At 36.5% G+C, this 60,948-nt stretch overlaps 1 protein-coding gene across 1 annotated transcript; it reads right to left on the reverse strand.

The window, feature by feature from the left end:
- Window positions 1-10,232: 10,232 nt before the first annotated feature.
- On the reverse strand, window positions 10,233-50,784 carry LOC149846990 (shikimate kinase 3, chloroplastic-like). The gene is made up of 10 exons (XM_089998244.1): window positions 50,200-50,784; window positions 49,430-49,491; window positions 49,215-49,269; window positions 49,001-49,073; window positions 48,790-48,877; window positions 12,810-12,892; window positions 12,598-12,727; window positions 12,382-12,460; window positions 10,967-11,031; window positions 10,233-10,836 (listed from the first exon to the last, which is right to left on the reverse strand). The coding sequence occupies exons 1-10, from the start codon at window positions 50,420-50,422 to the stop codon at window positions 10,777-10,779; spliced, it is 918 nt and encodes a 305-aa protein (XP_089854370.1). The 5' UTR covers window positions 50,423-50,784; the 3' UTR covers window positions 10,233-10,776.
- Window positions 50,785-60,948: the final 10,164 nt, after the last annotated feature.

Here is a 60,948-nt window from a genome sequence, read left to right on the forward strand (position 1 = left end):
GTACACTTTTATGTATATTTTTGTTGGGTGTTTGGAATGTAAACTAATTAGTTATTTGTTAATAACATTTTTTGTCATAAAATACGTAAGGATATCGATGGTTAAATACTATGAGAATTTAAAGAAGAGTAAGACGAAATAAGAAGAGGCAAAAAAGATGCAGAGGCAACTATGATAGTGACAAAAACATCTAGTGAGGTAGAGCTAGAAGTGTATGATAAAGAAATTGCTCTTGAAAAAAAATGAAAAGATTTAAAATAAATTGTTTTGTACTTTAATTTATAAAGAGTGATAAAATGTTTTATAAATAACATACCTTTTATATTGTGATTGAAATGTATGAATGTATTAAAAGTTACTTATAACATACATTTGACAATGTTGTAATTCTTTACTATTTTTATAGAAACATGACATATTATATAAATAATAGGATTTTTATAGATATATTGGCAAGATTTGAATAATTGAATGATTTTGTAGGATTTGAATAAATGAATGTATTGACAAGGTTTTAATGTATGAATGTATTGACATGATTTAAATGAATGAATGTATTGACAGTATTTTAAATGAAGGAGTGAATTTATTGACATTGTTTGAATGTATAAATGTATTGATATGGTTTGAATATATAAATATAATGGTAGGGTTTGAATGTAATAAGAACATTAGGACATTCACACAATAACTTAACCTCTCAATTTGATGATATTCATGTATTAGAGTTTAAAAAAACATCAAGACATTTGTGCAGTAACTTTACCTTTTAATTCAATGATATTCGCATATCAAAATGTGTGAACATTGGGGCATTCACATAGTAACTTAACCTTCCAATTTGATGATGTTTATATATTAGAGTGTGTGAATATCAGAACATTCACACAGTTACTTAACCTCCTAATTCGATAATGTTTGCATATTAGAGTGCGCAAATATAAAAAAAAATGCATAGTTAGTTAACCTCCCAATTTGATGATGTTTGTACACTACAAGAAAAATGTGTATTAGCGACGGATGCTATCCATCGCTAATATGTCGCAACATCCATTGCTAGTGTGTTTAGCGATGGATTCGAGATGGCTTAGCGATGGATCGCGTCCGTCGCATAATTCTAGTTGCTAAACTACGACAGATTTTATCTGTCGCTAACTAGTGATGGATTAGCGACAGACATGATTCGTCGTTAATCCGAGACTGATTTGGTTATGCGACAGATTATATTCAGTCGCTTGTCGATCGCTACAATAGCGACAAAATATAATCTGTAACAAAACATCAAAAAAACATATTAGTGACGGATATTATCCATCGCTAAATCATCGCCAAATTTTTAAAAAAATATAAAAAAAAAGAGCCCTGAGGTGAACGCCTCGAGGTGAGGCGCGCCTCAAACCGAGGCGAGGCGAGTCACGCCTCAAAAAAAAATCTTGCGGAATGGACTGAAGTCTGGGCCTTTTATTTTTCCCATAAGATGCTCAATCCCTGCATTCACACACCAAAAGTTAGATGCAAGGTTAAGAATGTGGAATCTGCAAAGACTGAGAAGATATTTAGCAGAACTGGAAAAGAAAACAAAAGATAGAACTCTTAATATTTCTTTTCTTTCAAGAGGGAAGAAGAAAAAACCTGAAGAGAAAATCACCAACGACACATTGGTTTGACCGGGCCCTCCTATTCTGGAACCAATTATACACATTGGTTTCTGAAATTGGTCCATGTTGTAACAGTTCAAAGGCTATCTCTTTTATCTTTTGCTTGCTAGGTGTTCTATTTCCTTGTTCAAAAATATTCTCAAGTACTTGAAGCTGCATCTACCTTGGTGTCCAATGTTGTCTCGTGATGATTTTATGGCCAGCAGCCATCAATGGATCACAATATATATTCCCTAGCCTCATTCCTGAAACACCACAAAATGGAATCAATATCAAAAAGGCACTAGTGAAATTAATATTAGCTCAAGAATCTCAATGGATATATAAATAATCACAATTCGCCTGAATATTAGAAAAATAGAGGAAAATAGCAGAGATGTCATACAGGCAGGAACAGAAAACATTTTACAAGACTGTGTGATCATGATACAGAAAAAATGCAGAACATAAAAACCTAATATCAATTTTCAAACTAAAGATACCCCTGGAGTAAGGGAAAATCTTGGTAAAGATCACTAGAGACTTACCAAAAGCATACCCTCGGCTAGACTATCCAAACAAATTAAAAATAAATATTCAGTAAAAAAATAGCATTAAAGTTAACAGAAGTAGCTTCTGTAATAAAATGCCTAAGCAAACACAAGAAACTGAAACTAGGATCTATGAATGGACTGGATCACTGAACGTAGTGAGGTCTTTGATAGACTTTTGGAGGCGAAGTTTGCTGCAAACTATCCAAGTCCTAAACACAACTTAAGCAGATTATTTAGTAAAGAGATCATCTCTTATGCAGTACTCACATCAGTCTTGTAACGAACCATCCATCTCAAGGAGCAAGGAACAATATTCGCTAAAAAAAAGCATTTCAAATCAAAATTGAAAATCTATAACAAAGATATGTGTAATAGAACTCCAGCAAATATGCTATTAAAAACAGAGGCTCGACTCTTTGTCATCGTTACAGTAATTTTACTTCATCATTGCAATGCAAGCAAAATTATTTGCAATCTCAACTACTAGATCTATCATCACTAATTTCACTACGAAACATTCAGGAAAGTAGAAAATATTGCACGAATCAACAATGTATGAACTATCCAAGACCTTGCACCACAAAAAATGCTCCCAAGGCGCAATTACAAGCATCAGTTCTTCACATCCTTCACTCATTTACTCAGAGAACCCAGCTCAAAGATCTTTTTTAAGCAGAAACAACTACAAATAATGGAAAACACTATCATTTGAGCGGGGAAACACAAAACAACTCGGATCAAACAAATGCGGTCAAGAAACCAAAATGATGAGAAAAAAAGACCAGAAAACTGGGGGGAAACAGGGGGCCGGTAGAATCATGAGGGCAGGGATGGATACCCCCTCCACCAACCTCTGATGGATGGGGAGGGCCCTGACAGGGGCATTCGGGCATCTGCCAGCCCTCAGACAACTATCGAAAGAAAGGGGGAGGGTTCGACAGAGGCCACCGGCTCCCCTGTCGGACCCCGACAACCCTAGGGAAAGGGGAGGCTCTGATAGAAGACACTGGTTCTTTGTCGATCCTCCGGCGATCTCGAAAGAAAGGGAGAAAAGGCGAGAGGGGGTCGCAAGGTTTACCTGGGAGACGCTGGGAAAGACAGCGACGACAGGGCTGGCACGGAGGACCGGCTTGTAGGAGCTCGTAGATGGGAAACAACGATCATGAGGCGCGTTGGGGACTACAACGATGACACCGAAAAGGGGGGAGCACAAAGACCGTGACTGAGAGGTCGCTGGTGTGTCGACGACAGAGGTGGTGGCTCTGCTCATAGGGTTTGCCAAATGGGAGCAAAGGGGAGTACTCGGGGTCACTGACAGATTCGGTCGGTGGCGCCTGTTGAGAAGGGGGACGGTGGTCGTTGGTAGCACGCCGTTAGTGGCTAACGAAGAGGGAGACGGTGGCGCTGGGATTTGCTGGCCGGAGCTAAACGCAGCGGACTAGGGTTTGGTTTTGGGGAAAATTAGAGAGGAAGGAGAGAGAATGTTGCGGCTTAGAGGGGCTTATATCAAAAAATAGCGACGGATTTGCGATGAACTTATTTCATCACCAATTCTGTCGCTAAGTAACGACTTTCGTAGCGATGGATGGCTTTTATCGCTAATCCATCCCTAAGTTGCGACAGAGTCTGAGATGTTTTTTTTGCCGTCGCTAATCCATCGCTATTTATCGACGGATTAGCGACAGACAAATGTCATCTCTAATTAGCAATGGATAGTTTTCTCTAGCTAATCCATTGCAAATTTGTGATAGAAAAAATATGTCACAAATTTTCATCACTAATTACAGTTTTTCTTATAGTGGCATATCAGAGTGTGTGAACATCAAGCAATTCACACATTTACTTAATCTTTCAATTTGATAATATTCGCATATCAAATGGTGTGAACATCATGATATTCACCCAGTTACTTAATCTCCTAATTAGATGATGTTCACACATCAAGATATTCACGTAGTTACTTAACCACCCAAATGATAATGTTTGTGAATGTCCTAATGTTCACACACAGTGATATGCAAACATCATCATTTGGGAGGTTAAATAAATGAGTGAATGTCTTGATGTTTGCATACTTTGATATGCAAGCATCATCATTTGGGAGGTTAAGTAGTTATGCAAATGTCCTAATGTTCATACTTTTTATTGAATATCAGTGAATTGAGAGGTTAAGTAATTGCATGAATGTCTTGGTATTCGCAAACTTTGATATGCAAATATCATTGAGTTGAGAGGTTAAGTTACTATATGAATGTCTTGATGTTTGCATACTCTGGTTTGCGCATATCATCAAATTGGGAGGTTAAGTTACTATGTGAATGTCTTGATGTTTCTGTAAATTCTAAAAGTAAAGACATCCACAAAATAACCTTAAAACACTCGCATGTTAAATAGATTTATTTTGCATTGACAAAAGTTTCACATAGAATGCTTGTGAATATGAGACTTTTGTGAACGTCAAACTTTTGCATATAATATTAACAGGAGGTTCACTTTATACATTTACGAACGTACGTCCAGATGTTATGCGAGTTTTTAGTTAAAGAAGGTTTGCATGGTATCTACACAAAAGTCATAACTTGTACAAATGTGTGGTGTGAACCTGTTGAGCTCAAAACAGAACACATGCAAAGTTATGAACAGTTGCAACAAAACCTAATGAGCTTGAACTTTTAAATTCTAGAAGGTTCTTATTGGGTTTGCAAATCTCAAATCTGCACATTTTAGATGTGAACCTCCTATGTTGTGATTCAAGTTAACCATGTTTGCAAATACTTTATGTGAATTTCATTAAGTCTATAAAATGCTCATGCAAATCTCTTTTTTATTGAGATGTTGTGACCTTTAGACGATGTACATATCTATTGCATGAACATCAATAGATTCTATTATGCAAAGGGTAAAAATATCCTAAAAAGTTTGAAATTGAACATTGAGAGGATTTTGGCAAATTATGAGATATAGGGTTGATCAACGATCCAATCCAGATTCGCATTCGAACTAGAATCAGATTGTAAGAATCGGGTTGGGATCAAAATTGGCCTTCAATGGATCGGATCATATCCGTAAAACTATGGTCATTGATCTGACTCGATCGAAAAAAAATGGGACTGGGTTCATACCAGTTTGGGATCAAGTCAGACCAGTTATAAATATTATATATATATATATAGAGAGAGAGAGAGAGTAAAAATACAATTCTACCTTTTGAGTGACATTGCATAATTCTCATTTAAAAAGCTATTTGTAAAACTATAAATTCTAACCATTTAATTGGCTTTTATATAATTTCTAAATGAACCACCCATTTTCACCCAAATGTGAATAACTTATTTTCTTTTAGGGTTTCTAGTTGCAGTTGCCTCCTGTCTGGTGTTCTCTTCTCCTTCATCGCCTTTCACCATTATCGTCCACCGATTTTTCACTAACCCACCACCATAATCGGTTCAACATTGCCATTGATGCCTCCCCATTTGGCCTTCTTTCCTCTTTCTCGTCTCTACACAAGAGTCTATGGTTTCTAAGTTTAAATCTAAAGGAAGAAAGGAAGGGCAGAAGAAATGGATAAACATCTTCAACATCTCTATCCTCTATTGTAATTTATAAATTTTAATTATTTTTTTTGAAAAATATTATATTGTGAATTTATAATTTTGGAAGGAATAAGAAAAAGGGAATGAAGGAAATTATGTATTTTATGTTTGAAATTTAGATGTGAGGAAAGAAATGGAAGGAAGAAAACTATGTGTTTTATTTTGAATTAGTGGTGATGGAAAGGATGAACTCATGAAAGAATTTTGGTATTTTGTTTTGCTTGTATAATTTAAGTCTTAAATTGGTTTATAAACATATTTGGAGTCTTAAATAATTTTTTTGCTTATTTTCTTGCCTTTTTAGTATTTAATTAGTGATTTCTTGCTATTTTGCTTTTATGCTTGTATGCCCGGTGTTAATTTGAGTCTTAAATAGTGGGTTTTTATTTTTTTCTATTTTAGATTTTGATATTTTATGTAAATTTTTTATTTTATTGATATTTTTTAATTTATTTTCTTAAAAATATTTCACGCACACATTGTCTATTTGCTTGATTGTATCACATGTTTATATTTATACTTGCTTGTGTCCCATATTTGCATAATTATAGATTGTCAATCAAGAAGTGATTATCAATCGACTCCTTGTTGGTCTTAACAACCCATAATTGAAGGTGATGACCACGATAACATTGATTATGTACCGAATGATGAGAATGAAGTGTCAATAGAAATAGAAGATGTAAGTGACAATATGCATAAAAAAAAGAACATCTACAAATTAGAAAATAGAGTTATGGAAGCAAGATGCACTAAGTGCAAAAAGGGATATCCTGTGAATAACGAGGGGTCAACTTTAAAGTATCACAAGCATTTACGAAAATGTCTAAAGCAAGAGAATACAGGTGAGACTCAGTAGCTATTGTCATTTAGTAGGTTAAATGATAAATTAAGTACAGGTGGAGAAACTTTAACAAACTACAAATTTGACAATGTTTTATTAAGGGAGGCCCATGCATGATCTTATATTTTCTCTAGTGAAATATCAAAGGTTCAATCATGTTATAAACATAGCTAATCCTAAATATAAGAGAATGAGGCATCATATGGTAAGGAAAGATATTATGAAAATATATAAGAATGAAAAGAAAATGATGAATGCATTAGCAAAAGTGGATAAAGTATTACTTACCACTGATCTATGGTAGTCTAATCAAAATATGGGTTATTTGTGTCTTACATTGCATTACTTTAAAGATGATTGGGTATTGTAAAAAAAAGTTCTCTGCTTTTGTAAGGCACCCCCATCACACATTGGTGATCGTCTCTTCACAGTTATTGAAGGGTTGTTTCTATAGTGGGATATTAAAAGCAAAGTTGTATCAATCACAGTAGACAATGCAACGAACAATGATATACTTATCACAATGCTAAGAGACATGTCAAGAACTAAGAAGTTTTATTTTTCTGAAAAATTCTTACATGTGTGTTGTGTAGATATTTTGAATTTGATGGTCAAAGATGGTCTTAGGCATATCAAATAAGAGATAACTAGGTTGTTTTCATGTGTGAAATATGTGAAGGCTTTGACAAACCATGCTAATAAATTCTACGAATTGGCAAAAGAGTTTAAAATATCTAGCATGAAAAAATTGTGTTTTGATGTTGCCTCTCGATGGAATTCAACATATTTGACGTTGAGCGTTGCCCTTATATTCAGATATGTATTTGAAAGATTCACGACATAAGATACCCAATTTGTGGAGTAATGTCCTTCTTTTGAACAATGGAAAAAACTTTTGGATGTTTGTGAAATTTCGAAGATTTTTTATGTGATGACCAATTTATTTTTAAGTACACACTATTCAATTACAAATTTATTTTGTTTGGAAAAGTAGAACTTAAAAAGCAAATTGAATATAAAGGTAAGAGAAGGACATTTTCAAGAAATGGCAAAGAGAATGTTGGAGAAATTTCACAAGTATTAGGGTAATTTTACTTTGTTATTAGCTATTGTAACAGTGTTAGACCCTAAAATTAAAATAGTTGGGTTAAGTGGGCTATACGCAAGGATATTTTTTAGAGAAAAATGTATGAAGAAACTCAAATTAGTTGAAGATTCATTACTTTTTTTGCATAGAATATATGTACAGAAAGATGGCAATGTTATTGGTCCTTCAAGTGTTGATGTTTCTAATATTATTGATTCAAACTCTTATATGACTTTGATTCTTGATTTGCAATAGAAAAAATCAGTAAATGCTAAAAAAGATGATGATCTTGATAAATATTTGAGTGTTAATCAAGAGACGTGTATTGACTCTAATTTTTTATGTTGTAATTTGGTCAAAAAAATGCAGTCACTTATCACATCCTTGGGAAGGTTTGTCATATTCTTGTCGTTTATATTTTCATAGTTGCTTCAGAATCCACTTTTAGTCAAGAAAAATGTGTAATTAATCAATTTTGGAGTTCTTTGGCAGCAATAACAGAAACATTAATGTGTACCTCAAGTTAGATAAAAACATGTGAGAGAGATTCCTAAAGTAAGCACATATTTTAATTGTTTTATTTTATTGTTCTACGAAATGAATTACTTAAATTTAATTATTTATTTTATTTTTAAGATCGTGATGTCGAGTCACTTGGGGTTGATTACATATGATAAAGATTGAAAATGATGGAAATATGCAGTTGTCTCATTTAGGGTTTTATTTTACTCTTTTGAAGCATTTTGGATGAATTACTTGAACTTGTTATTGAATTTATACAAGAGCATAGCTTTTTGCTATTTTTTTGTCTTTAGATGGTTGAAGATATGATGTAAGACTTAAAGTTTCATGTTGTGAATCTTATGATGTATTCTTGCAATCAGCACTTTATCCTTTGCTTCAATCTCATTCATAAAATAACATAATATGACATCGTTAACAAACCTTACTTTATCTAAGTTACATCATTATGTTTTCTGTAACAAAAATGAAAAAGATTTAAACCCACTGACATTCATTAAAAAAAAAATCAAATTCTAAGTAACTAGACATGTTGTTGATGACAGTGTAAACTTATCATCATTATCACCATTGATGTTTCATATGGTTATTGTTTGTTAATTGTATTTGCGCGCTCTATCTTGTTTTAGTCATTATAGGAACTCTAAGTCATGTTTCTTTTAATATGCTATATCTATTGAGTTCCTTGTTATAAGTCTGGTAGTAACTGAAACTAATATCGATTTATTTTTCCAATCAAGTAGATTTTGTTCAAATTCTAATGTTTGTAGGTTGAATTTAGAAGAGAAAAAGGTAGTATGTTTACAGAGATAATGCCACCAGTGGCATATTTAAGAAAAAACCCAAAAAAAAAAGTTCTTTTCGGTCCCACCCAAACCGACTCCAAATTTGGGATCAATTTGTACAAGATTCCATCCGTGAAAACTGATTCCTAGGGGTCAGCCGACCCGATCCCAAAACTGATTCCTAGGGGTGAGGTATGATCCCGATTCTGGACCCATATTCTAGGATTGACTTTGGATAGGGATCAGACCAAAATAGTGATGGCCCGATCCCTGTCGGATCAAAGTCGGGTCAGGATCAGGTCCTGATCACCCCTAGTGAGGTATTTTCAAAATTATGACATTTTACAAAGATTGTACGGTCATTTTTCTTTTCTTTTATGACAAAAAACCCTCAACGGGGTCACTTAATGAGCCCAACCCCCTGCGAAGTAAAACCCCAGGTGGGGTCATGGACACCCAAGCCCTCATGGAGCCCACTAATTAAAGGCACCCTTGAGACTAGCCAGATGATGGTATCTTTGCAGACAATGTTTGGCAATTTCTTAGAGAAAATTTTAGGTTAGACGATTGCATATTTTTCATTATATGGGAGTTGGAAAAAATGGTTCGCTAGAAATTTTAGTCAGCTGGTTTCAGAGACACTGGAGAATTGTGTCACTTATTTAGTAGGAAAATCTGGTATTTAAGAAACAAGAGATTTCATAAAGATTTAGTTTCAAATCCTGCTGGAGTGAAGAAAGAAATATTGAGTGGTTGCAAGGAAAATTTTGTCTTGATTAGAAAGTTGAGAAAGAAATGTTTTCTTGACAAGAGGGTTTTCCTATTGTGGTATCCTGGATTCAGCCTTCATTGGAGTGCCTTAAAACTCAAACTGTGAACTGCTATTGTTTGGAACAGATTAAAGTTGCAGCAGTACGAGACTGGAACCGAAACATTATAGCAGCTCTTTTGCTTCCAGGTCTGAAGATTATTAAATTAGTATTCCAGTTTTGGACTTTTCAAATGTAGACAGATGGCAGGTAATTTTGAACACCAAGAAGGATGCGGGAATTTTGAAGGCTTAGACATATATTGTGTTGTAATTAACAAAAAAAAATTATGAATGAAAATTAACCAGGGGAATTCCCTTGCATTATTCATAAAAAAAAAAACAGCAGAACAAATCAAAACTAACACCTCACAATCATGCACTCCAAGGAACTCCAAAACCTTTAAAATATAAAATAAATGCTTTACTAGCACCCAATTGAATCCAAGAATTCAGTATACATTCAGTTATCCCTGCCCCCAACATCTTGGTCTATCTCAAGCTGTTACAAACAGAGGCTACATGACATTAACAGAGGATTATGCGTTCACAAGTGCCCCATTGATTACCAACGGGGGTTCTGCTTGCCGGGTAGGAGTAGCTAGTGCACGTCACCTTGTGTTGGGAGATTGCAGGTTCAAAACCCAATGGTATAGTTGTTTAACTGGTAGGGGTCTGCCTAACCCCAGCTTGCCTTTCAAAAAAAAAAGTACCCCATTGATGGGAAGCCATCATAATAAACAACCAAGGAATCATGCTCAACCATTGGTGAATTATCTCATAAGTTTTCAAACCTCTATAACTCATTCTCTGTACAGGCGATGCGGCAGAACAGAAGCCGGATACAACAGGTTTTCTGAGATCTATTTATGATATCTAATAAGAATGAACAAATAGGAGGAAGAAGCCTCATAAGAAACAATGGTTTTCTAGCGCCTTTAAGGACTCAGAAAATTTGCCCATTGCCATCCTTCCAACAAATGAAGTCACCAATTTTTATTAGTGCCTGGAAAAAGAAATATCCTCTAAGAACACTTCTAAAAGAGTAAGGGAAGATGAATATGAGATTGTTTCATATAGCTGAAGCTGTGAAACAAGGTAGAGAAATAAATCAATGATGTGAATAGCACTATAACCTCAATGGCAATAGTTGTCGGCATGAGAGCTGATACGTCTCCATGACCTTGCTTGCAAGCAATACCTGCAAACAGAAAATGGCACTATTCTCAGTATATCAAAGTAAAATAATGAAAATTATCAGTTAAAAGGTACAAAAGATTTTTTTTTTTTGGATAATCCAAGGGAACACATTGGCTGGCCTCCAGTTGGTAAACCCTTGAGGTCCCCCCTGCCAACCGGGGAGTAAACCCCAACTTCGACCTTGAGGCAAGGGATGCCACCCATGGGTTTCGAACTTGTGACGTCCCATCAACTTGGTGACATTCACATGTCACCCCTACCAGGTAAGTGGAGCCCTTGTGGGCTGTTAGAAGGTACAGACAAAACACCAACAAACAATATTTGACTAAAATTAATGACTCAACACTTACAGGGTCAAACTTAGACTTGGTTAAGCTTGTGCAAAAGGGTTAGGGTAAACAGAGATTGTCTTAAAATCAAGAAACTTGTCATAGACTAAGCCCAGTCTTGCAAGATTAATGAGTCTTACCTAGACTAGTCATGTCGGCTCTGATTTTTTACCTGGGAAAATGTGCCATTGGAAAAGTATTGTGTGAAGCATTGAATGATAATTAAAACCTACATAGTCAATGGGCAGACCCAGACCCAGTTTCAGACTTGATGTTTACCACTTCGAGTCCTAAGTCAAGTTTATCTTTAAGTTGTACCTCTGACATTAAAGAGTTTCAGCACTAATATACACAAACATCCTCCAATATATTGGTGGATAAACTAGGTTTATCCAAATTTAGCACATGAGAAAATGGCATTCCATGAGTATGGAATCCCTTGAGTAACTAGTTGGAAACAATGAATACACGGTGTAGTTGGGGCCGGTACAATGAGGACATGAAGACTATCTGACAGAAAGCTTTTTACCAGGTATATCAAAACAGACAAAAAGTGAGAGTAATAGAATCAAATTTTTTTACTTCTCGCAGAAGTACGAACAATAGCCACAATTCACAGATATGCTGAATCTGGTACAATTTCCGAACTTGTATAGAGTGCTGGATTCTAAAACAGAGGCCAAACATTAATATGTTTGGTTGCATCACATCATGTGATTTGGAATCACAGGAGATGGAATCAAATTTGATTTGAAGTCGCATGATTTCCACCATGTGATTTGGATCACGAGAGTCACTTCAAATGTGATTTCAAATTACATTCTGTTTCTCATTTGCATGAGATTCCAAATCACAAGTTTGATTAGCCATGCAAATGAAATTCATTCTCTCATTTGCATGAGATTCCAAATCATATGTTTGCTTAACTGTGCAAATGAGTTTCATTCTCTCATTTGCATGAGATTCCAAATCACATTTGAATGCAACCAAACATAAAATGCAAATGCTTCCGAAGGACATACTCTTAAGAGAAACTGTTGCATCAGAATTTGCATAAGCTTCAGCTCGCTCCTCAGAAAGTGCTGAGAGCCGTAGAAAAGCCTGCCAAGATAGTGAAAATGTCGGTCATAAAGAGAAAACATTATAAGCCAACATTGTTATCAGTCTAAAAAGTTCTGCAAGTGAGTATGAACTCACATAAACAATCATGTTGAAAATAAGAAAGAATGCAAGACAACCTTTGTATATGCATCTGCAGACTCATGATGCAGGAGAGGACGTGAATGCGTCCCAACTGTTGCAATTCGCTTGGCTAGAGCTTCCAAAGGCACATCTAACCAGACAGTGGTACCTTGCTTCATATATTTCCTGGCAATTCAATGCAAGAAAATGTGTTATCCTTGAAAATCTAATCAAACTCACAGAAAATGGAGGGTGTTGGAATTGTTACCAATTTATTGGTCGTATGACAGCACCACCTCCAGTTGCAACCACTAGTCGCCTCATCATAGACAAGTCTTTTAACACCTTACTCTGGAGGATAAAAGTGAACTATAAATCCATGTACCAACAACAATAAATAACAAATATTCTGCAAATAGGATAGTTTAAAAATAACATTCAATTAGCACATAATCGCAGAGTATTTCTGGGGAAAAAGGGCATCATTGCCACATTAAATGTGATCACCATAATATCAAACTTCTTTGAGAGCATCAAGTTCAAAGTGAAAGGAGATGCCTATCAAATCCATGGTGAGGCTAAATCACCAGTAAGTTCAGCTGCTTGTATACCAAAAAAAGAACTTCAACACAAAATATAATTGATAAACATAAGGGAATCTTTTCTAGCTGCTTGCTCGTGGAACACCATGACAACTTCGTCGAAATGATCATTTTACTCATGCTCGTTCCACAAATGGTTTCATCTCTTCACCTTGCCTCCAGTATCCTCCCCCACCACGCTTTTGCATCGAAGTCACTGACCCAGTTTATTTGGTTTTCTATCATGAAAACCACTCACCCAGTTGTCTCTATTCTAGCAATGAGCATAAGTTTATCCAATGTAGGTAGTCATGCCCAATACAAGAAGACAAGGCTTTAATAAGGCAGCCAATGGTCAAGAGGTCATTTAAGAGCAGTTGAAGTCTTAAGAAAGCTTTCCTACAGCCTAGATAAAGTAATATGGACTTGCATTTTATCTTCAAAATATTGCAGTAGTTTTTCCTTGTTTGTCCTTTTCATAAGGGATCCCCTGCTATATTCACATTTTACAACAGCAAACCTATATTAATCCATTGCTGAATCAATATGAATTAGACTTCAACAAAAGAACAACACAGGTTTCTATTATTTACTTTTAGTTTCACTGACCAACTAATGATATTATTAGTGACAGGACAGTATTTTTTTTCCCTTGTTATTTTAATAATGAAGAACCCAGCCTAGATGATGCTGTGATGGTGTCCCCCTATCATAGAGTACACTCATAAGATTGTAGGAATGGATTGGCTCTCATGAGGTAATATACTCCCCAAAAGGCTTAGCTACTTCATCCCACTCTTACAGGTACCCAGGATTAGTTCAGTTATTTTATCATTTTTTTATAATATGTATATTTTTCTTGAATTAGACAATACCGCAAAAGGGATAGACATATGATAGATCCTAGAATTAAGTGGTGGGCACTGAAAGAAGCTAAACAAGGAATGTTTGTAGAGCGGGTAGTTAAGGAAGTTGATTGGTGTCTCGAGGAGGATTCAGAATCTATGTGGAATAAGATAGCGGGTGGCATGAGAAAGGTGGCTAAGGAGGTATTGGGTGAGTCTAAAGGCGGTGCACCGCTAGGTAAGGATACATCGTGGTGGAACGAGGATGTCAAATTAGCTATTAAGGTTAAAAGAGAGTGTTATAGAAATTTAAGTAAAAATCGTGATAATGAGAATTTGGAGAAGTATATGATAGCAAAGAATGAAGCTAAAAAAGTAGTTTGGAACGCGAGGGATAAGGTATATAAGAAGGTTTATGACAAGTTTGATACCAAAGAGGGTGAGAAGGATATTTATAAGCTTGCAAAGATGAGAGATAGGAAATCGAGGGATCTGGGTATGGTTAGATGTATCAAAGATGAAACGCAAAGGGTTTTAGTCAAAGATGAGGAGATTAAGGAGAGATGGAAAGATTATTTTGATAAGCTATTTAATGAAAGTCATGCTCAGGATCTTGGAGACTTTTCAATTCCTTTTCATGAGATGAATCGTGACTTCATGCGCAAGATTCAAAAGAAAGAAATTGCAGAGGCTTTGAAGAAAATGAAATCAAGAAGGGCAGTTGGCTCAGATGGTATACCTATCGAGGCTTGGAAATGCTTGGAAGAGAAAGGTTTAGAATGGTTGACAAATCTTTTTAACAAGATTTGGCGGACAAATAAGATGCCTAATGAGTGGAGGAAGAGTACTTTGGTGCCTCTATATAAGAATAAGGGTGATATACAAGATTGCACAAACTATCGTGGTATAAAACTCATGAGTCATACTATGAAACTTTGGGAGAGGGTGATTGAGTCTAGGTTGAGGAAGATTGTCATGATATCGGAGAATCAATTTGGTTTTATGCCTGGAAGATCAACTATGGAAGCTATACATCTTCTTAGACAACTTATTGAGAGAAATAGAGAGAGGAACAAAGATTTGCATATGGTTTTTATTGATTTGGAGAAGGCTTACGATAGAGTACCTAGGGACGTTCTCTGGTGGACAATGATGAAGAAAGGTGTTTCTCTCAAGTACATTAGTATAATTAAAGATATGTATGAAGGAGTAGTAACCAATGTCCGCACTTGTGGAGGGGTGACAACCAATTTTCCTATAACGGTTGGGTTACATCAAGGATCTGCTTTAAGCCCTTTCCTATTTGCTATAGTGATGGATGAGCTTACGAGATCAATTCAAGAAAATGGGACGTGGTGTATGTTGTTTGCTGATGATATTGTTTTGATTGATGAGTCTAGAGCTGGGGTTAATGCTAAGTTAGAATTATGGAGACAGACATTGGAAGCAAGAGGTTTTAAGTTGAGTAAGAGTAAGACAGAATACATGGAATGTCGATTTAGTAAGCAACGAAGTAGTGATGGGAGTGTAGTGAAGCTTGGTGAGCACGAAATACCGGTGGATGATTCTTTCAAATATTTGGGATCTATCATTCAAAAGTATGGAGAAATTGATGGAGATGTAAATCATAGGATAAAGGTTGGGTGGATGAAATGGAAGAGTGCAACTGGAGTGTTGTGCGATCGTAGAATGCCATTGCGGTTGAAGGGAAAGTTTTATAGGACGACTATTAGGCCCGCTTTACTATATAGTACGGAATGTTGGGCTTCCAAGAGACATCATATTCAAAAAATGAGTGTAGCTGAGATGCGTATGCTGAGATGGATGTGTGGAAATACAATAAAAGATAAGATTCGGAACGAGGAGATACGTAAGAAGGTAGGCGTTGCACCCATTGAAAATAAGATGAAAGAGAATCGTTTACGGTGGTTTGGACATATTCGACGAAGGCCTAATGATGCTCCAGTTAGAAGGACGGAGAAATGGGAAAATATATTAGTTAAAAGAGGTCGGGGTAGGCCTAGAAAGACATGGATGGAGGTGATAAGAAAGGATATGAATGCTTTGAACCTCACCGAGGACATGGCATTGGATAGAAATGAATGGAGGAGAAGGATTCATGTGGAAGACCCATAATGATTTTCTTTGTTGGTTCATATCGCCGACCCCAATTGTTTTGGGATGAAGGCGTAGTTGTTGTTTGTTTGTTGTTGTATATTTTTCTTGAACAATTTTACATGCAAAAGAGATATGTGTCCCTTCCAGTGTCATAATCTTTAGGTCTTACTGCATACCAAATTGGTTAGTTTCATTAATGAGTTCCTTCTCTTTAACTATACTTTTTGTTTCTAGAACCAAATATTATATTATCTCTTCCTCCAACTAGGCCTTCTCATCTACTGTTATCCATCACTAGGAATTGTCCGCATAGAGGCCCTGAACATTGTCCACTTAAAGTCTTTAATAGGATATTGTGCCACTAGACAAATGATGTGTGTACTATATAACAAGTGGACTTCTACTAGGCTGCCATACCCTCGCAATGCTATGACACTGCTATTGGTAGTTGAGTACAGGCCAAATGAATTTTAAACAAAAAACTGTCAATTTTATCCATTTTATGGTCCAGTTAACTTGTGATCAACATGTAGGATCAAAATTATCTAGTGTTAAGTATTTGACTGTTAATTACCAGTCCTTAAATATGTATCTTTGACATGTTATCAACTTTTATTTCATGACTGACAGACACGCCATACCCATAATTTTAGAAATTTCCTCATCATGCCCTTTACACCAGTGTTGTGAGAGGCGAACGCCTCAGTACCTGAAGCGTACGCTTCAGAGGCGAAGCGCACGCTGAAGGTACTGAGGCGTTGTAGTGAAGCGTTTGAATCTTGAAGCGCACGCTTCACATGGGTGAAGCGTGCGCCTCGCATCGAGACGCGCTTCGCTTCTAAGGCGTAAGCATCAGCGTCAACCAGGCCCGACCTCCACGCAGAGCTCAGCAACGAAAAAAAATAATGCAAATTCTTTGCTAAACTCAAAAAGAATGCCAAAAAGGAAATTTGCCTCACGAGACAGTATAAAATCCCCAAAAATCATACCGATTTTTGCTGAGCTTTGCAACTTCCAACTCTGAGGACGACGAAGAGCGAGTTCTGATACAGAAGGCACTCTGCCTACGTAACAAAAAAGAAAAATAACGCAAATTCTCTGTTAAACTAAAAAATAAAGCCAGAAAAGGAAATCTGCCTCACGAAACACTAAAAATCCTCAAAAATCTTACGATTTTTGCTGAGCTCTGCAATCTCCAACTCTGAGGAAGACGACGAGTGAGTTCTGAATCTTCTTATACAGAAGGCGCTCTGCTTACGTAACAAAAAAAAATTAATGCAAATTTAAACTCAAAAAGAATGCCAAAAAAAGAAATCTGCCTCACGAAATCCCCAAAAATCTTACGATTTTTGCTGAACTCTACAATCTCCAGCTTCGAGGAAGACGGCGAGCGAGTTCTGAAACAGAAGACGCTCTGCAGAAGCACCCCTTTTTCTTCTTCTTCTGCTTCTCCTTCTGGTGTTGCAGGAGAGGCTGAAAGAAGGCGGTGAAGTCCCGACGGAGGTTTTTGATTTTGAGATTTTCCAAGTAGGAGAGCAAGGAGGTGGTGTCCATCATTGATTGGAGATGCAAATTAGGGCAAGAACGATAGATTGAATCGACGATCAGAATGAGAACCAGAGAGAGAGAAAGAAGCTTGCGGGGGAAGAAAGGGAGGTTGTGGGGGGGGGGGGGGGGGGGTAATTTGTTTCGGGCCAAATTTGATGATGTGTGTTTTAAAAACACACATACAAAGCGATATTTAAAAATACTGATATAATGCCAAAAGCAAGATATTTAAAAATGCCAATATAATGCCAAAGCAACATATTGCATTTTTATCATGATGCTAAAGTGAAAAATGAATGTTCTTTATCATCTATGTTTTACGGTAAAATTATTAATAAAATTTCATTATTTTATTAATATTATATATTTTATTATTTTGATCATGAAGCTTACGCTTTAACGCCTCGCTTCGCCACATCGCATTTAACAACCTTGCTTTACACTGATATTGTAGAATGCACCCATGTGACATAGTTGGTGTATCATTGGCTTCTTTTTGTCATCTATTATCTACCATACCTATAGTGAGAAGACTCTCGTAGAAGTGTGGAAAACATTGTGAGAAGATATTCTGGTGATGTGCTCTCAGTTTTGTTACTTTATTTTTTGCTCATCATGAGTTGAACATCAGATTATGTTCCGTAATGAAAATTCAGATGGAGTATTAGAAAATGGCTTGTTATTGTTAAGAATAAATGTATCATTTTGTATATATATATATATATATATATATATATATATATATATATATATATATATATATATGTATATATGTATATGTATATTTATTAAAATATATATATATATTGGGGACTAAGTCAAACAAGTTGACTTAGTCCCAACGACTAGGATTCTAGCCGTTGGGAGGCTGTGAAGACTCCTTGCAAACAATCAAGTTTTCAAATAACTTGATACTTCAAATACTCAATACACAAAATAAATGCACAGTGTTTATAAGCTTTACACCACAAAAGAAGTGCAATAAATGCACAGTGTTTATAAGCTTTACACCAAAGAAAGTGCAATAAATGCACAATATTTATAAGCTTAAGGAGACAACTCCTTACTCTAATACATTCATACAATGGGGTCACATAGCCCTTATTTATAAGCAAACTTAAGAGACGTTGGGTTATTCCCACAGCTCTTATTAGAGACGTTGGGAATCAGCCCAACGTCTATATTTTTAAAACTGTGTACACAGTCAATGGTTGACTGTTGTACACTGTACACAGTCAGCCACTGACTGTGTACAAAAACATTATATAAAAAAAACAAAAATAAAAAATGAAAAAAATTACAAAAATAAAAAAATAAAAAGGAGGAATTACAATCATATTCAAAAACATGGATATGCGTAAAATGTAGAAATGACTAAAATACCCCTACAGCCAATACAATAAAGAAATATATATTTTATATATACAAGTAGATGAATACATATACATATATGAAATATATATATATATATATGTATATGTATCTTCTTTTATATATATAAAATATATATAGAAAATACATTGTCTTATAAATTACAATTTAACACCTCCCCTCAAATTTAGGGCAAGATGATCGAAAGTTTGCCAAGGAAGAAATTGAACCGCGGAGCACACAAAGCTTTGGTGAAGAAATCTGCCAACTAATATTCTAAAGTTACATATGGAAGATCTATAACTCCTTTCAGATACGCTTCCCGAACATAATGACAGTCCATCTCAATGTGTTTAGTCCGCTCATGAAAAGTATGATTTTTGGCAATGTATATTGCACTCTTGTTATCACAGCATAGCTTGGTGGGCCCTTCTATTGAGATCCCCATGTCTTCTAATAGATGATGAATCCATACAATTTTCATGGTAGTAGTCGTCATGGCACGATATTCAGCTTTTGTTGAGGATAGAGACACTTTTTGTTGCTTCTTACATCTCCATGAAATCAGCGAGTCTCCTAAAAACACACAAAAACCAGTGGTGGAGTGACGGTTATTTGGGTCACCTCCCCAGTCAGAGTCAGTATAAGCAATCAATTTTAATTCAGAAGAAGAGGATAAGAATACTCCCTTGTTTTAGTGTGCCTTTTATGTATCTCATAATCCGCAAGATGGCACTCATGTGAACTGATGTTGGTGCATGTTGGAACTGACTTGCAGTATGAACTGCATGAGAGATATTTGGTCTAGTAATACTCAGATACATCAAAGATCCCACAAGTTGTCTGTAGGGGGTGGGATCGGAAAGAGGAATACCATCATCAATCTTCATTTTGGCTCCTACTATAGCAGAAGTTTCACAAGCCTTATCATCTATAATACCTGACAGGTCAATAATCTCAGAAGCAAGCTTAGTTTGAGATAAAAAATACCCTCTATCTGTGTCACAGGGATTCGGCTAGCAGGGTGCCGCACCCGCGTCGACGCGACTCGACGCGGGTGCGGGTGCGGGTTCGGGTGCGGCACCGGGTGCGGTCAACCCGATCCTGGGTGCGTTGACCGCACCCAGGATCATTTAGGTCCATTTGTTTTTTGGATTTTTTTTAAAAAAAAAAATTGCCCTGTGAAATGGGCTGCGAATTTGAATTTTTTTTTAAAAAAAATCTGCTGTCAGGGCTGACAGACAGTTGTTGTCTGTCAACAGCTGACAGGCAGCTGCTGTCTGTCTTTAAAAAAAATCTGCTGTCACGGCTGACAACAGAAAAACCTGTGGGGAAACCCCGACCCCCTTATATATATATATATATATATATATATATATATATATATATATATATATATATATATATATATATATATATATATATTTTACATTTTACATTTTTGCCCCTGCCGCACCCCCGCACCCGAGTTTTTTGGAAGTGCCGAATCCCCGCACCCACACCCGCACCCGCGCCCGCACCCGCACCCATGTGACATAGCCCTCTATAAGAGTAAGCTACTTCAATACCCAAAAAATAAGTTAGAAATCCCAAATCATACATTTCAAACCTATCCTTCAAAATTGATTTGATGCTTTTAACCCCTTTAGAATCACTTTCAGTTATAAGCATATCATCCACATATAAGAGCAGAATGACAATCCCTGCATTGGTTTTTCTAACAAATAAGGCAGTGTCAGTGAAACAGGAAGAAAAACCATTTTCTAACATTACGGAGTTAAATCTATCATACCAAGCCTTAGGGACTTGTTTTAAACCATAAAGTGTTTTTCAAAGACGAAGCACTTTCCCTTTGGGAGTCTCCATTCCTGGTGGAGCATCCATATATACCTCTTCATTCAGATCACCATTTAAGAAGGCATTTTTAACATCCATTTGATAGATATTCCATTTGTTGATTGAGGCAACAGTAACGAGACATCGGACAGTGACCATTCGGGCCACAGGGGCAAAAGTTTCTTCATAGTCAATCCCGTATTCTTGACTATATCCCTTTGCAAGTAATCGAGCCTTATATCTCTCAAGAGATCCATCGCTCTTAGTTTTTACCTTAAATACCCATCTACACCCTATTGCTTTCTTATCCTTAGGAAGATCTTGGAACTCCCAAGTCTTTGCCCTGTTGAGAGCTGAAAGCTCACATTCCATTGCTTTCAGTCATTCATCATTCTTTTTGGCTTCTTCGAAGTTTTTGGGTTCTATATAGGAATGAATGGCGCTAAGGCAGGCTCTATGTTTAGGAGTAAATGAATCATATGAAATAAACCTAGAAGGCATCTTTCTACTTCTCTCAGTTCTTCATAGGTTTTCATCATTTGTTGAATTGGACCCACTAGGTTCACTGAATTTTTCAATTGTACTCCTAAAATTGTTTTTATCTCTATGGTATATGTTATAGGATCTCTCAATGCTCCTTCACTTCTATGTTGGGAGATAGGTGGATGGGAAGAGCCATCTTCTTTATCATTGATGTCATTATGAATGAAATCGTCATCACTATCATCATCATCATGTGCTAACATTTCTAATAAAAAGGAGTAATCCATGTTTTCTTCAAAGGGTTCACTCCTTTCAAAACCATTAACATTTTCCAGAAAACTCACATTTCTGAAAACATATAGCTTGTCATTCTCAATATCATAACAATGAAACCCTTTTGGGGTTTCAGAATATCCAAGAAAAGCACAAGCAATGGCTTTTGGCGAAAGATTGTAATTCTTGTCAGTAAGAACGAAACATTTGCAACCAAAAATTTTCAACCGACTATAGTCGGGTTCTTTGGTATATAATTTTTCAAAAGGTGAGATATTGTTCAAGTTTTTAGAAGGTAGTCGATTTATCAAATAGACAGATGCTAAAGCCGCTTCAGCCCAAAAACCTTTTGAAATGTTTTGAGAAATAAGTAATGTTCGAGTTGTCTCTATTATATGTTTATGCTTCCTTTCGGCTAATCCATTTTGTTGAGGGGTTTTGAGACAAGATCTTTGGTGAAGAATATCATGACTTTCAAGATAATTTTTGAATTCACTTGAAAGGTATTCTCCACCAGAGTCAGTTCTTAACATTTTTAGATTCTCATTAAATTGATTTTTAATCATCATATGATAGGTTTTAAAAATTGAGAAAACTTCATATTTGTGTTTAAGAAAATAAATCCAACAATATCTCGTGTAGTCGTCAACAAAAATGGCATAATATGCAAAGCCTCTTTTTTATAGGACGGGTGCCGGTCCCCATACATCCGAATGGATAATTTCAAAAGGTCTTGTTGTAAACATAGATCTTTCACAAAAAGGCAATTTTTTCATTTTCCCAAGAATACAGTCATCACAAGTTAAATCACTTTTACATAGACTTTTAACAAAAGGTAAATGAGAAATTTTTGCAATATTTGGATGTCCAAGTCTCTTTGCCACACATTAATATCCTTTTGTTGGACAACATTACAAAACGGGTTCTTTGGAATTTGAAGGGAATCGACATAGTATAGATCATCCTTCCTAGAGCCTTCCCCAATCAATCTCCCAGACCGGCGATCCTGTATCCAACATTTGTTAGATGAGAACTTTATATCACACCCATGATCCGAGAGTTGAGAAACAGAAAGCAAATTTAAGTTTAATTTTGGTATAAATCTAATTTTTAGAATAAAGAACCCTTGTTTTTCAAAATTTCCTATTCCTTTTACTTCAAGAGATGTTTCATCCACAGTTGAAACAAAAGATGGAGAGGGATTTTTTGAGTATTCGGAAAAAGAACTAAAACTTGGGGTCATGTGAAAAGAAGCACCCGAATCTAAAAGCCAAGAGGTCTTACTGGGAGGAGAAGAGGTTGACATGGCGGCTCCAGAAATAGCCCCTTTTAAAAGAGGTTGAAGTGCATCCACGATTTGTTGCAATGAAAGAGCTCCATTTGAAGATGACGAGCACTCTTCCTTTTGAGGTTGGGATGTAATAGCCATGGCAAGTAACTTTTTCCACTTTGGGCAAATAGGCTTGATATGCCCCGGTTCCTTACAAAAATGACATAAAAGCTTGCTATAATCCTTCTTCCCTCTTTGACCATTTGAGTTTTGATTCTTGAAGTGAGGAGGCCTGTAGGTCCTTAAGTTGCTCCCCGGTCTTGAGACGACATTAACTCCTTCATTTTCTTCATTATAGGAAGGTGTAGCTAGAACACTTGGGTTGTTCTTGCTTATATCCATACGAGTCTTTTCCCCACTTAGTTTAGTAATTACATCTTCAAGAGAGGGGGAAGTGAAGGCGGATAAAAGAGAAATTCGGATTTGTTAGAATTCAGGCCTAAGCCCATTCAAAAAATTAAAAAATCTATCTTCTTCCAATTGTTTATAACGAAGCTCTATCGCTTCTCCACTCCACTTGGGTTCGAGCATAGCAAGCTCATCCCAAATAGAAGAGAGTTCGGCAAAATACTCTCTTATAGTCATCTCTCTTTGACGAAGAGTTAGAGCGCTCTTTTAGAGGTAATATTTATGAGACAGATCCCTAGAGGTGTACATCTTCTCAAGGTACTCTCACGCTTGAGAAGCCTTCTTAAACTTGATAATATTGGCGTTAATTTTTGTTTCTACGGATGAGAAAATCCATGAGAGGATTTTAAAATTCCTCATCTCCCATTCTTCATGCTTTTTGGTGTAGTCTTCAAGAGCCTTGGCTCTCTTTCTTCGCCTTCAAGGATTTTTATTTCTCTTTTCTCCATCAAGGTTATCTTTGGCTCCGGTTCGGGAATCGAGCCTTGAACATAACCCCAAAGTCCTTTTCCTTTAATATGAGCCTCCATGTTTCCGGCCCAGACGTGATAGTTGGACCCATTGAGTTTGAAGTCGAGAGAAAAATGAGAGTCTTTTTCAACCATTAGAGAGGAGAGATGATGAAAAAGAATACGTACCACAAAGGATTTTTAGACCTTTCTTGATAGAAGAGTCTTCTAAAATATTGGATGAACAAGTGAATCCACTTCAATTACCAAAATAAATCGAGGGCACGCTTTTCGATGCACTCGAAAAAGTGAGAATCCACACAATCCTTTTTTTTTCTCCAACCTTGCTCTGATACCATGTGAAGAATTCTTGCAAAAAATCAAGTTTTCAAATAACTTGATACTTCAAATACTTAATACACAAAATAAATGCACAGTGTTTATAAGCTTTACACCACAAAAGAAGTGCAATAAATGCAGTGTTTATAAGCTTTACACCAAAGAAAGTGCAATAAATGCACAATATTTATAAGCTTAAGGAGACAACTCCTTACTTTAATACATTCATACAATGGGCTCACATAGCCCTTATTTATAAGCAAACTTAAGAGACGTTGGGCTATTCCCAACAGCTCTTATTAGAGACGTTGGGAATCAGCCCAACGTCTATATTTTTAAAACTGTGTACATAGTCAATGGTTGATTGTTGACTGTGTACAAAAACATTATATAAAAAAAAACAAAAATAAGAAATGAAAAAAAATACAAAAAAAAAATAAAAAAGAGGAATTACAATCATATTAAAAAACATGAATATGCGTAAAATATAGAAATGACTAAAATACCCCTACAGCCAATACAATAAAGAAATATATATTTTATATATACAAGTAGATGAATACATATACATATATGAAATATATATATGTATATTATCTTCTTTTATATATAGAAAATACATTGTCTTATAAATTACAATTTAAAAGAGGCTTCCCTTCCTTTACTTCTTTCTCTCCTTCTCCTCTATAAATAAAGGGTGTGTGTGAATGTGTAAGTTGAGAGAGTGATGGGTAGTATTAGGATTGTGTTTTATTTTTCTTTGAGTGCATTGTAGTGAGGTTTGAATGTAATTTTATTTTGTATTTCTTTTAATGTCCATCATGAATAAAATTATTTATTTACATTTTGATGTGTCTTTTGATTCTTAAATTTGTTGTTTAAATGTATGATGTTTTGAGACTTGGAGAACATCATAGAGTGCATTGGAATCCGCACCATTTTGTGACATGGTATCAGAGCAAGGTAACTTGGTCTCGGTAAATTGTTCATGTTTGTGCTTTGAAAGAAAGATTTGAATAGATGAACGGCTTGGACTCAAGACTCTTGTATTTCGGTATGTATTTTATTTAAATTCTCTATTTTAAATATTTATGGTATGCATTTGAAAATGTACTTGAAATGTAGTATCTTCTTGCTAAATATGTTAAAAATGAATAGGTTTTTAAATTAATTATTAGAACTTGTGTGTAAGCATGTTTCCATAAAATATTTGTTTTGATTATGCATATTGTCATAAAAATTATATTTTACAAGAGTATGTGTTTTTCCTTTAAAATCTTAAATATTATGCTTATATGTCTTTCATGTTGCTAATTCCTTTGTAGTATGTATTTGGTTTTATCGTAATGATCATTGGTGATTCTAGGCATGTGTTAAAACATGATTTTTAGGTATATTATATGGATTTTATGTGTTCCTTAAAAACTTTAGAATCTTGTATGATGTATACCTTAAGTCATCATGTTTTTTTAACTCTTTGGTAATACCGTGGATATTTTGTATATCGACGTGTTCATGTCCCATATTTTATGTGGTTTCAATGGTCGACTTTAAGATGTTTCTCTCATTGTGCAAAACTAATTCTTTGAAAAACATACTCGATTGATTATGCTTGAGAATGATCTTAGATATTTGTGTTCGTTAACTCATTTTCTCTAAAAATGTATCATACAAAATAGATTGTTTTTGCCCCCTAGTGGGTTCTAGTGATTGTACCCCTTAGAAGGTTTATGTTTGATGCATTGTGAATGATGTTTGGTATGTAGCAGTGTTATTAAAAACGTGCCTCAAGGCGCAAAAAGCACACCTCGCCTCAAGGCGAGGGCCTTTGTGCCTTGAGGGGCAGGTATAAAGCGTAAAAGCCTCGAGGCGTACGCCTCAGGGCGAAATGCGCCTCAATGTGAGGCATATACGCCTTATTTTTTTTGTCAAATGAGGAAAAACTTAGATGTTAGAAAATCAGGGCCCCTGGCCCTAATTAGGGTCGGGGCCCTAATTTTTCATTTTGTCACTCATCTCTCTCTCGTCTCTCGCAGTCCCTCACTCGTCTCTCGCAATCTCTCTCTCGTCTCTCGCTCATCTCTCTCTTGTCTCTCGCAGTCCCTCACTCGTCTCTCGCAGTCTCTCGCTCATCTCTCTCTCTCGCAGTTCCTTACTCGTCTCTCGCAGTCCCTCACTCGTCTCTCACATTCCCTCACTCGTCTCACTCTCATTTGTCAACCTAACCCGAGCTTGGGTTTCGGAACAACAACAACAACAAGAGAGGTACATGTTTTATATATTTGTATATATTTTTCTTTTATGTTATTTTTTTGTGCAAAATTTCATACTGCAGTTCGGTTGAATTCTAATCTCCTTTAGCGTTAAATTTTGGGCTGGTATACAACGTGAAATAACTTTTTTTTGTCTTAAATAACTCTCTCACCATGCTGCCCCAAATCGAGGAAATATATAAGGCCCGTGAATAAAAACACATTTATAAGGCCTTAAAAAGAACCAAATCTTCAGCTATCTATTGTCATCAACCAACAATAATCGCTAAGAATTATGGGTGATCAACTATAGAGCATCAAATGATAAATAATGATAAATGAATACAAACTAAATGTAGCAATTCCTTTACTGATCAATTGTTAGAGTTTCTTTTAGAAAAAGTTGGAAATAAAACATCAAGTTTAATTTTTAATTGTAAATCACTAGTATAAGAAGCAACTTGCAGAAGAATTACAAAGACTTCCATCCAAGATTTCTAGAGAAATTTATTTTTCATACAACTGCACTTTTTTTAATACCACAACAATATTTTCTTTCAAGATAACCTTAGTGGCAGAGGTAGTATGACGTTTTCTTTTTATGGTTTCAATAGCTCAGGCATTTTTTTCCCAGAAGGTGAATTCAACAGCATTAATAATACAGTTGGTGGGTCGAAGCACCCTATTAGCAATCTTTAATTTTGCATTCATTGCTCACATATTACAGGTTCACATCGTGTGATGAGCAAATAGTTACACAATTACAGGATTTCAAGTTTATTTGAAACAGAGTTATTCAAGACAATAAAAGTTGTATACTCTTTAATATTTCCTGGACTCATAAGCATGACGCTGAAATAACTTTTTTGTTCATTTAAAAATTTAAGCACCATGCTCTTTGAATTGTTTGGCAAGTACAATATCGAGATTGTATAAATCTTGTATGGCTTGGAAAAATTTATTATTTTTGTAGTAGAGATTAGAAGGAGAAAAGAAGTTGTATACTCTTAGTTTCCAAGTTACATATGTTAAATCTTATTGAATATGAATCTGAATTCATTGGATTATATAAAGCATTGTCTTAGTTTTTTTTTAACTCTTTGAGTTTTTGTAAATTTTTGTGTTAATATATATTTTCATATATGCATTTTTGCAGTTGAACAATGAGAAAAGATGTAGGATGGGATCATGGAGCTAAAGTTACAAATCCCACTAAAGATCCCAAACTCGTAGGACATCTAATTTGCAATTACTGTCATAAAGAGACTACAGGAGGCATCTATAAGTTAAAGCATCACTTAGCTGGCATAACACATGGTGTAAGCATATGCGAAGCAGTTCCACCTGATGTGAAAAGGTTTTTTAATAATCATCTAAGGGATCAGAAGCAAAAGAAACAAGAAAATGAACAAAACAAGTTCGAAATCAGAAGAAGTGTTTATTTTGAATCATCAAGAGTCGATGTGAACAAAGAAACCAGTGGATCATGTAGTGATGCAAAAACAAGCACAGATGGTCCCATGGACCTCTTTGTGAATAAAGAAGCACGACAAACCACAATAAACACTGTTTTCAAAATGAATGAAAGAAAAAACGTATGCAGTGCCATTGGCAGGTTTTTTTATTCAAATGCCCTATCATTTAATCTTTGCAATAGACCATATTTTGGTGCAATGGTAGAAGCTATTGTAAATTATGGGCGAGGGTTCAAACTGTCTTATTATCACGAGATCAGAACGTGGATTTTAAAGGACGAGGTAGATTGTACTTATGAAATTTTAAAAGAGTTCAAAAAAGAATGGTCAAAAGTTGGTTGCAGCATTATGGCAGATGGTTAGACAGATGAAAAAAGAAGAAACTTAATTAATTTTCTTATGAGACAGATGAAAAAGGAAGAAAATTAATTTTCTTGTGAACAGCTCATTTGGGACAATATTTTTTAGGTATGTTGACATCAGCGACAGAAAAAACTGATACAAATTTGTGTAAGTTGTTTGAAGAAGTTGTTAAATAAGTTGGTGAAAGCAATGTGGTGCAATTCATTACAAATAATGCACCAAATTATATGGCAACTGAGAATATGTTAACAGCAGGAAAAACATGTTTTTGGATACCATGTGCAGTGCAGTGCTTAGATCTGATGTTAGAAGATACTGGAAAGATATCAATTTTTAAAGATACAGTGGAAAAGGCAAAAAAAATTACAAGATATATCTATAGTCATGCATGGGTATTAAATTTGATGAGAAAGTTTACAAAGAAAAAAGAACTTCTACGTCCAGCCGTCACTTGTTTTGCCACAGCATATCTCACGATTCATAGTATTGGATGTTATAAGAAAGAGTTGAAATCGATGTTATTGTCTTCAAATTTTAGATCATCTAATTACTATAAGAAATCTGATGCTAAAAACATTTCTTATATTGTTCTCAATGATCATAAGTTTTGGGTTGCTATATCATATGCAATTAAAGCTACACTGTCTCTCGTGAAAGTATTGCGAATAGTGGATGCAAATGAGTCTGCTATGGGATTTTTTTATGAGGCAATAGATAAAGCAAAGGAGGAAATTGCTTCAAACCTTGACAAGGTTGAAAAAATATAAACCTATTTGAGATATCATTGATAGACGATGGGACTTGCTACTTCATAAGCCTTTGCATGCAGTTGCCTATTATTTAAATCTTCATTTTCATTATGCTAACAACATGCAGTTGCCTATTATTTAAATCTTCATTTTCATTATGCTAACAACTTCAACCTGAATGGAGAAGTTATGAGTGGCTTTTATGATTATGTTGAAAAATTAGTTACTAATGCAAATGTTTGGTTGAAAATTATAACACAAAAAGGCAAAGTGGTTGTTTGGTAGAGAAGCAGTCGTTACAACAAGAAAATTAAAAAGTCCTACTAAGTTTGCAATTATATTGTTATTTGTTAATATTTTTTTATGTTTTTGTTAATTGTGACATTCTTAATGTTTTTATCAATTCTTTATTGTTTTATTTGAATGCAACTGATTGGTGGAGTTCATTTGGACAAGAAAATCCTGAATTGATGAATTTTGCAATTCGAATTTTAAGTTTAACGTGCAGTGCATCGGGCTATGAGAGGAATTGGAGTATTTTCTCATTGGTTTGTGACTTTGTATTTTATTTTTGAAATACATTTTTATAATTGTAATTATCTTATAATTGATTACCAATGATTTGTAATTGTAGGTGCATTCAAAACGGAGGAATAGACTTGAACAAGAGAAGATAAATGCATTGGTTTTTGTAATGTACAATATGAAATTAAGAGAGAAATATGAAAAGGAGAACTACCAAAGACCCTATATGTCTAGATCATATAGACTCAGACGATGAGTGGATTGTGAAGAAGGAAGATCCAGTGTTGCCTAGTGATCCCAATTGGTTGGAAGATTCATGGTTGGATCTAAACTTCGACATAAATGTCATTGAACATGTGTCTATTGAAAAAATCACTTCACCTTATGATTCACAAAGTGGTTCGAGGCAAGACAGGTCTTCAAGAAATCGAGGTAAAGCTATATTCCTTTTACCTTGCTATAAATATAAATGTATTTTTTTAATTACATAAAATAAGTATTTAATACAAGATTTTTTATTGAAGGAAAAAGAAAAGCAAAAGTGATCGAAGATATAGAAGAAGAAAGTGCAGATGATGAAGAATCAGAGAATGAAGATGAAGGAAAACCTATTTATATAGATTCCTCAGATAATGACATTGAAGACTTAGATATTGATGATGACGAGACATAAGAAGAGCCTAGGCCCTAATTCATATCATAGGGCTATGACCATTTATATGTTTTTTTTTATCTTTCACTTGCAATTGTGAATGTTAACACTCTCATTTTGAAGAGTTTTGGACAAATATATTAACATTTGGTTGTTAATGCTAACATGCATTTTCTACTATGACATAATGTTGTTAATGCTAATATGCATTTTGTTGTTAATGTTAATTTTTTATTGAATGAATGCTCATATTTTATTTCTTAGATACTTACGTAGATCAAGTTGTCGCACTAATGTTACTTTTACATGTTAATCTCATATTTTTTCAGTATTTATTTGATATTGTTTATTTCTTGTTGGTTGTTGCTTCATCAATAAAGCATTTTTTTATTTATTTGTAATTTTAAATATTTTTTATAGTTTTTTAAAGTTTAAAAAAAATGAGGCTTACGCTTTACGCCTTGAGGCTTACACCTCGCCTCAGATTTTGGTGGAGCGCCTCGCTATGCCTCAACGCTTTTCACAACACTGGTATGTAGTATTAAATTTAATAGCTTTTGTATAGCCTATGTGGCTATGAGTTATTAGATTATCTTATTGCTTTAAGTATTTATGGTTGGTAATAATTATGTTTACTTTTGGGATTGTAAAAGTTTCTTCTAAAATCTCTCTGTGTTATTTCCTTAATGTTATATATTTTTGTCTCATAGTAGACTTATGATTTCAATTTAAAAGAGTTTCTTTTAAGATAATATGTTGTTCATGTCTTCTCTTTAAGAGTTATTAGATCCTTTGTATGTGATGTGTCTTAGGGAATTTATTCCTTGATTGGTGAATTTATGACTTCACTTTGAAGAATTGATTATATTAAGCATGATTCTTGTTTATTTAAGATTGTAAAAAGTTGTCACGAGACATATTGTTGTGCATATGATTGCACCTTATTCATCCTAAGGTTGTTCATCTACCTTTATTGAATTTGATTTGAAACTTGTTTTTTTCAAATTAGTTTTTTAATATAAAGTCACTCATTTGAAATTGATTTCCTTATGTATTGCCTTTTTATGGCATTTGAATTGTCCATCACAAAATTTTATATAATGCATTCTTTTCTCTTGGCCTTATTGTTGAGTAAGGGTTAGCCGTTGAGGTGAGTTATGTGTGCACCTCATATCATCGTATCAATCTAGATTCCCAAGGGTTACGATTAACGTGTAGTCACTTGTCTTGGATCTAATTGATAGTTATTTGACCTCTGAATCCATATATATACATTTGTTAATTCAGAGATGTTGGGGTGAGTTATGTGCACCTTGTGTCAGATCTCTCGATTTGAGTGTCTCATTTATAGTATGGTCATTATTGTTATGTATGCTTATAACTTTGTTTATCTATGATGGCTATCTTTTTTTTTTAACCATGATGTTTTGAAAGATGGTTAAAATTGATATTCTTATTGATAATATTAGTGTATTTTCATTACAAGCCTTCTTACCTCGGGTGTCTTATCCATTTTATGCCTCTTATCTAAGTATTGTATGTAGACAAGAGATGTTTGTTCACACCTTCGTATGTGATGATAGCCCTTTGTTGACATTGAAATTATACTATTGATCTATTCCCTCATACACTTGATATTTGAGTATCGTTATATGTAGACAAGAGATGTTTATTCACACCTTCGTGTGTGATTTTAGCTCATTTTTGGCATTATACTCTTGATCTAAGCACTGATACACTTGTTTTTTAAGTGTCATTATATGTAGACAATAGATGCTTATTCACACCTTTGTGTGATTTTAGCCCTTCGTTGACATTATGCACTTGTTTTAGTTGCTGATACACTTGTTTTTAAGTGTCATTATATGTAGACAAGAGATGTTTATACACACCTTCGTGTGTGTCTTTGGCCCTTTAGTGACATGATGTTTATGCTCTTGTTTTTGTCGCTGATACACTTGATATTTGAGGTTTTAAGGCCTAGAAGGTGATTGCTTGTGATGGTTAAACCAGTGTTTTAATTTACAAAAATCATTCATTATGATGTATGACATTTTTTAAAATTTATTCGTAGTTTGTCTAAACTCATTTTCTCTTTTATGAGAAATGGTTGAAATATTCTCATGCATTTTGCATTATGCTTTAGTTGCATGAGTGATTCCATGATTAATTATCTTGCATAATTTGTAATAAGTATATGCTTTTTCAAGCATATATTCATTAAAGAATATATTTTTTACTTGTTTGTATTCCCTTTGTGTTGTCCCATAGTGGACTTGTGCTTTTAAACTTTTGTGTTTATGTTACACTTTTATGCCTTTGTATTATCTACTCTTGGACTTGTATATGCTTTTGCACTTTGTTTTTTGTAAATTTCGAATATTTTATTACATGTTTTTGTAAGCATTTCATTAATAAAATCTAGTATGTGTATACCCATAGTGGCTATTGTGTGTATTTGATTGCTCTTGAGTGCTTGGGCACTTCTATTGTATTTATGTGAATTCTCATTGGGATTCCTTTAATTTTGCTTATTTTCAAGCATGTGTTCTTAAAAGCTTGTTTATTTATTATTGGTCCATATGTGACTTCTTTATTGGTTCTAAATTATTGCATGACTCGTTCATATATGCATTAGTTAGTTTACATATTGCTTCTAATTGATCCATGCTTATTTATATATTTCGTTGTGTAAGATGAATTTTTATTAAGTTATTCTTTCGTAGTACAAAAATCTATGATTGTTATACATTAATGTATTTTGTAATAAATATGTATGAGCATGATTTTCATTGTTTGCATCTCTCTTAATATTATTCTATTATGGTCGAGTTTGTCAATCACTATCATGTTTGTAGTTAAATTGACTTATTTTGTATGTATCTTATGTTTGTATGTTTGGCCATCCTCTCTCTCTCCATAATATATACAATATATATATATATAAAAGTATAACTATTTCTTGTTAGATTGCTCTTGTTTTGCGCTATTTACAGGTTCTTCAAATATTGGCAGTATAATTTATTCTAAAGACATTTCAAGAATATCAAGGATTGATGATATTGAAGATCCTTTATGAATTAGAAGGAAGCAATGAATGAAAGAAATTGATGAAGATAAATGACATTTTATGTAATGGGTTGCTTATTTATATTTGCAAACTTACATTGAGTCACTATAAGTTTGAGGGGGGTATTAAGATTAAATGTATCATTTTGTATATATATATACATATATATATATATTATTAAAAATATATATATACATGTATTTACAATATATATATATTGGGAACTAAGTCAAACAAGTTGACTTAGTCCCAACAGCTAGAAATTTTAGCAGTTGAGACCTAGTCTCCCAACGGTTAGAATTCTAGCCGTTGAGAGGCTTCCCTTTCTTTACCTCTTTCTCTCTTTCTCCTCTATAAATAAAGGGTGTGTGTGAATGGGTAGTATTAAGATTGTGTTTTATTTTTCTATGAGTGCATTGTAGCGAGGCTTGAATGTAATTTTATTTTGTATTTCTTTTAATGTCCATTATGAATAAAATTATTTATTTACATTTTGATACGTGTCTTTTAATTCTTAAGTTTGTTGTTTAAATGTATAATGTTCTGAGTCTTAGAGATCATCATGGAGTGCATTGGAATCCGCACCATTTCGTGACATTTATTAGAAAAAGGAAAACATGATCAAAATATTAACTTTTGGTACCAATATGATTTCAATTAGAGAACTCATGCAATGAAAGAGGACGACAAGAGAGAATTAGGGCTGCAACTTCACATCCCAAAGATGGGAATCATGTGTTCCTCTATAGCCTTTATAACATATTACATGATGATTTACAAATCTTCCCTCATGAGTAAAATACAACAAAAGAAATATTAAGGACATAATAGAAACAAGAACAAATAATAAAAGAATAACAAATTATTGCACATATCACGGATCTGGATTTGAATCCAGATCCAACCATTGTCACGTCCCAACAGCATCCCTGAAGTTGTACATGGTCCTGACCATGGACAACTTGCCCTTTAAAAAACAGAATCTTGGTTTGGTGAGCTCCTTTATGAAAAGATCAGCAATTTGATTTTCATTCCTCACATATATTGCTTCTATTTCATGATCCTCAATTTTATGCCTGATGAAATGTTGGTCTATCTCAGTATGTTTTGTCCTTCCATGCTGATAGATTCAATGAAATTTTGAGAGCACTTTGACGGTCACAAAATAAGATAGATGTTGAAATTCTTTCATCCAACTCAACCAAAAGATGTCTAATCCATGTCACTTCTGATGTAGCAGTTGTCATAGATCGATACTCAGCCTCTATGCTAAATCTCGCTACTTTTGTTTTCTACCACATGAGACTAAATTTCTCCCTACAAACATACAATATCCCAATGTTGATCTTCTTTCATCTAAGTTTCCTGCCCAGTCAGCATCAGAAAAGACCATAACCGTCAACATATCCTCATTATACGCTGTTTTCTTGTATACTAATCCATCTCTAATGATTCCTTTCAGATATCGTAAGATTATGTTAACAGCCTCCATGTGACCTATTTTAGGCTCATGCATATATTGCGAAACTTGATTCAAGACAAATAATGCCAGGCCTACTGAATGCCAAGTACTGGAACATGCCCACTATACTTTGGTATCTGGTTGGATCATCATATAGGTATCCATCATTGGCACTCAATCTCTTATGAATTGGACTTGGAGTAGCAGTTGGTTTGCACTCTTTCATCGCAACTTTGTTCAACATGTCCAAGGTGTATTTATGTCGATTCAAAACTAACTTATCCACCCTTCTATCAACCTCCACTCCTAAGAAATATTTAAGCCCTTCGAAATCCTTCACTTGAAATCTTTTGTTTAAGAGAGCTTTGCTTTCTTTAATATGAGCCTTGCAATTGTCGGTAATAATAATATTGTCCGCATATGAGTAATAGAGTAATCTAATCCTAACCTTTATATGTGAACAATGTTTGATCCAATGTTGATCACTCGAAGTCAGGTCTCTTGATTTCATCCGAGAAGCTTTCAAACCACTAGCGTGATGCTTGCTTAAGCTTTGTACATAGCCCGCTTAAGCTTACAAACATATTTTCCAGGATCCATTTCACTAAAATCTTCAGACTGCTCCATATACACTTCTTTGAGATCCCTGTGAAGGAATGCATTCTTCAAGTCCAGTTGGTTCAACGACCAACCATGATCCAATGCCAAGGACATAATAATTCTAATGATTCTCATTTCAACAATGGGACTAAAAATTTTTTATCTTGAGTGAATCCTTTTGCCACCAGCCTCGCTTTGTACCTTTCTATACTCCCATGTAGTTTATAATTCATTTTGCATACCCACTTCGACCCAACAACATTTTTGTCTCAAGGCCTTTTAACTATTTCTCACGTTTGACACTCATTCAAAGCTCTCAGTTCTTCATTCATGGCTTCTATCCATCTCATATTCTTATGAGCTTCCATAAAACTTCTTGGTTCTTCATGCTTTCTCTATCTCTACCCTAAATATTTGATGTTCCAAACTGAAATTTTCATAACTCACCCATCAATCAATAACATGACGCACTCGTGTGGATCGTCTCACAACTCATTCATCTACCAGTTCACTTTCAATTTCCTCTTGCTCTGCATTGTCCTTGTTCTTGCATAGCTTCTTTGTTGCGTCTAACATATACTTGCATGTATCTAGAGCCTTCCTGAGACTGAAGCTTGCTTTCAAGGGAATTAGGAAGGGTCAAATCATTGTTGTAATTTTGCTGATCTTCTACTGTATTATCATCTTGATGTTGTTGGATTCTGAAATTAGACAAGCATTTAACCATGGTTCATAAATTTTAGGATTCTTCTCTCTCCTTTTGTATAGACTTCATAGATATGTTCTAAAAGGACTCGTCATAAAAAACATTGTTCCTAGAAGTACGAATGCATCGTTTTGACGAGTCATAACATCTGTAACCTGCATAGTCATCAGCATACCCAACAAACTTGCAAACAATAGTTTTATCACCAAACTGGGTTCCAAGGCCTTTATGGACGCGTAACAAGTGCACCCGTAGATTTTCAGCATGTCATAATCCGGTTGTTTCCCATACAAAATAAAATATGGTGATTTATAATTAAGAATCCCCATGGACAGCTAGTTTATGATAAAAACAGTTGTATGGAAAGCTTTCATCCATAAACTCAAAGAAACATCATAGGTATGCATTATCGACAAAGCACTCTCAAAAATGTGTTTATGCTTCCTTTCAACTAGACCATTTTGTTGAAGTGTCTGTGGGTAAAAATTTAAGAATTCCTACGATTGATCAGCTGTATGGAAAGCTTCCATCCATAAACTCAAAGAAACATCACTGGCATGCATTATCAACAAAGCACTCTCTACTCTCAAAAATGTGTTTATGCTTTCATCTAGACCATTTTGTTGAGGTGTCTGTGGGCAAGAAGTTAAGAATTCCTACGATTGATCCCATTTTTTTGAAGAAATTCAGTAAATTATTTTGGCATGTATTCACCACCACTATTGCATTGGAAGTTAAGGATTTGAATAGAGAATTGGATTTTCACATATGTATCAAATAAACGAAACAAGGAAAACACTTCGGATTTGTTTTTCATGAAATAGATCCAAGAATAGTGAGTGAAGTCATCTACGAATATAACATAATACTTACTACCAAACATAGAATCAACCGGGGCTGCCCCCCAAACATCGAAAAGAACCAATTCAAAAGGCTTCGAAGCTCTATTTTTCTAAGAAACAAAAGGTAGCACATGACTCTTACAAACACATCAACTGGGACATAGACCACCACTACCATCAAACCAAACATGACCGATTTTAAGAATAAGACCATTAGACATAAGTCTATTAATAAATCCCTTACTACAATAAGCAAGACAATAATGCCAAACATCAAATTTATTGGACTCAACCTCATTAGAGGTGGAGACATCAAGAACAGGGTTCGAAGCAGCATCACGACCAGCAACATGACTCAATGACGAACGTTCTTCCTTGATGACGTACATGTTTCTTCATCTCTCTCCTTCAATGTGTGTCTTCTTCGTGAGAAGATCATTCACATACACAGAAGAGGGAGTGAAAACAACGAAGAAATTTGTATCATCAACAAGTTTAGATACGAAAATCAAGTTATTTTTTATATTAAGAACACTCAACACGTTAGACAAAGGCAATGAATTAGAATTGGACAAGGGAATGTAAATGTTTCCAATATGAGATATATTGTGGTGAGTACAGTACCATCTCCAGAAATAACTTTATTTCTATCAAGATAAGGGACCAATTTAGATAACTTACCAATGTTACTTGTAGTATGGCTAGCTGCACCCGAGTCAATATACCAAACACCTTCCTTCCTCTTAAAGTTCAACCCAACCAAAGCAACAAGAAGAGCCCCTTTATCATCTGACCCTGAGAGGTAGATCCAACTTGCTGATTTTTCTTCTAAGCCTGATTCTTATTTTGTGTGGCTTCCAGATTGTAATTGGGGCCATCTATGTACCAACAGTTAGCCTTAATGTGGCTAGGCTTCTTACAAATGAAGCAAGTGGGAATAGGCCTCCGACCTTGAGTATTCGGAGGAATATTTGGAGTAGGTAAAATACCTCTACCTCCCTGGTCGTTCACTCTGCCACATACTCTACCACCTCAAAACAGTATTAGTAACTAGAACCTCTTGAGTGTCATGAGATAACTCTTCATTTCCGCTTAAAGACATCCTATAATGTAGTAACTTGGCTCTCAACTCATCAAAGGTAGGAAGCTTAGGAAGATACTATAAGGTTGTAGATATGACATGATATTCAGAACCAAGACCACTGAGCGCTTGTTGAACCTTCTCTCTATCATCAATTGCGCATACCACCATTGCTAACTGATCTGTAATGGACTTCATCTTATTCAGATAATCTAAAATATGCATTGACCCTTTCTTCATATTCTGAAACTCTTTCTTCAGATACATGATTCTTGCTTCTAAAATATGCGAGTAAGTTTGAACCACAAATCTAAAGTTGTGAAATCATCTCAAATACCTACAAGCACTTTATGGAAGATAGTGGAAGTAATATAGGCTACCAAGGCTTGATCATTTTTTCATCCAGGATATATATTCTGGATTCCTGGTATGCGTGATAGAAGTAACAACCCTTTTATCATCCTTATTTTCATGCACAAGATACTCTGGCAGGATCTGGATTCTGGACTGACCCGTCCAAGTGCCTAATAAGATCCTAACTCCTGATAAAGGGTGTAATTTGTCTTTTCCAAGTGAGAAAATTCGATTGATTCAAATTTTCAAAAACTAGTTGAGAGAGGAAAGTGAAAGCCAGAAGAATAACTGTTTGGGTCCATTTGAAAAACAAAGTAATAGGGCATCGATTTTGAGATCAGTGCCCTAACGGATTTCTCAAAAAACATGAAGGGCTTAGGCCCTCATTGATGCGTTCGTGAAGCTCGAGAAATCGCAAATTACATGATCGAATGGATGAACATGTTCCTGACGATCGAAGGCGATGGGTTAAACCAAAGGGGGATCCTCAATCCCAATGATTGTACCCTCGAAAAACAGAAAAGATGCAGAAAAGAGAAGAGTGATCTTAGAGGAGAGAATTTTCCCAAAAACTTCCAAGATGCTCCATTTTGGGGCTAAGTCCTCAATATATAGTTCTGGGGCGGATCGAGTCTAGTGTGGATCTGACCCAGTACAAATAAAACAAAACCAAAGCAGATATGAATCGGTCCAAGATGGATCTAATCTCAAGCAAACTAAACCAAAGCAACAAGTCCAAAACTCAACCAAATACCTAACCCAAATAGACACGGGTACAAATGAGAAGAAATGGATATAATTGATCCAAACAAAAAGAACGGGATCTAGGTCGATTCTTAACAATTCCCCACCCTTAAAAAATTGCCTTTTCCTCAAGGCGTGAAGTCTGGGTAACACTTCAACAATTCATCCTCAACCTCCCAAGTTGCCTCATCCACTCCACTCTTGGTCCACTGGATCAGTACCTCTGTCACAAGTCATCCGTCTACTCGTCGGTGGCTAAACGGCGGCCTCCAAGTCAGGAAGGTCTGGAATCTGCAATGGAGACATCCCGAGATATGGCTTCAACCTGGAGACTTGAAAAATTGGGTGGATGTGTGTCCGCTCTGGCAGGTCGAGCCAATGCGCTACCTAGCTGATACGCTCTAGCATTGAGTATGACTCGTAGAACCTGTGGGTGAGCTTGTGTTGCTGAGCCTGGAAGTCATATGTCTGAAGGACCAAGTTACCTACCTCAAACGCCCTCAGTTTTGTGCCACCTATCATGTTCCTGCTTTATGTGCTTCTGGTTGTGGTTATATGTAGTTGAAGGATCTGCAGAAGCTCGTTGCACTCCATCATCTCTCGCAGCCCCTCCAACATAGGTTGCGATGGTGGGAGGAATCATGTCGTAGACTACCTGGAACAGGGTCATCCGAATGGCCAAGTGGTGGCTCATGTTGTAGGACCATTATGCCCAGAGTGATACTCGTACCCAATGTCATCATTATCGGTGCATACCGGCCGACAATGAATCGGTTATTTTTTAATAAATGTAAAAAAATACCAAAAATTTATTTTTTATTATTATTTTAATGGTTTTAACACATGTCACGTTATGATTGACACGTAATATTTTTTTACTATTTTTGGGCCGATACAAAACGATCCACTTGAGTATTGGTATCGACTGATACAAGTGAATCAGTGGCCAAACAATTCAAGGCCAATACCGATACTGACAACATTGGTCGTACCCATGAGCGAGGGTGATCCCCAACAAAAGACCGCAAATAGTTCTCTAGAGAGCGGTTGAGGACCTCACTCTAGGGTGATATGCGTTGTTCATCATCAATCTGGTACCCTGCAATTCAAAGAACTTGGTCTAGAATGTGCTCATGAACAAGCTTCTCTATCACTGACAATGGTGTAGGGCATACCGTGTAGTCTAAAGATCTCTCTTACAAATACCTTTGCCATTGTCGTGGTTGTGTACGAGTGGGCCAGCGCTATGAAGTGCCCGTATTTGGACAACCTGTCCACTACCACAAAAATCGATGTTTTTCCCTGCACCCCCAGGAGACCATCTATGAAGTCCATCAAGATATCCTCCCAACCCCTCTCTGGCAGCGGCTACGACTACAGAAGACCGGTCGAAGTTGTTGCTTCGTACTTTACCCTCTAACACACATCACAGTTGGCCACAAACTCTCGGACCTGATGCTTCATGCCAATCCACTCAAGCTCTCATCGCACCCTAAAGTAGGTGCGATGGTACCCCTCATGTTCCACTGCGGGAGTGTAGTGGAAGTGCTCTATGAGGGTCCTTGTCAATAAAGAGTATGTCGATACTACAATCCGCCCCCTCGAGTCAACAATGTACCATGCCTCGAATACCTGGTCATCTCACTGCGGTCTACTTGTTGCATAACCTCCTGTATATTTGCACTTGGTTCATACTCTCGGGTCATGTCCTCCAAGAAGGGAAAGGTCATCGTTGAGAAGCTGAGCAGCATGAGCTCTTCCTCTTGCACTTTCCTGGACAGTGCATCTGCCACTCGATTGCTAGCCCCTTTCCTGTACTGAATCTCAAAGTCATAACCCATCAACCTGGAGATCCACTTTTGTTGCAATGGAGTGGTGATCCTCGGATCTAACGTATGATGCAGCCTCTTGTGGTTGGTGTGAACCACAAAACAACGTCCCAACAAATAAGGTCGTCATTTGCTCACAGTGAAGATAATAGCCATGAACTCCTTCTCATACGTTGAGAGTTCCTTCTTTCCGTCCGCTATCATCTTACTATAATAGGCGGTGGGGTGTCCTCCCTTACTCAAAACAGCCCCCACCTTTAAACCTGATGCATTTGTCTCCACCTCAAACTGATGAGCAAAGTCGGGAAGCGCTAGCACGGGGGTGGTGCGCATCGCCTGCTTCAAGCTCTCGAATGCCTGTGTAGCCTCCTCTGTCCATTGAAATGCTCCCTTTTTAAGCAATTGTATCAATGGATACGCAAGTTGTGTGTACCCCTGCACAAACTTGTGATAGTAGCATGTCAACCCAAAAAACCCTTGTAGGCCCTTTAGGGGCTTCGGAATCGACGCTATATAGCAGATATCAGTGTTATTAAAAATGCGCCTCAAGGCTCAAAAAAGCGTGCCTCGCCTCAAGGCGAGGGCCTTCATGCCTTGAGGCGCATGTATAAAGCGCAAAAGCCCTGAGGCGTGCGCCTCATACGCCTTGGGGCGCACGCCTTGGGGCGCACACCTCAAGGTGAGATGCGCACGCCTTGAAATTTTGGTCAAATGAGGGGTCAAAGCCCTCATTTGACCAAAAAATAGGGTTTAAAAAAAGGGCCCCCGACCCTATATTTGTTTTCACGCAGTCTCTCTCTCTCTCTCTCTCTCTCTCTCTCTCTCTCTCTCTCTCTCTCTCTGCCACGCAAGCTTCTTCATTTAGGTAATGCTCCTTCTCCTCTTCATTTACAAAATTTCTTTTCTGTTATTTTTCTGTCATTTAGATATGAAAGAAAATTGTATATATTTTTCATTTCTGTTATTTTTCTGTGCGAAATAGCAGTCTGCAGTTCGATTGAGTTCTACTCTCCTTTAGAGTTAAATTTTGGGATGGTATACAACATGAAATAGATATAATTTATGTTGTACAACATGCATTGTATATACATTTATATGTATGTGTATGTGTGTCTATGTGTGTGTGCATGCGTGCATATTTGTATTGGCAGCTACTGATTATGTTAAAAACTCAGTATAACATAATGATTATTTATGAATGTCTGAGTTTCTAGTTTGGCTTTGCTGTTGGTCATAATATTTATTCTTAAAACTGGTAAAGAACAACACTAGTGGTTGATTTTTACTATATGTTGTTTCTAAATTATTTTTTGTTGTTTTCTTATCTTGCTAAGTATGCTTGACACCTTATTTTCTTATCATTTTAATTATGGCTTTAATGTTACTCATCTTCAAGCCATGGTATTTATGCCTCTTTACTCAAAGACTACTGCTTGTATTTTGCATGTCACATAGTAGAAAACAGAATTAGATTGAGTTTCAAATCTGTGTATTGCAGGTAACATAGTAGAAAACATAATTGTTGCATTAATGTTACTTTTACATGTTAATCTCATATTTTTCAGTATTTATTTAAGATTTTTCATTTCTTGTTGGTTGTTGCTTCATCAATAAAGCATTTTTTATTTATTTGTAATTTTAGATATTTTTATAGTTTTTTTTAAGTTTTCAAAAAAAATTTGAGGCTTACGCTTTCTTTACGCCTCGCCTCTGATTTTGGTGGAGCGCCTCGTTACGCCTCAACGCTTTTCACAACACTGGCAGATATCTTCTCAATGTCCACCTCTACCCCACTAGTTGACGCAACGTGCCCCAAGTACTGAACTTTGCTCTACCCAAAGTTGTACTTCGACCTCTTGGCATACAACTTGGGTTGCTCGAGAAGTTGCAATACTATCCTCAGGTGTTCTAGGTGTGCCTCCCAACTGCTACTATAGACGAGAATATCGTCAAAGAAGACTAGGACAAACTTCATAAGGTAAGCTCAAAAGATGTCGTCCATCAATCCCTCAAGTGGTTGGAGCAATGATCAAACCAAAGGGCATGACCAGGAACTCATAGTGCCAGACATGGGTACAAAAAGCAGTCTTGTGTACATCCTCGGAGGCCATGCGTATTTGATGGTAATCGAGCTCTCAAGTCGAGATTAGAGAAGTAGCATGCCCCTCTATACTCATCCAGCAGCTCTTTTATCACCAGGATGGGGTATTTGTCCTTCACGATAATACCATTCAAAACTCTGAACTCCACACAAAACAGCCTTGTCCCATCCTTCTTCACCAAACGCATCAATGAAAAATACGAGCTCTTGCCAGGGCGAATCACCCTGAACTGCAACATCTCCCGTACCAACCGTTCTATCTTTGCTTTTTGCACTTGGGCATACTGGTATAGTCTCATATTAGCCAATTTGGCTCTTGGCTCTATTGGTATCGCGTGGTCGTGGCTCCTCGCGAATGGTAGTCCCTGTGGATCACTGAACAGTGATATGTACTCGATCAGGACCTCCTCCAACTATAGGTACATCTCTATCTAACCCTCTATTGTCATACAGTCAGCCACCATCAAATATAAATGTGCATCTCCCTGCCTGAGGACTTGGGTTATCTGGCACGTCTCGGCCTCGACGAGAGGTGCTCAGAGTGTTGCGGCTAGAATGATCCTCTCCCCCACGTGCTAGAACTCTATCCTCATGTCTATGAAATTTCACTCTACGTTGCCTAACGACTAGAGCCATTGCATTTGCATTACCACATCTGCCCCCTTCATGGGTAGCATAAACAAGTCGACTACAAAGTGGTGGCCCAGCAAATATAACGGGGCCTTCGGGCAGCGAGTATCTCACCTCAGCTTTCTCTTGTCTCCCACAACCATGTTGAAAGGTGTTTGCAGAATGGTAACACACTTCGCTTTACAGGTCATCTTCGCATAAATAAAGTTGTGTGTCGACCCCGTGTCTATCAGCATAGATATGCTCAACTTCCCGATCACACCATGTACTTGCATAGTCTAGGGGACCTCTACTACTGCAAGGGCATGATAGGAGATCTTTGCATTCCCGTCAGCCTGATCTTTCGTCTCTAGCTCGACCTCTGCACCCTCTTCCTCGTGGTCCTCACTGTCCAAGTTGCACATGTACAAATAAAATAGCTTGCACTTGTGCCCTGGGCACCACACCTTATCACAATTATAGTACAGGTTTTTCTTCCGCCTTTCTCTCAACTGCTCGCGGGAGATCGTCTGAGTCTCCCATCACTTCTGCTTGGGCCTCGCGGTAGCCTTCCCTGACTTGGTTGTTGATGTAAGTCTAACCGACATGTTTGGTCTATCTATCTCACGTGGCTTGCCCTTTGTTCGACTAACCATCTGCTCATTGTCCTCTATAGCTTCTCTGGCAAACAAGCCAACCCGAATACCTGCTAGAGGCTAATTGGTCGTCCTGCCTACACCTCTGTTTGAATCTCCCACTTCAGGGAGACTATGAATGTACCTATCAATGCATTTTTTGACCAGACCATCACCAACGAACTGAGCCTCTCGAACTCCGTCTGATATTGTACTATTGTCCTTATCTGCCTCAACTTCGAGAGGGTCACATCATGGTTAGCGAAGGCGAATGGTCCAAAGTGCACTATCACCGCCCTTGAGAACATCCTCTAATCTGGTGTCTCCTTTGTCCTCTCAAACCAATGGTATCAGTGTATTGCCTCCTCTTCCATGTGAATGGAGGCCACCTGGTTGTCATCGTGGTTGGTCGTGACCATCTGCTTGTTGTCCTCTACAACTTCTCTGCCAAACGAGCCAACCCGAATACTTGTTGAAGGCTAACCGGTAGTCCGAACTGCACCGCTGTCTGAATCTCCCACTTCATGCAGACTATGAAAGTATCTACCCATGCAGTTTCTGGACCATCACCAACGAACTGAGCCTCTCGAACTTCATCTGATATTGTACCATTGTCCCTATCTGCCTCAACCTTGAGAGGGTCACATCATGGTTAGCTAAGGCGAACGGTCCAAAGCGCACCGTCATCTCCCTCAAGAACATTCTCTAATCTGGTGTCTTGTTCGTCCTCTCAAACCAGTGGTATCAGCGTATTGCCTCATCTTCCATATGAATGGAGGCCACCTGTGATTTGTCCTCTGGGGTCAGGGCCACTCGAAAGTACTGCTTAGCACGAAACAACCAGCTCGTAGGATCGTTCCCCAAAAATTTTAGGAACTTGGTGACGAGTCTGGTAGGGCCCAAAGTCCAGGTTATACCCTGCCATCTCTGGTCTAGGTTTGTCCTAGGGTGACGCCCTCTGCAGTTGGTCCATCCCTTGCAGGAACTACTGATGCCTCTCCTCAATCTTGGTATTCAACCCCTCTGTTCGCTCATCAACAGTCACCAGTCGTGTATTAATGGCCAACATCTTGCAGTTTGTATCTTCTATCAAATCTGAGGTCTGCAAGCCTGTTGAGGGTCTGCTCCATATGGGACAGACACTCCATGTCTGCCCTGAGCTCAATGACCATTTCATATGCTCGCATCATGGTCGTCTTTATGCTCTCGCTCACTAGTGAAGGGCCGAACTTGGCTAGCCTGCTCGATTATGCTAACACTGACTACCAAACTGACACCTGCAATAAAACGACCAATCCCCAAACTATAAGGCCAATAACATCCACGACCGCTAACAACCCCTACATGCGAGAAATTTGGCGGGAGTTCGCGTGAATTACTTTTGCCAAGCGCACTCCAATATACCCATAATCTCTGACTTATCATATCACATGCCAACAATGGTGATGTGTTCGGAATGACAAAATATATATATATATATATATATATATATATATATATATATGCAACTAAATTACCCATATTACTTAAAACAAGAAAATTCCAAGAACTGGGGACACTTGAACTCGTTCGATCCCGGAGAGGTCATGATAAACGGACGGAAGTTAGAAGTCGATCAGCCGGAGGAGCAGGGTAAACGAGAGTGCCGAAAAGAAGGGTGTGCAGTGCGTAAGGAGAAGGTCAGAGGGAGAGAGAGAGAGGGGTCGGATGGTGGCAGCATAAGTTGCCCCATCCCGCCGGGATAAAGAAAGGGAGAAAGTGAAAAGGAGAGACAAGAGAGAGAGGGGGTCAGGCGGTGGCAGAAGAGGCTGCCCCGTCCTGTCGGGATAAAGAAAGAGGGAGAGAGGAAGAAAGGGAGAGAGAGGGGGTCAGACGGTGGCAACAGATGTTGCCCCGTCCCGCCGGGATAAAGGAGAGGGAGAGAGGAAGAAAGGGAGAGAGGGGGTCGGGCAATGGCAGCAGATGTTGCCCCATCCCATTGAATAAAGAAAGAGAGGGAGAAAGGGAGAGAGAGAGGGGGGAGGTTGGCGACGGTGGTGGCCGACGATGGTGGTGGTTGATGATGGGGAGCCGACAGGTGGTAGCCGGAATGGAGGGGTCGACAATGGGTTTAGGATTTGTGTGAACAAGAGCATCGTGTCGTCCTTCCAGATCGGGATCCGATCCCCAGTGACGATAAGAGACGAGTGAGATGTGGCAAAGGAAGAGTTGCCTCACGCAGCGTCCTTCCAGTGCGTGATAAGGAGGTGATCGTGGTGGTGGTGGTGTTGTCCTCCGGGGTCCGATCCCTATCCTCCAATGGTTGGATGTGTGCAGGGGAAGAGAGGGATCTCCTACAGGGTCGGAAGGGAGGGTTGAGAGCAAGAGGGGAACTCCAGCAATAACCTCTGTAGCGTGGGTCGTGCGGCGAGAGAGAGAGAGAAGGAGAGAGTTGGTGGATGGATCTCTGGTAGGGTTTTCTCTCTCCTCGATGGTCGTCGGTGGCTCTAATACCAATGATAGGGCATTGATCTTGGGATCAGTGCCTTGTCGGATTTCTCAAAAATTGTGAAGGACATGAGCCCTCGTTGATGCGTTCATAAAGCTCAAGAAATCGCGAGTGCCACAGTCGAAGGGAAGAACATGTTCTAATGATCAGAGATGGTGGGTTCAACCAAAGGGAGATCCTCAATCTTGATGATTGTACTCTCAAAAAATAAAAAAAAATGCATAAAAGGCAAGGCTGATCTCAGAGGAAGGAATTTTTCAAAAAATGTCTAAGATGCTCCATTTTGGGGCTAAGTCCTCAATATATAATCCTAGGGCAGATCGAGTCTAGTGTGGATCTGATCCATTACAAATAGAACCAAACCAAAACAAAAACAAATTGATCCAAGATGGATCCGATCTCAAGCAAACCAAACCAAAGCAAAAGTCCAAATACCCAACCCAAATGCACACAGGCCCTAACGAGAAGAAATGGATCAGATTGATCCAAACAAAAAGATTGAGATTTAGGTCGATCCTTGACACAAAACATAAAGAATATGTGAATCACAAGAGCAAACTGATAATCAATGAAATAAGCTATGTGGCATGATAACACAAGGAAAAAATCAAAAGTAACTGTTAAACTCAAAAAATAACCTGAATCTGTGTTTTTTTAAGATAAGATACAGCACAACAGAAACAGACAAGGCCTAGGGAATGACCTTATGAAAAATATGCCTTTTAATCACCTTTTATCTCTTCTCTATGTGTATCGTGCCAAGAAATGGAAAACAAGAAAGATAGTTTGGAAAACGTATCACCCAAGAAGAATATCAGATTGAATAAAAGGAGAATAAAGCAGATGAAAGAAATAGCGAAGAAATATAGCCTAGAGAAAGCTTGATAAATAACTTGCAGTCCGAGAAATAAGACAAAGAGAAGAAAGTCTTCTTTAAAATAACCCAACAAGACAAGAAAGAAGAAGATGAAAACTTATGATAGATGAGAAGAAGGATATCTGAAGAAAGAGATCAAGAAGGAACAAAGAAGACAAGGGATGAATCAAGATCTTTGGACTTACCTGAACGAGGGCAATCTTCAATCAATCTGCTCTAATACCATGTTAACTTTTGGTAACAATATGATTTCAATCAGAGAACTCGTGCAATGAAGGAGGATGACAAGAGAGAATTAGGGTTGCAACTTAACACGTCCTAAAGATGGGAATCGTGTGTTCCTCTATAGCCTTTATAACATACTACATGATGATTTACAAATCTGCCCCCATGAGTAAAATACAACAAAAAAAACATTAAGGGCATAATAGGAACAAGAAAAAATAATAAAAGAATAACAAATAACTGCACATATCATGGATCTGGATTTGGATCCAGATCCAACCATTGTCACATCTCGACACAAAACAGACTTAGTACAACTATTATATAGATGTTCAAAGGCCATCAATCTGCAGATAAAGCGCAGAGAAATTCAACTATATGGGATGAAAGATTCTTGAGAATAAGATTGCATTCCCACATATTATGATTATTGTTATGGTAGAAAAAATATTAAAAGAAATTAGTCCACTATGCATGCCTTATTGCAGTAGGTTGAGCTGAATGTGAAGCTTACGTGAACCTGATAAAACATAGTTACTTCTTTCATGCATTTTAGTATTTATTCAACCATGCTTCCCACAGCATCTGATAATCTCATCATTTTATGTCCTCACTGATTACACAATTGTCAAGTCTCTACACATATAATTTTAGGCCTTCTATAATCAGAAATGTAAAGCAAAAGTGTTCAGAAAATGTAACATGTGAGCCTGGTCCTCCCGAAAATCCTCTCACTGAGAGGCATCATGCTCCTTACGTTGGAGAGACCATTCACAAATCAAGTGATTTCCAGACACACTTGGAGCACTTTACGGAGAAAAAAAAGGAAATGCAAATCCAAGAATGTTATAATAGTACACGCTTGTAAGAATCCTAACAAAATTTGGAAGAGACAAGTCAGAAGGATCAACATAATGGGAAAATAAAGTTTCAACCTTCAAGATAGAGCCCTAAATTTGGAAGATCATAAAAAGCAACAGCCTATAAGTCAACGGAAAACAAAGAAAAATAATGTGGGGTCAAAGAACCTCATTTTCTCTGAAAAATTCTTCACTATACTCTTTAAATATCTGAGCCACAGAAGCGCAACCAACAGCCTGCTCCACCAATTTGTCACTGCAGACGGATCAAAGAACAATCTATCAATTTAATAGATAATACATGAAAAGCAGCAGCTTGTATTAATATGTAACAAAGATAAAGATGCTAGAGTTATTCCCATGGGCATTCCAGTAATACCTGTCAAAAAAGTAATAACCTAGGGATTCAGACAAAATTTTCCCTACAGTAGTTTTACCAGATCCCATCATTCCTGCATAAATCATTAATAACATTTCAGTATTGGAAATATTATGTGAATGACATAGACTCACCATCCGTTACGATGTTCACTAGATCTCAAGCCCCTCATACATACACCAACCATTAGGTAGCTGCAGAAAAGAACACTTACCTACTAGAAATATGCAGGCCCCATTCAGGTACGGGGTAATCTCTCGAGCCTTCTCCTGCAAAGGTATTTGTAATGGAAAAGTTCATGATTTGGTCAAGATGGAAAAACGTGTGATCATGTTACGCATAGAGTAAAAGGAAAATGTTTAATCGACAGCAACAAATAAAATTTCTAAAATGCCCAGGGAATGGTGCCAATGACTACATATTATTTACCTTCAAAATCAAGGCCTCCTCATCAGATGATCGCAAGTTTTTTGCTTTCAGTCCATAAGGCACTGCCATGAGGTAAAACACGAGAACTTCAATAACCGAGAAAACCACAACAGAAAAATGACCAAATTGAAAAGCGAGGCAGGCTGTAATTAGGATAAGGTTCCTACTCTTTCCATAGTGAGTTCTAAGAAAATGATTGAGTAGAATTTCTACTCTTCCTATAGCCGTTCTAATAACTCAGATAACAATCCATTTGAAGAAAAAGTGGAGATGACAATGAGTACCATTCGACGAAAAAAATGAGTAACACCAGATGTGCACGTTTCTGAAACTACTAGATCCATAGAATACAATAAAATACATCTTGTTCTTTCTCACTTATATTGTCGTTGTTTGTTGTTCTTGTTTTTGTTATAATTATAAAAATAGATACCATCATCATCATTATAATCTTTTTTTTTAAAGGATCATCATTATAATTTATAGTTACAGTGATATTAAGAATAACAATAAAACAGCACAGAAATTCAAATAAACATGATTACCGAGCACATGCATTATGTACCAACCACCAAAACCAAAAGTAAGAATTAAAAAAAAAAGAAACACACCATGAACTCTTTTCGCCAAAAAGCGATCAGTCATCAAAGTTCTCAAATATTCAAAACCAAACGGCCAACTAACATAAAGAAAATCCCACTTTCTCTTTTATGAGATCAAGATATCAATATACCAAAAATCGGTATGTACCTCAGGAAAGAGTTGTATACCTGCTGAATCTTTAGGGGAACAAGAATACTTGATGATGGGTGTAGCAGCCCTCGATTTGCACGGCACCATCTTCAACCGCAGATCCTGCGATTTGGAGGCCCGGACGCTCTTCCTCTCCCGCCAACTCTCTGAGAAGAAGAGAGGATCAGGTGCCTTGGCCCTCCCCTTCTCCAAACCGAGCCACCCGCGAGCCTGCATGCTCAATGCACCACAATTCTCCATCGAACCGACCTCTCTTGATCAGAAGATCAATGACCAACAACCCACTCGAAAACCCCACCCGCAAACGCAAACCCAACTCAGAAACCTAAAATTCGAAAATACCCACTTGAGAAATTCTCCAGATTTCATCCAAAATCCCACCACCCAACTCTCACACCCAAAAAAAAGAGCACCCAAGAAGAAACTTCAATACCAACGGGAAGAAACGAACCGACGAAATAAAAATGAATCCTTGGTAATAAAAGGGACTGAATTTAAAGCCCAAAAAATGGGAGAAGAGACTATTTTGTGGGGGTGCAACGCTGCTTTCCTGAGGTACAAAGATGAGTTGTTATTATGACAGGTTTTGCCTTCGGAGTCATAAATAGCAAATGAAAGAATGGGTTTTTATGAAAGATGCATGGCAGAAAATGGATATGTGTGGGTAGGTACGTTGGTAGGTAGAAGCAGGCTAGGGTTTTTGTAGATGGCACGCTGGACCAGGTCTCATCGAAGCAGGTTATATGTTCCCTCTTAAACACGCAGGTGCGTTATGTTGGGGCTCGTTTCTCTGTGTGTTTTCATCACTTAACACGAAAGTCTGGTGCGTCTATAAAGACTTAAGTATTCTTTCTTGTCATTAACGTCATGACTCGATGTTTCTAGTAATGTACCAAAATCTCTTCCAACCAGAAAATGAAGGATGATATTTTATTTTCGCCCTAAGAAATGCACATTTCTGCTTAAAGAGTTTCAACCTCAAAATATGTCATCCTTTACGTTCTGGATCACCCTTACACTTTCGGAGGAACACCTTTTACCGTCGTCTGCTGTCGTGGAAGCACCCTTTGCCGTCGTCTATTGTCGGAGCACCTTTTACCATCGTCTGCTGTCGGACCACTTTTTACCGTCGTCTGTTGTCGGACCACCCTTTATCCTGTAGCTGAGGATCTATCAGATATTAAATCAATAAGAGCAGATTCAAAAATATACTTTGCAGCTGGTAGCTCCATGTTCTTCTGCAGAAGTTCTGACAACAACTATGTATCAAGGGTCAGATCCTACATATCTTCTGCAAGCAAACGAGCTCATTCGTAATGGCAGCCCACTGCACCATTCAAATCGATACAGTTTCTCAGGTGTTATGTTCAATATTGTTTTAATTGGTGGTTGTACATACTCATCGAAGATAAATAATTGAAGATTTTTACAAAGAATGAGTTGACTCTACCAAAGGAAATGTAATTCAGTTATTTGTAATGATCTTCGAGTTATTATTTATCATGTCAATAAAAGTAACGATTTATAGTATTAGCATGTTTTGAAGTGATTCATATGACAAATATCGTAATAATTGATACTAGCAAGCACATAATATCTATTTACAATGATTCATACTTTAAATAATGTGCAGCGATTTTAATAGAAATCGCTAACTGAGCAACGATTTAAACACACACATCGATGTACATATCGCATAATATACTACAAATCGATACAATAATTCAGCATAATCGCTTATTCATATTACAAATCGATACGATAAACGTAAGTATTGTTATGCCTCACAAACCCTGGACAACATCAATCATAGTAACTTCATAAATCATAAATACAAATCGCGAAGCCTGATCCATCAGATATTGAATGACATATTTTGGTAATAAAGCCAAATCGACACGATTTATGATTTATAAGTTATGATTTATACGTTTAAAGCAGCAATGATTTATGCATTTAACACAGTAGTGATTTATGATATATAAAGTTACCAAGATTTGTACTCAAGTTTGCTAAATCGTACAACGAGGTTTACTGTTGAAGCTTAAATGTTACAACGATATGTACTTATGAAGGGTGTGATTTATACATCGATTTGTAAGTTTGAAGCAGTGATTTGTATGTTTAAATTAAAAACAATTTATATGTTTGATGCAATAGTGATTTATAATTGTTGATGATAGTGATTCACGTGACAACTATTTAATTATAAGTACAATGCTTTAAAGCGATTTTCATAGAAACCGCAAAAGGAGCAACGATTTGAACACGCAAATGGTCACCTCATGTCCCTACAATTGTTATTCCTCACGCACAGGTTTCAATTACATACTACAAGTATCTAACCCTTAACCATAAACCCTACACCCTAAACCTTAATCGTAAACCCTAAACTTAAACCCTAAACCTAAACCCTAAACCCTTTTCCCAAAATCCTAAACCCTTTACCCTAAACCCTAAACCCTAAATCATAAACCTTAAACCTTAAACCTTAAATCATAATCCCTAACCCTAAACCCTGACCCTAAACCATCAACCCTAAACCCTAAACCCTAAACCCTAAACCCTAAACCCTTAATATCTTGCTAAACCCTAACTCTAAACCCTTAATAAATTACTAAACCTTTAACCTTAAACCTTAAACCCTAAACCCTAAAACCTAGACCATAACTCCGAACCCCGAAACCCTAAACCCTAAATCCTAAACCCTAAACATCGTGTCGATTTGTTCTTTAGTAAGTCTAAACATTGTGTTGATTTGTTTAAAGCTATTTTCTTTCCGCCTTTTATGAATCAGTCATAAGGTAAATCGTGATACGACATATCGTTCACATAGAAAATGCTCGTAAAAGCAAATCACGATAGGATATCGTTCAAATAGACAAAGTTGTTAAACAAAAATCACTATAGGACAAATCGTTAATGATTTAGGTCTGTTGCTGTACAGATCTTGATAGAACACTTTTTCTATAAAATAGTGATAACGATTTGCAACAACAACAACAACTACGTCTTCGTTCCAAAACAATTGGGGTCGGCGATATGAACCAACAAAGAAACTCATTCTGGGTCTTCCACATGAATCCTTCTCCTCCAATCATTTCTATCCAATGCCATGTCCTCGGTGAGGTTCAAAGTATTCATATCCTTTTCTATCATCTCCATCCAAGTCTTCCTAGGCCTACTCCGACCTCTTTTAACTAATATATTTTCCCATTTCTCCATCCTTCTAACTAGAGCACCATTAGGCCTTCGCCAAATATGTCCAAACCACCGTAAATGATTCTCTCTCATCTTATTTTCAATAGGTGTCACACCTACCTTCTTACGTATCTCCTCATTCTGAATCTTATCTTTTATTATATTTCCACACATCCATCTAAGCATACGCATCTCAGCTACACTCATTTTTTGAATATGATGTCTCTTGGCAGCCCAACATTCTGTACCATATAGTAAAGTGGGCCTAATAGTCGTCCTATAAAACTTTTCCTTCAACCGTAATGGCATTCTATGATCGCACAATACTCCAATTACACTTTTCCATTTCATCCACCCAATCTTTATCCTATGATTTATATCTCCATCAATTTCTCCATACTTTTGAATGATAAATCCCAAATATTTGAAACAATCATCCACCGGTATTTCTTGCTCACCAAGCTTCACTACACTCCCATCACTACTTTGTTGCTTACTAAACCGACATTCCATATATTCTATCTTACTCTTACTCAACTTAAAACCTCTTGCTTCCAATGTCTATCTCCATAATTCTAACTTAGCATTAACCCCAACTCTAGACTCATCAATCAAAACAATATCATCAGCAAACAACATACACCATGACATATTTTCTTGAATTGATCTCGTAAGCTCATCCATCACTATAGCAAATAGGAAAGGGCTTAAAGCAGATCCTTAATAATGATTTGTAACTTTAACTTAATGTTTATAACTGTACAGATCGTGATAGAACACTTCTTTTATATAATTGTGATAGTGATTTACAACTTTTTAATAGTTATCAAGTTGTAAATTGATTTGTACTTTACTAAGTCTAAACGTCGTATCGATTTGTTTACATGTGCATAAAACCCTATTCTATGTAAAACCCTAATATAGATCTATGTAAAACCTTATTCTATGTAAAACCCTACCCGACTCGACCCATTGTTCATGTCTAAAACCCTAATCTATTTAACCTCTCTTCCTCTTTTCTGCAGCAACGCAACTTCTTCTTCTTTTTTTTTCTCCTCCTCCTTCTTCTTCTTCTTCTTCTTCTTCTTCTTCCTTGTATTTTTTTTTCTTCTTTGTTCTTCTGTGTTTCTTCTACCTGTGCTTGATAGATGGGTTTTGATACTGATAACGTAGTTGTTTTACGCCGTGAGGAAAGATTTGTATAATCTTTGATGATGATTATGGTTGTTATCTTCTGTGTGTACATCGATATGTTCATGACACATATGACTATGACGTATTTATCGTGAAGTATATTGAAGCTTACGCATAATATAACGACCATAATCATCTTCAATTGTTGTCGTCATACTGGATCAAGCACAAATATTATGCATGATAGACAGGGGGTGATGTTGATGTTCATCTATTTGATCTATTCCTACTGTCGAACCCTCCATTGTTTGCAAACCATAATTCATAGTTGGAAAAATATCTGCCTACCTTCGATATACTCCATGATAAATATACACATAGTATCGGTTACTTCTAGCAATGAGTGCCTGAGCATTGGTTTGTGAAGTATATTCTCAAGAGTGCACTCATTTCATGCTGCAAAGTCATTCTATGTGCCGATCACATATATATATCTCTAGAGCTCTTGCTAGTTGGAATATGAACTCTGTGCCAGGAGTGATAACATTGGAGGATCTCTGAAAACAAAGAATGTGTAACGCTCTGAAAGCAAAGAATGTTCAGTTGAGGATATTTGCATGAGAAGCAAAGAATGTGAAACACTCATATATTTTGTAAATGAATGTGGTTGTAATGTATCATTGAAGTTAACTCGATTTATAGTTTACTATGCCTAAACATCGTGTCGATTTGTTTATTGTATTTTTCTTTCCGCCTTTTATGAATCAATCATTATATAAATCGCGGTAGGACATGTTCACTTATACAAAGCTCATAAATTAATTCGCGAAAGGACAATCGGTATCAAGCAAATCGCTTAGACAAAGCTCATAAAGGCAAATCGCAATAGGATATTCAATGTATAAATCGCAATAGACAAAGCATAATATATTAATCATCGATACGACAATTCAGCATAATATTGATTTCTATCGTGATTTTATATATCGATTTAAGATATTATTTTGATTATTAATATCGATTTAATATATTGTTTTGATTCTAAATATCGATTTTTAAGATATCAATACAAATTTTAAAATCTTTTTATGATATTATTCTGAATCTTAATATTGATTTCTATGGTGATTTTTAATAAGGATTTAAGATATTGTTTCATTCTTAATATCGATTTAAGATACTGTTTTGATTATAAAAATCGATTGTTAAGATATCAATAGGAATTTACATATCGATTTAAGATGTTGTTTTGATTCCAAATATCGATTTAAGATATTGTTTTGATTCTAAATATCTATTTTAAATATATCAACACGAATTTTCAAATCGATTTAAGATATTATTTTGAATCTTAATATTGATTTCTATGCTGATTCTTAATATTTATTTAAGATATTGTTTTGATTCCTAATATCATTTTAAGACATTTTTTTTATTGTAAATATTGATTTTTAAGATATCAATAGGAATTTCCATATCGATTTAATATGTTTTGATTCTTAATATCGATTTAAGATATTGACTTGATTCTAAATATCGATTTTTATCTTGATTCTGTATATCGATTTATAAGCTATCAATAGTAATTTTCATATCGATTTGTATGATATTTGATCATCTGATTGTGTTATACTATGATAATATTTTCGCAACAAAGCCAGATCTTTGTGGCCGACAACGACATCATTTTAAAATCTTTTATTATAAGACATGAACCGCCAAAAATGTGAACTGACAAAAAATCTTTGTCGGGTCCCATAAGCATTAAACTCCTCAACTATAAAAGGAGTTCTTCGTAATATTTCCCCCTAAACGTTCCATAAAAAATTTAGCGCTTCATCTTCTTTCGCCGAAGCACCCTTTGTTGTCTCAGTAAGTTTTTGTGTCGTGTAGGTTTTGAATGACTTACATTCCTAAGAGAAGAAACGCTTCATCATCAACGGGGAAAACACTTGACGTAATCATCCAAGAGTATGCTTTGTATGAGCAAGTATAAGCGTACTACAGATTAATGAAGATTGAGAATGATAAGGAAAGAAAGCAATTGCTGATAACGTATAGATCGAAGCCTAATTCGTTAGATATTGAAGATGATAATCCAACGATGAAAAAGAAGAAGAAGGATGACGAAGACAAGAAAAATGAAAGGAAGGAGGACGATAATAAAAAAAGCAAAGGAAACCAAGGCAAAGGAAGGAGGAGGATAGGGGAAAGCAAATGAATAATAAAAAAATGAGGAAGAGAAGCGAAGGCAAAAGGAGGAGAAGGGGAAGGAGGAGAGGGAGGAGCAAAAGAAGAATAAGGAAGAGGAAGAGAAACAAAGGCAAAAGAAGGAGGACTGGGAGGAGAGGAAAAATCAAAGAAATAATAAGGAGAAGGAGAAACAGAAGCGGAGGCAATTAAAGAAGAAGAAGGAGAAAGAGAAGCAAAGACAGTTGAAAAAGGAGGAGGAGGAAGAAAAGCAAAGATAATTGAAGAAGAAGGAAGAGGAAAGGCAAAGAAAGCAGATTCAGGGAGAGGAAGAGAAGGAAAGAAGAAGGAGAACGAGGAAGAGAAGGAAAGACAAATGAAGGAGAAGGTTGATGAGGAAAAGAAGGAAAGGCAAAGGAAGGAGAAGGAGGACGAGGAAGAGAAGGAAAGACAAAAGAATGAGAAGGAGGAAGAGAAGGAAAGATAAAGGAAGAAGCAGGATGAGAAAGAGAAGGAAAAAGAAAGGAAGAAACAAGAGGAAGAAAATGAAAGAAAAAGGAAAAAGCAGACGATGGATGAAAGGAAGGAAGAAATACAAAAGCAGAGGAAGGGAGAGGATGAAGAGGAGAAAAGTGTGACCAAGGTACGTTAAGCGCTACTGTATGTCGCGATGTGCTGTTGTACGTATTATTATGTACAACAATTACTATGAATAACGATTACTATGTACATCGATTACTATGTACAACGATTATTACGTATAGCGATTACTCTCTAAAGTGACCACTGCGATAGCGATTAATGCGACAACGATTACTCTGTATAGCGATTACTGTGATAGCGATTATTATGTATAGCGATTACTGCGATAGAAATTACTATGTGTAGCGATTACTGCGATAGCGATTAACTGTGATTTGATATTTTGTGTTACAGGCAGGTCATAAGAGAAGCAAAGTAACAGGTGAAAAGTTGAAAGAGCGGTGTCAGTGGTCTGTAGTTCTGTCGTGGTTTAGAAAGCTGAGTGAATATCAGAAGGACCGATTACGAAAGATGCACTTTGGCGGCCTTCTGGACTAACATTATTTTGAAAATTGCTGAAACACCATAACCCACCTGGTCAATAAGTGGAACCATAAGACGAACAGGTTCCAGTTTGGGGGTTTTGAGATCACCCTGACCCTAGAGGATGTGGCACGGATTACGGGTCTTAAGTGCCATGTCAGTGTTGTCCTAACACAGGATTCAAACTATAACCCAAAGGACAATTGCATGACCCTTCTAGGAATGTCGATGGAGGAATGGAATGAGTGTATTTCTGGTGGAGGCAATTTCTCATCGATGAAAGTTTATTTTTTTTGTAATAAATGGGAAGGCCAGTCCACTGCATGTGCATCTGAAGCAACTGACCAAGAGTTGTGCGGCTTCCTTATTTATTTTTTTGGACTTACTTTATTTTTTGATTATTCTGGATCGAGAATAAGTTACTTGTGGCTGTAGTTCTTGGAAGATTAGATGAAGTCGACAACTGGGCATGGGATGCTGCTATGCTCGCACACTTATACAATCAACTTTATCGTGCAAGTAGGGGTATGAAAATCGTTGGGGGTTTTGGCTATTTGTTCAGGTATTTGTTTATTACATATTTAGTGTTTGTAGACTAAGCTCGTTGAAGGTTGTAATCTTACTAATATATTGTTTTTGTAGGCCTGGACTTGGGAGCATATTGTCGCCTTGCGTCCTTAATGTGGCCCTACGGTTTGTGGTTTAAACATGATCGACGTGTGGGCTTCAATAAATGTCAAGTGCGAAAATGCTCAATTCATTTTAGACGGGCTGCAATTAAATGAGGTAAATGGTTTAAAATCATTGTAATGTTTAACATTCTTAAGTAATCATCGCTTTATGATTTTGTCTTTCTTAGTATAAATCGTTATCTCCTATGCATCTAACTTTCATTAGCGTAAATTGTTATATGGTTTAACATTCTTAAGCAATCACCGCTTTAGGATTTTGTCTTCCTTATTAAAAATCGTCATCGCATTTGCATAACTTTCATTAGCGCAAATCATTCTAATGTTTAGCATTCTTAAGTAATCATCGCTTTAGGATTTTGTCTTCCTTAGTGCAAATCGCCATCGCCTTTGCATCTAATTTTCATTACCATAAATCATTGTAATGTTTAGCATTCTCAAGTAATCATCACATTCAGCATTTTGTTTTTCTTAGTATAAATCATTATCACATTTGCATCTAACTTTCATTACCATAAATCGTTGTAATGTTTAGCATCCTCAAGTAATCATTGCATTTGACATTTCATTTTCCTTTGTATAAATCATTATCGCATTTGCATCTAACTTTCATTACCGTAAATCATTGTAATGTTTAGCATTCTCAAGTAATCATCGCATTCGGCATTTCGTTTTCCTTAGATCAAATCGTTATCACATTTGCATCTAACTTTTATTACCGTAAATCATTGTAATGTTTAGCATTCTTAACTAATAATCACATTCAACATTTTGTCTTCTTTAGTACAAATCATTGTAATGTTTTGCATGAATAATTATGTCTATATCTAAACCATAATCTCGATTATACAGGTTTGTAGAGACCTTATGGGGATGGGGATGACGAGGACGATGAGGTTGTTGCCAATGTTGCGAGACAGTCTGTCTGAATATGAAGCCGAGATGCAACATGGTAGTTGAGTACTCCTACAAGCTGGCTTGGGACAGTCGATACCCAAATTGCCTCTGGCATTGAAAAGGAAGATGAATAGTGGTGGGGCCACAAACGTGAATTGACATGAACGCTTCAAGAAACAATTGGATAACTAGAACAACGAAGGTGTTCGTGCCATACCATATGATTATAAAGAACAACAATATGACCCCAACTATTTCAGATAATATTGGCAACCCATGCATGGAAATCGACAGATTGAGGAGAAGCAACCTGAAAGTGAGGTCACTCTTGTCCCCAAGCATGTCATCCTCCAACATAGACGTAACGTCCATCGTGTCCATTTGGCGGATACTACGATTTCATTTGTTGCAGTACATGATAACGAGTAAACACAACTCCCAAAGGAGAAGGTATCGTCTGACCAAAGGTTTGCGATGCTAGAGTGTGAGAATAAGGAGTTACGGAAGAACGTGCAGAATTTGAGTAAACAAATTGGGTCACTGGTTGAGATGATTATCAGTGGGTTATATAAAATCAAGGGAATAAAGAGGCCACCAAATAAAGAGACTCCACCAAGTGCAAGCAAGAGACGAGTTATAGGTCGATCTGAGTCGTCAAGCGCAAGTGAATAAATATATGTGATTTGTGTATCCCGATAATTCTATATTGTAATTCTAACATTCTTTGTTGTAATTATATAATTATTTTATTAATAAGTGTAACATAGAAGTGTCACTAACTCTTTCATGATTTGTACTTACGTATAGCGATTACTGGCTTATAGTTTATTATGTATCGTGATTCCTGTGATAGCGATTACTCTGTATAACGCTTAATATGTATAGTGTTTAAGAAATTACAACGATTTATACATACGTTTGCTAAATCATATAGCGATTACTAGCTTAAAGTTTATTACTTTTAGCGTTTCTTGTGATAGCGATTACTTAATATGTCGATTACTCAGTATAGCGATTATGAAGATACCATTATTTGTACTTACGTTTGTTAAATTGTATAGCGATTACTGGTTTAAGGTTTATTATTTATAGCATTTTCTGTGATAGCGATTACTTAGTTTAAAGATTAATAGGTATAGCGATTATGCAGTTACCACGATTTGTACTTCCTGTGATAACAATTATAGCGATTACTAGTTTGAGTTTATTATGTATAGTGATTCCTTTAGTTGCAAGAAACGTTGCATAACATTAGTATAGGGTTTAGGATCTGACACGCTAGTGATGTTCTGCTACGTGTCATTCATTTACACGTACTAACATCGTGTCGATGATACTAGCAAATTAAACAACATCTTTTAATTAATGCGTAATGAAATTTATTTATTTATTAATATTCTTTTTGCGTGCTTTTTAAAAACTGGCAGGATGTGAAATGACGTGAACAATAAATGAATGAATCGTCGTGTTCTGCAAGACACACAAGATGTTTCCTTTAATAGCATGGAACAAACGACGTTTCATTTAAAGAAGAAAATGAGCCTTTTCTATAACCTGCTTCGTGAGCAATGAACAAAAAAAATGACGTTT

The sequence above is a fragment of the Nuphar pumila genome, chromosome 2, assembly GCF_984573655.1.
Source record: "Nuphar pumila chromosome 2, dmNupPumi1.hap1.1, whole genome shotgun sequence".
NCBI classification, from domain to species: domain Eukaryota; kingdom Viridiplantae; phylum Streptophyta; class Magnoliopsida; order Nymphaeales; family Nymphaeaceae; genus Nuphar; species Nuphar pumila.

Excerpts from the sequence above, each read along its gene's own strand:
- LOC149846990 (XM_089998244.1), bottom strand. The coding sequence starts at position 50,422 with ATGGAGAATTGTGGTGCATTGAGCATGCAGGCTCGCGGGTGGCTCGGT. Across the intron at positions 12,728-12,809 it reads GTCATACGACCAATAAATTG|GAAATATATGAAGCAAGGTA; the intron begins GTAACAATTCCA and ends TTGAATTGCCAG. Across the intron at positions 11,032-12,381 it reads TGCAACAGTTTCTCTTAAGA|GTATTGCTTGCAAGCAAGGT; the intron begins GTATGTCCTTCG and ends TTCTGTTTGCAG.